The sequence below is a fragment of the Triturus cristatus genome, chromosome 3_1 (assembly GCF_964204655.1).
Source record: "Triturus cristatus chromosome 3_1, aTriCri1.1, whole genome shotgun sequence".
Classification (NCBI taxonomy): domain Eukaryota; kingdom Metazoa; phylum Chordata; class Amphibia; order Caudata; family Salamandridae; genus Triturus; species Triturus cristatus.
This window is the reverse complement of record NC_140583.1, coordinates 776,073,660-776,145,499: the sequence shown is the minus strand read 5'-3', so window position 1 is coordinate 776,145,499 and position 71,840 is coordinate 776,073,660. Positions and strand designations below refer to the sequence as shown.

Below are 71,840 nucleotides of genomic sequence, written 5' to 3'. Positions count from 1 at the left end.
TGTGTCAGGTAGTGAGAGCAGGAAGGACCTTTCGCAGAGGGTTGAGCTTTTCAATATCTGGGGAGGTTTTGCCTCACCAGAAGATATGGAGTTCCATGTCCCTGATGGAAGATTTAAGGGTTTGGATAGGTTTCTTGGAAAAGTTCAATGGTGTTTCAAGGTTGTTGCATGACGAGGAGCAGCTGTTTAAAAATGCAGTTTTTTTTCCAGACACGGCAAGTGCTCATGGCTTTGGGATAGCAGATAATCTGCCGAGGAGCACCTGAGAAATAGCTGAAGCATGGCAGAACATAGCACGTTTGGAAAGGTTTCCTTTGGTTATGGCAGTTTTGCAGGGTGCTGAACTGGCAGATAAGAGTACAATTTAATGTTGATGACCAGGTACCTAGGTTCCTGGTTAAAGGCCCGATGGCAAAAGACATGCAAGTTCTTAAGCTACTGCACAAATTTCTGATAGCACCTTACGGATTAACATTGAGCCACATAAATGCCAGGTGTGAACAACAACATTGCGGATGCTTTGCTCTGTTCACAGTGTTGGAGGTTCTGTGAGCTGGCCCTGGCTGTGTACAAACAGATTGGTTGACAGAATTGGAGGCTCTAGGGAACTAAGAGTACTGGAACTCTTAGGCTATTTGTTAGCACCATCTACTAAGAGAGGTTATGAGCAGGCTTGGAGAATGTTTGTGGTACACAGAGACGAAGGGTTGGCAATAAGGAAGATCTGGTTGAGCACATAGAGCACATAGGATGTGGGCAAATTTATTTTGTATCCAACGGAGGATGGGATTTCGCCAGTTACTATTGCAGGGAATTTAGTGGGGGCTTTCATTTTTTAGCAAGATGTTTTTTGGGTTAGTGCCCTATTTTTCGCAAGGTAGAGAAGTGGATGTTGTCCGGTTGGGCAAGGTAGGTAGAAGGTTAGGAAGCTTGTTAAGTACAGCCTACCGAAGGAAGGGGTTAAAATGTTGCTTCTGTGTTGCTATTCTGATTTCGAGGTTGGTTTGCTATTGCTATCATAGTTCGGTTGTTTTATGGTGCTTTTCAGATTTCAGATCTGTTGGGTGAAATAAGAAAGATATTGCCAATAGTGACGTGCTGATGCAGACCGTGGTTTTAGCAAAATGGTTAAATGGTTTTGTAGGTTCAAGACAGTTAAGTCAGAGAAAGGGTGATGGGTGTTTTTGAGAGGGGTGTTGGAGTGCAAAATGTGTCCACTGGAAATTTGATAACTGTTTAGAGAGAGTGCAGGTGGCTCTTTTTAAAGAGGTTTTCTGCCGTGCCCAAAGTTGGAGGCTGATGGCGTTAAATGTCCTGGAGTTTTTCATGAAGGTGCCAAAGGTTTTGGGCCTTCAGGCTGAGCAATACACAGCTAGTACACTCCACAGTCCTTACTTGAAATCCTGCATAATCCTGTCCCAAACTTGAGTTACACTATGAGGAGATCCTGTTGGTCCCCTGAAGATATCCTGAGACTGTAATCATGGGTCGCACTCCTGACCAGCAATGCTAAGATGAGAAATCAGTTGGTGTCACCACAGCACAGAGAGTCGGCAGTGGCAAGGCTGCGCATGACCATCAGCTGTCGCTATGGAGAGTGTTGACCAGAATCCATTCTGGGCCGGAGGGCGGTCTGCTGTCCCAAGCTACAACACGTTGGGGCTGGGGCCTTTTGATGGACGGCTGCAGCTCTCTGGTAGCGATAGCACCCTGAAATACTAAGCAAAAACCAAAGGAAATGATGGACGGAGTGTTGAACATTGCAAGCACTCACCCCCAGTCAACTGATCTGGGTTTAATCCATCACCGTTCTTTAGCCTACTCTGCCACCCCAGTTCAGACATGGCCATATGCAAATCAGTCTGACCCTGTGCCTCATGGGAACAGTCCAGCCCGAACTGCCAAGCCATGTCTTCCCTGGACCGGAAACAAGCTTCCTAGGACCGGTTTCTGGCATTTCAGCCGTCTTCAGCCAGACTTGCTTTAATCCAGTGGCAAAGTAAGCAAGGGACTCACGTCTGGGCATACCCTGCCAACTTATGGCAAACAAAGCAAAAACCAAAGGAAATGATGGACGGAGTGTTGAACATTGCAAGCACTCACCCCCAGTCAACTGATCTGGGTTTAATCCATCACCGTTCTTTAGCCCACTCTGCCACCCCAGTTCAGACATGGCCATATGCAAATCAGTCTGACCCTGTGCCTCATGGGAACAGTCCAGCCCGAACTGCCAAGCCATGTCTTCCCTGGACCGGAAACAAGCTTCCTTGGACCGGTTTCTGGCATTTCAGCCGTCTTCAGCCAGGCTTGCTTGAATCCAGTGGCAAAGTGAGCAAGGGACTCACGTCTGAGCATACCCTGCCAACTTATGGCGAACAAACCAAAAACCAAAGGAAATGATGGACGGAGTGTTGAACATTGCAAGCACTCACCCCCAGTCAACTGATCTGGGTTTAATCCATCACCGTTCTTCATCACCGATCAAACCCGGATCTGTTGACTGGATGTCTGAACTGGGGTGGCAGAGTGGGCTAAAGAACGGTGATGGATCAAACCCGGATCTGTTGACTGGGTGTGAGTGTTTGATTGGTTCTGATGCTCCGTCCATCACCACCCCCTTTTGTACCGCTTTGTTCACCATAAGTTGGCAGGGTATGCTCAGACGTGAGTCCCTTGCTCACTTTGCCACTGGATTCAAGCAAGCCTGGCTGAAGACGGCTGAAATGCCAGAAACCGGTCCTAGGAAGCTTGTTTCCGGTCCAGGGAAGGCATGGCTTGGCAGTTCGGGCTGGACTGTTCCCATGAGGCACAGGGTCAGACTGATTTGCATATGGCCATGTCTGAACTGGGGTGGCAGAGTGGGCTAAAGAACGGTGATGGATCAAACCCGGATCTGTTGACTGGGTGTGAGTGTTTGATTGGTTCTGATGCTCCGTCCATCACCACCCCCTTTTGTACCACCCTGAAATACTAAGCGGCAACCTGAGCAGTGCCGCTCGCACTGCATCCTACCTAATCCACTGGGGCCCACCCATAGAGACTGCATTGCGGGCGGATGGCTCACAAATTCGGCGAGTCAAGACACACTCAGAAACTGGGCTGGAACACACCAGCGACTGGCCCAGACAGACTGAACTTGCCCTAGAAGCAAGGCCGGTCTACAGGGGGATTTTTTTGGGGGGGGGGCACCTGACCCCGGAGGGGACTGACCCCTGGGCACATTTGGAGGGTAGTGCAGTCCATCGACTGCCATTTTGTTTTGGGCTACACATGCAGCCCAACCATTAGTTATAGGGTGATTTTGGACTTCCTGCCACTATTTTAGGTTCAAGTGACCTAGTGGCTGTTGGCAGGGAGAGCTTGGTGTTTTTCTCTAGTGAATTATTTGTCAGTGAGGCTTGAGTGTAAAATAGAGTTTGAAGATAATCGCCTTACTGTTGAGACATGTCTTCTGATGTCTGTGCATCTGAGGCGATACAGCTTTTGAAGTAGGTGAGCAGGCTAAACCTCGTGGTCGGAGGGGAGGCCTTTGGGCCAGCAGCCTGCCCGGTACTGAAGGAGTCTGCCAGCTTTGCCGCGGCAGTACTTGCCTGTTCACCACCATGTAAATGGTGTGCTACTGCATTGCAATAAGTGGGAGGGGCCCCTCTGTATCAAGGCGAGCGGCCCCTCGACGTTCTGCAAGGTGCGGAGCCAGGCCATTTGACGTGGACTGGGCCTTGGCTCCGTAGAAGGCTCCTGCTTTGGGGCCCTCAGGGTGTGGGGCGCAAAGGCGGGCGTAGGCCCGGGATGTAGGCACTGAGGCGGCCATTGCCGCATTTTCACCCCACGCCCATTGGTGCAACCCCTTCGCGCATGTGGCGCATTAATGGGGCCGCCAAATTAGACAAATTTACTCACTTGGAGGAGGAGGTGAAGAGAGGGGGAAGGGATAGTGTGGCACAGCTTGATGAATACCTGGGTAAAGGTGGGTCCCTGCAGTGGTCCAATAAGGGGCCTCTGGCCCAGAGTGCTGCAGGGGACCGTGAGGGGGAGGGCTGCACCATGCAGGTGTCGGAGGAGTGATGGGGGGAACATATCTGGGTCCCTGGCCGTAAAGCCATTGACTGGGACTGGAGGCATCTGCTGGGATTTTAATAATGGATTGTGCACTCTGGAATATTGCATATTCCACCACGAGTGCTACAAATGTGTGGGCATTCTCTTGTCAACTGCTTTAGAGCAGGTAGCAGCTGCCCGCAGTGGGAAGGACAGTGGCAACAGCAAGGAGGAGGTCAAGGGGTGCACTAGAAACAGCAATTCTTTGGTTCCCAATGGGGAGTGGAGCTCTGGGATCTGGGGCAAAAGGCTTATACACTGGGGTTTTACAGGCATCCCCAAGAGCCATCAATGTTACGGGAGGGGTTTTGTTGGGGTAAGAGGGTCCTTGGGTGCGGCGGTGGCCTGACAACTTGCACTCAGCAAAATAGCACAGACAGGCTGTTCAAGAAAAATTGGAGAAAGGTCTCAGAAGGCAGAATGGCAGGATCCATTCATGATTGGCCAATGGAGGACCTGATCATTTCAACAACTGGGGTGGTGCCCAAAACGGAGAATGGCCAATTTAGTTTGATTCAGCATTTGTCCTGGCCAGGAGTGTCTGTGAACGATTTAATTGCAGAGAAAGTAGCATCACTGACGTACTCTTAGACTGATGTGGCCATGTCACTGGTGGCGACGGCAGGCCTGGGAGCATTGATGGCAAAGTGAGATGTGAAGTCAACTTTTCGGCTGCTTCCCGTGCACCCTGGGAAATTTCAGCTATTGGGCGTACAATTTGAAGTCAAGTGGTATGTGGACAGAGCATTACCAATGAGTTTCTCCATATCATGCGCCCTGTCTGAATGCTTCTGCTGGTTTTTGCAGTGGTGATTTACATGGCATATGGGCCATCAGCTGGTAAGTCACTATTTGGTGATTTTTTTTCTCGTGGAGGTAGCCGGTTTGGCAGACTGCCAGGCCCTCCTGGTAAGATTCTAAGAGCTCATGGGTCACCTGGGGGTACCTTTGGTCCTGAAAAACACTAGGTCCACAAACAGAGCTATCGTTCTTGGGCATTGAAATTGATTCTGAAAGAATGGAGGCCAGGTTACAACAGGAGGGAAAAAAAAAGAGAAGATGCTTTCACTGTTGACTAGCATCCTAGCAAGGGAAAAGGTGAAAAGTGAGGAAGTACAGGTTCAGTTGGTTTACTTGAACTTCGTGTGAAGGGTGGTGAGGGCAGGAGGACCTGAGAATGTGGCGTTTCTTCTTGCAGTCATTCAATGGCATTCCTCTGGCATGGCAGGATAACTTGGATTGGAACATTCTTCTCGGATGCAGCCCCGGGGGACAAGTTTCTGACTATATTGCCAGGGCAGATGGTGTGCAGAGCCATGGCCAGAACAATGGCTTCACGGGGGCAGAAGCTTTGCGTTCTTAGAGTGGTTTCCTTTGGTAGTGGCAGTAACACTGTGGCGTGAAGAGTTAGCACACAGGAAGGTGCTCTTCAGAGTCGACAATGTGTTAGTGGTGGAAGTGGCAAATCACAAATCTGCCAGGGACACTCCGGTACGGAAGAATCTGCAGATTTTAGTGTTGGAATGCTTGAGGTATGACATCTCTTTCAAGGTGGACCATGTTCCGGGTGTGGACAATGAGTTCACGGATGCTTTGTCTTGTTCACAGTGGGGAAGAATCCATGGGTTGGCCAAGCACACAAACTCAACGCCCATGCCAGCGAAGTTGTGGTCCTTAGGCAATGCTGGATGGTACAGCTGGTGTAGGGTCCTTCACTGAATCGACACAGTTTGAGTACTCGCAGGCATGAAGGCGTTTCTGGACTCAGAGGTGCACCATCTGGCCGATGCTCGCTTGAGGGCCAAAGATGTGATCGTCCTGGACTTAATAAAGAAGGGTCTTTCCTGGGTTGCCATTACAGGAAAATTGGCAGGTTTTGCTTTTATGGGCAAATTGTTCTCGGATTATCCCCCATCCGGGGCGAAGTGGCCCGCAGGATGTTGGAGAGTTGGGTGTGGTAGCTGCGGCATGGAGGGGCCAGTCAGGAAGCCGATATCTTGGAACTCACTTTGCAGGGTAATGCGTCAGTTGCAGGAGGTGTTCAGAGATGCGTCTGAGACTTGCTTGTTTGCTACCCTTCTGTCGTAGACGTTCTTCAGGCCTTTGGAGTGTCGGAGTTGCTGGGAAGGAGGAATGTGGGGAGAATCACGTGGAGGATGTTTTCAGGAGGAAAGGTAGAGTGGAGATATGGCTTCGCCGCTTTAAAACAGATCAAAAAGCACAGGGGAAGAGGGTCACACGGCATGCAGTAAGGTTGGGAGGCCCCTGTCCGGTTGCGTGGGCGGAGCTGTAGGCAAGGTGCTGTGGGATGGCCTCCAGGTTTGTTTTTCGCCACAGGTCTGGGGAAAAAAGGATGACATGTTAGCTGCTGTCAGTGCTGCATAAGGCTTTGGTTCAATAGGAAGTGCATGCAGCAGATAACTGCACGCACTCCTTTCACATTGGTGCAGCATAGGAAGCAGGAAATAGAGGCTGGGCACACAAGGATATTATGCAGCTGGGCTGCAGGTTGTCTGAGTGTTACAGGCACTACGTGCAGAATTTTGGGGGTGAGGGGCATGCGGCGGATGCAACCATGCAAATCCTTCCAGCTTGTTTGTTTCCTTCCAGGTTCAGCAGCAGGTCCAGCGGCAGAGAAGTTGGCCATTTGCCTGGTGGGACACTCATCAAGGGGGCAGCCATTCAGGTGTGCCAAAGGGACTTAGGGACTAATTTGGGTTTAACCACTGTCTTTTTACTATTACATGGGAAGAAAAGAGGGACAAGTGTTGGAAAAAACGGTCGCCGAGCTTGAATGGTAGGATGGTGGGCAGCAGATGTCGGATGTTTTCATTTGACACCTCGGGGAGAATGACACATGAAGAGGTATTTGTCAATCATTAAGGAGAATTGCGCAGGATGCTTTGTCTTGTGAACGGAGTGTGTGCCAAGAAGAAATTGGAGAGGAGGGGCAAAGCCCTCTGCTATTGATAGAGCAAGGAGGAAATTGAATAGGGAGATGCCCTATTTTGGAGCTTGGTTTTGGGCGGATTAGCCATTCAGATATAAAATTGAAGGCCAGAGAGTTCTTTCGGGGGGAGAGGGTCCACTTGCCCAGGAGTTGTATGGACTTATATTTGTTGGAGCTTCTAGAAGTCTTGGCCCGGCCTTTAAATATTAGACGTTAGGAATTGGGCTAACAGGGTCACGGGGCGGGGGAGGAAAAGGTGGTAGCCTCTCCCACCCTTTTCTGGGTGGTGAGGAATGGAAAGTTTGCCAGAAGTTTGGCTGGTGCTGCCAGTTGGTGAACCCTGTGCAAGGGAAGGGTAAGCAGGCAGTTCAAGGTTCAGTTTAGAACATTTGGTTACTTACGGGTTCATACAGGCAGTCTGAGGATGTAGGTATAACAAAGTTGGTAATGTTGAAATGCACTACATTTAAAGGAGTTAGCTGCGGGGTGGGTATGTGCGGGAGGACATTGGTTAGTTCACTTGATGTATAGTGAGGTTATAGTTTTGTAAGGTGGTTTGCCAGCAAATGTTTGTGATGTGTACCAGTTTCTATAAAGAGGCCGTTTTCACACATTTAAAGTGGTCGGTCTTATGTGCTGCAACCCTCCCTCCCAACTTCTGATTCTGCCGAGATTCAGGTGCTTGGAACCAGTTGGGGCTGGCTGTTTTGTTTGGTGGGTGTAAGAATTTTGATCCCCCTTTGTGTGTCGGGTCCCCTTTAGATGTGCCAGGGGCTAGCACAGGAATGCGCGGTTGACTGGTCTGGGACGGAATTATACCGACACAGCCTTGCAGTGGCACAGGGACAACCTTGCCCACAAATAAGGTGTCTTAAGCCAGGGGACCCATTGAAAAGGTGAGCTAGGAGCAGCTGGTGCCACGCACACGGGGTCCGGAGTGTGACAGAGTGGGATCCTAGTGGTGAACATGAGGCTCTCCCTTGTGTGGAGTGCCTAGAAATCCCATAACTGGATCTCCCCTACATAATGGGAAAAGAGAGGTCCACTAAGCATCCACAGGACAACACCATCACCCGCTACATGACTCCACAGGTTCCCACTCAGCACTCCACCCTCCAGACTGGAGAACAATTGATGGAGACGCTTAAGGAAGTGGTGAAAAAGCCATCAAGGGCTGCAATGATAGCAGCGATGCAAGGTCCCTGGGAGGCAAACAAGGGAAAAATTGATTTGGTCTTCATGGAGGTGAACTTGCAATGCACAGACTTGAGCAATGTGGCCAACAAAGTGAAACGGCGGAGCGCTCGATTGGAATGTTGCAAGGAGAGGTGAAAATTTGTAAGGAAAATCTGGCCTAGATATCAACTGTTACCAGGCACTTGGAGGACAGGGCAGAGGACATTGAAGGTCGACCCTGTAGCAACAATTGCATTTCCAGGGCTTCCTGGGGATGGTATAGGCAGAGAGATTCTTGGAGAACTGAACTGCAACTTGTTTTCTTTGGAGAGAGCACATAGGGCCTTGACCATGCAGCTTCTCCCGGGTGCACCTCCACAAGCTCTCAGACAGAATCAGGGCTGTCTTTAGAGTGGTGCGACTGGTGCAGCCACACCTGGCACTGACCTCGGGAGAGGTGGTGTTTAGAAATAACTTTTGATTTTAAAACACCATCTGTTTCCTTGCACCCAGCAGTTTTCAAGCAACAATTAAAGTGTCAGCGCAGGTGATTAATGTTTCTACTGACGGGAGTTTTGACGAGAGTTTTATCTAGTTTTATCTAGTGGTAGTTTGGGCTCATCATAAAGTAGTGCAGAGGGTTAATATGCCTGCTGCAAAGAACGTGTACCATGTAGATCAGAGAACAGTAATACTAATTGTTTTGTGGAACATTTCCTATAGACTGATTCACACAATATTCATTCTCCCCTCTGTGTGACACCCTAGGATTGGTATGAGTAGCGCTCTATAAAACAAAATAAATGCATGTGAGAGAGGGGTTATGGAGATACGAGTGGCACTGTTGGAAGATGGGTGTGAGGGAATCTGTGGCTAAGGTGGTCATATGGGGGGGGGGCAAAAAAAACATTGGTTGCCCGGATGCCTCTAACTAAAGCCCACTCTGGCCAGAATCTTCTATTTCAAGGACTGAAACTGTATTCTGAGAACAGGCAGAGAAAGGGGGTACTATAGATTTGAAGATAGGAACATTGCCATCTACCCAGACTAAAGTTGTGAAGTGCAGTTGCAATGTAAATCTTTCCTGGATATCGAACAGAAGCCTATGGCAATGAATCTTACCCATATGTTAATGTATCCAGCTCAACTCCGGGTTATAGCAAATGGTATGACCAACTTCATTGTGACACCAGGGGAGATTTTGACCTGGTTGGAGATGTGTGAGAAGGTACCCCTTTCGGGACTCAGGGAGTGACGGAAGTGCATAGCCAGGGATGGCATTGGGATCAAGAGGCAGACCTCAGGCCCTTAGATTATTGCGAACTACTGGGCCGACAAACAGTGTTGCAGACTCTCTCTCTCACATACCCAATGGAGAGTATGTCTAATGCGAGGTAGAGCTTCCCATGCTGCAAGCTGGGGCAGCCAGGGACAGTGGACTCCCTATGCCGAGAACCATGTTTAATTGCTACAGATTACTCACGTGAAATGTGAGAGGCCAGAACGACTAGGTAAAATGTTACCGAGTCCTGTCTTTCTTAAAGAGAGAAAATGAACATAGCATGCATACAGGAAACTCATCTAATAGACTCTGAAGAAATAAAACTAGGTAAAAAAAAAACATGGAGAGGCCAGATATGTTTGTCTACATACTTAGTATATGCCAGGGAGGTGACTGCCTGAGTGGCCACTGGGGTACCTTTTTGACTCACGTACTCAAGAGGCGGATATGGAGGTCAGATAACTTTTCCTGCGGGGTGTCCTGGATGGGAGAGATCCATGTATTCTCAATGTGCATGATCTTATGGTCCACGAAATGGATGTGCCAATTGTGTGGGTGGAAGATTTTAATTGCGTGGGTTAGGAGATTTTAATTGCGGGCTGGATAGGTATCCCTGCCAAGCAACATACGAAAAAGAAAATGTTGGAGCCTTGGAACAAAAGAGGCATAATAAAGGTGCTGTAGACATCTGGAGGGAGATCCACCGTGCGACCAGGGAATATTCATGCCGCTTTCACATAATACTTACAGCAGATCAGATTGCGGGCATTAGCGGCTTCCCTGCTTTGGAATATGATGGGAGCGACCACGGCAGATTCCTTCACCTGGGGTTTCGGAAGACCAAGGATGTTGAGAGCAGCTATTGGACAGACTGACTACCTATTTGAAGACCAACTGGAGATCATCCACTACCAAGGACAACGAGTCGGAAACTCTGAAGACAGTTATAAAGCGACTGTATGACAAAGGTATATGGGGTAAAAAGCTAATTACAGCAGAAATTGTGTCATTGGAAACTAGCAGATCTACAAAGGGTGGAAGTTACCTCTCAAAAGGTCCGCCTGAGAGTGCAGGAAGCCAGAAGGGCTCAGACCCCTCTATGGAATAGACTGAATGGTCTGACATTAAGAAATTGAAAACAACGTCTCCACAGGGAAGGGGACAAGCTCAGTCAACTGTTAGCTTGGGTATTGAAGAGGGAGCTTGATTTAAGTCACCCAGATGGGTCGCTGGTAGTATTAACAGGTGAATATCAATTTCACATTCCGTGAAAATCTGCAATGGATGTACCTGTCCACGGACAGTGCATTAGTTGAAGCTATGGACCTCTTTCTTACAACTGGAACTTTCACAGGTCCTGAGATCGCCCAGGAGCAACTAGAAAAATAAATTATATGGAACATTTGCAGGAGGGGTTGGTAAAGATGCCAAGTGAAAAAGCCCAAGATGGGAATGGATTTCAGGCAGAACTTTATCAAACTTGCACCCCCTACTCACTGAAAAGGTTAGTAGAAGTCTTCAAGTAAGCTAAAAAGAGGGATGCTCCCCACCCCATGATGTGGAAGGGTGTGATCATGATAATGATCAAGCGAGGCAGGGACCTGGCGGATCCCACTTCCTACAGCCCCCTGACAATGCTTAATTCAGACACTAAGGTGTTCTCCAAAATAATAGCAAGACGGCTGAGATCCTTGGTGGGGATAAGAGTACGTAAAGATCAATGTGGATTTATCCATGGCCATGAACCTATGCAGACTGTTCCATATCCTACATTGTGAAAAATAAAGAAGACTGGCTTGCCCTCATGTCAGTAGACATTGCCAAGGCATTTGACACGCTGGACTGCATATATCTGATGGAGGTTTTACAAGCAATGGGGTTTGCTCCTGTTTTCCGCGGCTGGGTGCAATTACTGTACATGGACCCCAGGGTTAGTCAGGAGTGGGTGAATTGTTTCTGGAGAATGGGGCGTGGAGCTCGGCATTCATTAGCAGTGCCCACTCTGACTGCTCATCACTTTGGCCCTTGAACCGTTGGCGATTTAACTCCGGCAAGATTTAGGTTACTGGCGTATCAAGATCAGAGATTCCATGCATTTGATTTCACTTTATGCTGATGAGGCTCTGTTTTATTTGATACAACCAAAGAATCGGTTCGTAGACTACTGACCTACCTGGATTGGTTTGATAACCTCTCAGGCTTGAGTGTTAAACACAAAATCCTCTTATTTCCGCTGGGGAATCTGACATGGTGTCCTGCGGATCAATTGCCTGATTTTTGTCTCGTTTGGGAGGTAGACAGGCTCAGGGACCCTGGGATTATGGCGAGCCCGACAGCAGAAAATCAGTATAAGTATGATATGGCGACGGTCCTGGAGGGATTACACTAGTACGGTTTTGGAACACACCACCATTATAAGTTCTGGGAAGAGTGGCGGAGGCCAAGATGGTTTTCTACCTCAACGCCTCTATGTAGTGCAGAATTCTCTATCCCCACTGCCCCTTGAAACATTAAAAACACTAAATAAACTTCTTATATAATTGGTATTGGTTGGGAAAAGCAGAAGGGTTGCCTTAGCCACACTTAAACTGGACCAAGAGGAGGGCGGGCTGGGTCTACCGTACATGCAACTCTACAGCTACGCAGGACACATACAACATATGGCAAAATGAGCCACGGTGGGGGACAGCTGGAATAAGTGTCTATTACGTGGGGTCTGCTGATGCACCTCCTTAATAGTGTAATGATGAACTTGTCAAGGATAGTTGGGCAGTAGGGCAGTATCCGCACATAGTAAGGAACACAGCTGTATGTCTGGGATAGACTAGTCACAAGAGTTATCCACCATTTTCTAGTCATTTGTAGCAATGGAAGGTGTTACAACCCACGACAGGCATACGAAGACGCATGCCACTCGCATGGTGGCAAGAGGGAGTTTTGCCTCACATTAAGTGATCTATATACCGGGGACAGATTTATCAACTTCCTGGAGGCGCAGGCGTGGAGGAAGTAAGTTGTTGCAGTAGGCTAGGCCTGTATGGACTGCCAGAGAGATCTTGACTGATTCCCGATACTCCTCCACAGACAGACACCCTTTAGACTATCCTTAATCTGGGAACAAGAGGACACTTAGCGACTCAGCTCTATAAAGCCTAAAAGCAGACAGGGTACAAATGGCTTGCAACCAGAGCTGTCTGGACAGACGAATTAGTGGAACCAATCACTGATGAGAATTGAAAGAAGGCCAGTGCCCTGGTAAAGGGGGTATCTGGAAACGCAAAGTACAAATTGATTCACTTCAACTACCTTCACTGCACGTATCTCAAATCTATTAAACTGAGCAGAATCTATCCCGGCCCATCTGTCAGAGATGTGGATCAGGGTGCGACACTTTTATGCACTTAGTGCGCCTCTGCCAAGGAGTATTGGCATATTGGTGGAAGGTGATGACACGAGTACGGAGAGCAACGAGCCTGTGGGTTGATTTGTCACCGTGGTCATGCTTGCTAGGAGTATAGCGGAAGCCAAGAAACAGGGAAACGTAGTTAAAGTTCCAACAATTATCACTCCTATTAGCAAAAAGTTGGATAGAGATGGGTTGTTTGGGGACCAGGAACCCCACAATCGCTCTTTGGGTCAATGACACTACTTAGAGGTCACTGGCTGACGAAAAGCCCATGAAATGACCCGTGCAGGCAAAAACTGGCAGACGACTTGGCCAGTTGGGCAGCAACTTTGAGCGCAGTTAAAGGGGAGCACATCTTAAGGCTCAGATGAAGGGAGTTAGGCATGGTCCTGTTTGATAGAGCTTAGCGACGACTAGGTGGATAGGACTCTACTGAGGACTCAGGAGACCTCCATGGACTACAAGGCACAAGGAGCTTCAGCTATTATGTATGGCACGGGAGGGAGGCGCCTCGAAGGAGATTTCAGGATTGGGAGGAGTGGGGGGGGGAGGAAGGAATTGCCATGTGACACTTTTTTCCTGTATCCGAAATACAACTGTTTATTGTATAAAATGAAAAGGAATATGCTACTTACCAGTATGTATCTGTTCTTGGCATGTAGAGTGCAGATCTACACACTGTGCATAGATCGCCATCTGGTGTTGGGCCCGGATGTTTGCACTTGTTTTTGTCCTGGAAAGTCTTTGGAAGTCACAAGGTATGTGACTCCTCCATTGGACCATAGTGCCCATGGGCATCGGCTTCATCCTCAGATTGTTTTTCGCCAGCAGGGAAATGATGGAGCTTAGTAAGAAACAGGAAAGATGCCCATGTGCGGTGTATCTAAGTAAGATAATACTGGAACAGACAAAGGTAGCCGGGGAGGCGGGTGGGCGTGTGTAGATCTGCAGCTCTACATGCCAAGACCAGATGCATACCGGTAAGTAGCATATTCCGCTCGAGGAAGATGAGCTGCAGATTACACACGGTGCATAGATTGTAAAGCAGTATCCACTCCAGCTTGAAATAGTGTTTTGAGTACAGCCTGGCCCATACTAGCCTGTTTAGTTTGCACATCAGCACAATAGTGTTTTGTGAATGTGTGCAGTGTAGACCATGTAGCTGCTCTGCAGATATCATCTAAAGGAATGTTTCCTAAAAATGCCATTGAAGCCCCTATCTTTCATGTAGAGTGGGCTTTAGGAGGAACAGATAATGTATGTTTTGCTTTATGGTAACAAATCTGTATGCATTTGACAATCCACCTAGCTATCCCAGATTTTGATATGGGGGTTGCCTTTGTGTGGTGGTGAGAAAGACATGAATAGATGTTTGGTCTTACAAAAGGGTTTTGTTCTCTCTATGTAGTATAGTAGTGCTCTATTGACATCTAAGGTGTGAAGAGCTCTTTCTGTGACTGTTTGTGGCTGCGAGAAGAATACAGGCAGCTCTACAGATTGAGGGAGGTGGAAGGGAGAGATGACTTTAGGGAGGAATTTAGGATTAGTTTGGAGAACAACTTTCTTAGGATGCATTTGGAGAAAGGGTTCTTGACTGGTCAGTGTTTGTAGTTCACCAACTCTTCGTAGAGAAGTAATGGCTAGGAGGAAAGCAGTTTTCCATGTTAAGAATTGTAGCTCACATTTATGTAGAGGTTCAAATGGAGGCCCCATTAGTCTTGTGAGAACGATGTTTAAATTCCACACAGGGGAAGGTGGTACTCTGGGGGGAATTATTCTCTTGAGTCCCTCCATAAAGGCCTTTATGGCAGGTACTCTGAAAAGTGAGATGCTGTCTATTTTGTAGATATGCTGCTATGGCAGCATGATGCAATCTGATAGAGGTATAGGCTAGGTTGCATCTTTGGAGGTGTAGTTAGTAGACTATGATGTGTTGGATAGACACATCTAGGGGATTAGTGTCGTTGTTATGGCTGTGTACCACAAATCTTTTCCACTTGGCTGCATAGCATGCTCTAGTGGTAGGCCCTCTAGCTTCTTTGATGACGTTCATACAGTCAGGAGGGAGGTTAAGGTAACCAAATTCTAGGATTTCAGGAGCCAGATCGCTAGGTTGAGCTGAGCCGGGTCTGGGTGTTGGATCTCTCCATGGTTCTGGGTTAAGAGGCGTGGAGAGAGGTGTAGTTTTTGGTGCGGAACTACTGAGAGTTCCAGCAGTGTGGTGTACCATGGCTGTCTGGCCCAAGTTGCAGCAACTAGGATGAGCGTTAATGAGTGTTGCTGTAGTTTGAGCACCACTAGCGGAATAAGTGGGAGAGGCGGAAAAGCGTACGCAAATCTGCCTGACCAGTTCATCCATATCGCATTGCCTTTGGACAATGGGTGAGGATACCTGGCGGCGAAGATTGGGCATTTGGCGTTTTTTTGAGTGGCGAAGAGGTCTATCTGCGGTTGCCCCCAATAGTGAAAAAACAGTTGAAGAACTTGTGGATGAAGTTCCCACTCGTGGATTTGTTCTGTTTGACGGCTCAGGAGATCGGCCATTGTGTTTTGGACTCCAGGGACATTTTGGGCTAGGAGAAAAATGGTCTGAGGTATAGCCCACCTCCATATGCTCTGTGCAAGTTGAGAGAGCTGCAGAGAGTGTGTCCCGCTTTGTTTTTGGATATAATACATGGCTGTCATGTTGTCGGTGTGGACTAAGACAGTGTTGCCTGATATTTGTTTTTTTAAATGCTTTTAAGGCTAGGAATATGGCTAGTAACTCCAAGTGGTTGATGTGGAGTACCTTTTGTTGAGGTGTCCACCTGCCCTGCATGGTGTGATGTAGTAGGTGAGCTCCCCAGCCGGAGAGCGATGCATCCGCTGTCATGACTATTTGAGGAACTGGCTCGAGGAACAGTCGCCCTTTGGAAAGGTTCTTGGTGTTCCACCACTGCAGAGAGCGATGGGTACGACCGTCTACAAACACCAGATCAGTTAGCTGACCTTGAGCCTGGTTCCATTGGCGTGGTAAGCACTCTTGGAGAGGACGCATCTGGAGTCTTGCATGAGGTACTATGAATATACAAGAGGCCATCATCCCTATGAGTTGAATGAACACTCGAGCTGGAAGAGAGTGTTGCGGTTGAAAACTGGTGAGAAGAGCTTGGATTTTCGCTATCCTGGCGGGACTGGGATAGGCGAACGCTTTTGAGGTGTCTATTGTGGCACCGAGGTATTGTTGCGTGTGGGACGGTTGCAGCTGGGACTTGGCGTTATTTATTGTGAACCCCAGGTTGTGAAGTTGTTAAATAGTGGCGTGAGTGTGTTGTACACACTGATTGTACGATTTGGCTTTTATAAGCCAGTCGTCTAGATATGGGAAGACATGTATGTGTTGTCTTCTTAGATGTGCTGCCACTACTGCTAGGCACTTGGTGAACACTCTGGGTGCTGTGGTGACTCCGAATGGGAGTACTTTGAATTGATAGTGCTGACCGTCCACGACGAATCGGAGATATTTTCTGTGAGTGCTGTGAATGGGAATGTGGAAATAGGCATCCTGGAGGTCTAGAGTAGCAAGGAAGTCGCCCTTGGAAAGCAGAGGGAGGACCTGCTGAAGTGTGACCATGTGCAAGTGGTCTGAATGTATGTATAGATTTAGGGGTCTGAGGTCTAAAATAGGCCTTAGAGATCCGTCCTTTTTTGGTATGAGGAAATAGAGGGAGTAGACTCCCTTGTTTTGATGGTGCAGGGGAACTGGTTCTATTGCACTTTTTAATAGGAGGGAGATTACCTCCTGCTTTAACAGTAACATATGTTCTTGTGACATTGGACGGTGTTTGGGCGGTATGTTTGGGGGGGTAGATGTTAGTTCGAGACAGTAGCCCGATTGAATGATTTTGTGGACCCACCTGTCTGAAGTGATGTTTATCCAGGCAGGGAGAAATTGGTGGAGTCTTCCCCCGACTGGAGTGGAATAGACGGGGGGAAGTGGAGGGAAGTCATGGGGTAGGTGTGGAGGCTGAGCTGGAGTTGTTTTTGCCTCTGCTTTTGCTGTTATTCCCCCTGTATTCACCCCTTTGGTAACCTCTAGTAAAGGTGGATTGTGCTGGAGCTTTGTAAGAGGTGTAGGGGCTATCAGAAGAGTAGCCTCGATGGGTGCTTCTAAAGGATGAGAGATGAAAGGACCATCTGGGAGCTTGCGATTACAAGGCTCCCATAGATTTGGCAGTGTCTGTATCTTTCATTTTTGAGAGGGATACGTCTACATTGGGTCTAAATAGGTGTTACTCATCAAAAGGCTGATTGAGTATAGAACTCTGTACTTCGGGATTAAAACCTGATATACTTTACCAGGCATGCCTGCACAAAAGGACACTGGTGTTGATTGCCCTTGAGGCGGTATCTGCTGCATCTAGGGCACAGCGAATGGAGGTGTTAGTGATGGTCTTACCCTCTTGGATTAGTTCACTGGCCCTGTTTTTATATTTGTCAGGGAAGTGCTGCATTATGGACTCAAGTTTGTCATAATGTCCCCTGTCATACCTGCCGATGAGTGCTTGGGTGTTAGCAATGCGCCAAATATTTGCTGCCTGTGACGCTGTGCGTTTGCCAGTGGCGTCTAGGAGTTTTGATTCCTTGTGTGGTGGTGGTGCGTCACCTGACGTCTGGAAATTTGCCCTCTTCCTGGCATTAGAGACTACTAGGGAGTCTAGTGGTGCGGGGCCCTTAATGTATACTGGGTCAGTAGGGGCAGCTTTATATTTCTTTTCTATTCTTGGGTTGATGACTCGAGCCCTGACGGGGTCTTTAAAGATCTCTGGTGCGTGCTTAATGGCCCCTATAAGCATGGGCAGTGTTGAGGAGGACCTTAGTGTGGTATCAAAGGTATCCATAAGAAAATCCTCCTCTACTGGGTCTGTATGCAGGGCCTCCCCGGGGCATTGGGCAGCTCTTTGAAGGAGCTGATTGAATCCGATATTGTCCACCGGGGGGAGGGGGAAGGCGCAGAGGGATAAATATCATCTTGTGGGGTGTAAGGGACATCTGGGACACTGTAATCATCCCAGGGGTCAGGGGAGCCAGTAGGAGTAGGGTCCCCAAGGGGTTGATCGCCCACACCTCCCCCTGCATCATCTGAGGAGTTATCATCATCATCTATTGGTGGAGGAGAAAGGAGGGAGGAGGAGTGAGAAGGAAAGGAGGGAGGAGGAGGGAGAAGGAAAGGAGGGAGCAGGGAGTAGGAAAGGAGGGATGAGGGAGAAGGAAAGGAGGGAGGAGGGAGAAGGAAAGGCGGGAGAAGGAAAGGCGGAGGGAGGAAGAAGGAGGGAGAAGGGAGGAAGAAGGAGGGAGGGAGGAAGAAGGAGGGAGGGAGGAGGAAGAAGGAGGGAGGGAGGGAGGAGGGAGCCGCCTTAATGGAGAGGTCGCAAAGTCTCTTCTTTGGTGGCGGTGCAGGCATGTCCAGTGGTCTTTTTTTTATGTTGAGCATTAAATGACCAGTCTTAGGATCCTTCATTAGAGTCTTTTGGGTACGATCTGGTCGAAACAGTTCATCTGTCTGAGACAGATCTTTCGGAGCCGAGAGCTTCGGTGCCGTAAGTTTTGTGGGCGTTGACTCGGTGGCGGTTCTAGGCTTGGAACCGTGTAGTTTTGAAGTGTCTTTCAGATGGAACCGGTTGCTGTTTTTTCGGTTCCGAGGTCTTTGGCTTGGAAGTATCGGGGCCTTTCGGCGGGTGTTTTTTAGTCAGCTCCGAGGGTGTGGTCGGTGTCGAGGCACTGGTGCTAGCCTTTGACGCAGAGTGCTTCGATGTGGGAGCAGCTGTTGGCGTGGAGGACGCCTTTTATTCGATGCCGGATGTTGCTTTTCGGTACCGATGGTAGGCAGACTCGAGCCCGACTCGCTTAAAGGCTTACTAGGCTTCTTTACCGGGCCCGAAGGCGGGGCATGGGAAGCAGTGTCTCAGCGTGCACCTGGGTCCGAAGGTGGAGGGGTTACTGAAGCCTTTTTTGACCGTGTCGAGGGGGTGGGTGGGTCGGGGTCGACGTCTGTACTCCCGGCCCTTTGAGCTGGAGTGATGTCCTAGACATCGGAATCATCTGCTTCGGAGGCGCTGATGATGGCTTCCTCGACTCGACTCTGCTCCGGAACATCGACGCCCTCTGGAAAGAGGTCGTCGGGGATCGAAGATAACTAGCGCCCCATTGTCCTTCGAGCTCGTCGTCGTCGGGGATCGAAGATGACGAGCGCGCCATTGTCCTTCGAGCTAGTCGTTCCCGGATGGTCTTTATGGAGCAAAAGGAGGCACAAGCTGGACAGTCTCTGGCCTCGTGCTCCGGTGAGAGGCAGAGGTTGCACACCTCATGTAGGTCGGTATGGGGAAAATTCGACCCACATTGAGGACACTTTTTAAATGGCGTCCTTTCCATGAGCCGGAGATGAGGCCCGGGTAGGCCTGAAGGCCTTTGTCGACGACCAGAATCGAAGACGAAGGGTCACGTGTGGCTGGAAACGCGATCGAAAACAATACAGTTGAGATGGGAAGGATTGCACGTCGAAAGAGAAAACCGTTAACGGTTCCGAACTGGAACGCGAGAACACATCCGAGCATGATGGTGGAAAAGGAATATGCTACTTACCAGTATGCATCTGTTCTTGGCATGTAGAGCTGCAGATCTACACACTTGTGCAGATTACACACTTGTGCATAGATCGCCATCTGGTGTTGGGCCCGGATGTTTGCAGTTTGTTTTTTCCCCTTGGAAAGTCTTTGGAAGTCACGAGGTCGGTGACTCCTCCTTTGGATCGTATTGCGCATGGGCTTCGGCTCCATCCCCAGATTGTTTTTCGCCAGCAGGGAAAGATGGAGCGTAGTAGTAACAGTGAAGATGCCCATGTGTGTGCTATCTAAATAAGATAAACTGGGACAGATACAGGTAGCCGGGGAGGCGGGTGGGCGTGTGTAGATCTGCAGCTCTACATGCCAAGACCAGATGCATACTGGTAAGTAGCATATTCCGTTCGAGGCATATGAGCTGCAGATTACACACTTGTGCATAGATTATATAGCAGCACCCACCGTTAGCGGCGATCACCCGTATCTGTTGCAGTGGTTTGAAATAATGTTTTGAGTACAGCCTGTTGCTTAGTTTGCACATCTACACAATAGTGTTAGGTGAAAGTGTGCGGTGTTGACCATGTAGCTGCTTTGCAGATATCATCTAATGGGATGTTCCCTAAGAAAGCCATGGAAGCCCCTATTTTTCGTGTAGAATGGGCTTTAGGGGGAATGGATAGCGTTTGCTTTGCTTTATGGTAGCAGATTTGAATGCATTTTACAATCCACCTAGCTATCCCCGATTTTGAGATGGGGTTGCCTTTGTGTGGTGGAGAGAGAGACAAACAGTTGTTTGGTCTTACGGAAATGTTGTGTTCTTTGGATGTAGTAGAGTAAGGCTCGTTTGACATCTAGTGTGTGAAGAGCCCTTTCTGCAACGGTTTGTGGTTGCGAGAAAAATACTGGTAGTTCTACTGTTTGGTTTAGGTGAAAAGGAGAAATGACTTTAGGGAGGAATTTTGGGTTGGTACGGAGAACAACCTTGTTGTGGTGCATTTGGAGAAAAGGTTCTTGAATGGTAAGTGCTTGTATCTCACTGACCCTTCTAAGGGAAGTGATAGCTACAAGAAAGGCGGTTTTCCATGTTAGGAATTGTAGTTCGCATTTGTGCAGAGGTTCGAAGGGAGGCCCCATTAGCCTTGTGAGAACGATATTTAAGTTCCACACAGGTGAGGGTGGCACTCTGGGGGGAATTATTCTTTTAAGGCCTTCCATGAAGGCTTTAATGGCAGGTACTCTAAAGAGTGATACATGTTGCCTGTTTTGTAAGTAAGCTGCAATAGCTGCGAGGTGTAGTCGAATGGACGTATAGGCTAGATTGCACCTTTGTAGGTGGAGTAAGTAGCCTATGATGTGTTGCATGGACACGTCCAGTGGATTGATGGTGTTGTTATGGCAATAAACAACAAAACGTTTCCACTTGGCGGCGTAGCACGTTCTAGTGGTAGGTATTCTAGCTTCTCTGATGACGTTCATACAGTCGGGGGAAGATTTAGGTACCCGAATTCTAGGATTTCAGGAGCCAGATCGCAAGGTTGAGCTGCGCTGGGTTCGGGTGTCTGATCTCTCCATGGTTCTGGGTTAAAAGGTGTGGAGAGAGGTGTAGTTTTTGGTGCGGTACTACAGATAGTTCCAGCAGTGTGGTATACAACGGTTGTCTGGCCCACGTTGGAGCTACTAGGATTAGTATGAGGGAGTGTTGTTGTAGTTTGCGCACCACTAGTGGAATGAGTGGGAGAGGCGGAAAAGCGTACGCAAATCTGCCTGACCAGTTCATCCATATTGCATTTCCTTTGGACAATGGGTGTGGGTATCTGGCGGCGAAGCTTGGGCATTTGGCGTTTTCGTGGGTGTCAAAGAGGTCCATCTGTGGAGGCCCCCACATTTGAAAGTACGGGTGAAGAACTTGCGGGTGAAGCTCCCACTCGTGGATCTGCTATGTCTGCCTGCTGAGCAGATCTGCCACTGTGTTTTGGACTCCTGGGACATGCTGAGCTAGGATTAAGATTTTCTGGGGTATTGCCCATCTCCATATGCTCTGTGCTAGTTGAGAGAGCTGTGGAGCGTGTGTGCCGCCTTGTTTCTGAATATAATACATGGCTGTCATGTTGTCTGTGCGGATCAGGACTGCCTTGCCTGAAATTTGGGTTTGAAAAGATTTTAGGGCTAAGAAGATTGCTAGTAACTCCAGATGGTTGATATGGAGTAACTTTTGTTGAGGTGTCCACTTGCCCTGTATGGTGAGATGTAGTAGATGAGCTCCCCAGCCGGAGAGTGATGCGTCCATTGTCAGTACTATTTGAGGAACCGGGTCCAGGAACGGTCGACCTTTGGAAAGGTTTGTGGTGTTCAAAAACTGCAGAGAGCGATGGGTGCGACCGCCTACCAACACCAGATCTGTTAATTGGCCCTGGGCCTGGTTCCATTGTTGCGCTAAGCACTCTAGGAGAGGGCGCATCTGGAGTCTTGTGTGAGGTACTATGAAGATGAAAGAGGCCATCATCCCTATTAGTTGCATAAACACTCGAGCTGGAAGGGCGTGTAGTGCTATGAACTTTGCGCATAGAGCCTGAATGCTTGCAATCCTGGCAGGATTGGGGTAGGCTAGCACTCTTGAGGTGTCTATGGTGGCACCGAGGTATTGTTTTATGTGGGATGGTTGTAGATGGGACTTCTGGTGGTTTACTGTGAAGCCCAGTTGGTGGAGTAGCTGAATAGTGGTGGAGGTGTGTTGTACACACTGATTGTATGACCTGGCTTTTATCAGCGCTGTTGTGACTCCGAACGGGAGCACTTTGAATTGGTAGTGTTGTCAGTCCACTACAAATCTGAGGTACTTCCGGTGAGCTTTGTGCACTGAAATGTGGAAATAAGCGTCTTTTAGGTCTAAAGTGGTCAAAAAGTCGTTTTGGGAGAGGAGCGGAAGTACCTGTTGAAGCGTCACCATATGAAAATGGTCTGAGTGCATGTATGTGTTTAGGGTCCGGAGATCTAGGATGGGTCGAAGAGTCTCGTCCCTTTTTGGTATGAGGAAATATAGGGAGTAGACTCCCATATTTTGTTGGTTGGTAGGAACGGGTTCTATTGCCTGTTTCTGTAGGAGGGAGATTACCTCCTGCTTTAGGAGTATTAGATGTTCTTGTGACATTGGGCGCTGTCTGGGTGGAATGTTTGGGGGGATAGATATTAGTTCTAGGCAGTAGCCTGACCGAATTATCTGTGTTACCCATTTGTCTGAGGTGATGGTAGCCCAGACAGGAAGGAAATGTTGGGGTTTGCCCCCGACCGAAGTGGAATGGTCTGGGGGGAGATGGGGAGTCATTGTGTAGGCGGTGTGGCAGAGCGGGCGTTGTTTGTTTTGCCTCTGCCTTTATTATTGTTACCCCTATAGCCGCCTCTTTGATAACCCCTTGTGAAGGTGGACTGAGTAGGGGATTTGTATGAAGTGGACGCGGTGTCTGAGGAGTAGCCTCTAGATGTACTTCGAAAGGAAGAGCGGCGAAAGGAGTGTCTAGGAGGATGTGACTGTAAGGCTCCCATGGATTTTGATGTATCCGTATCCTTCTTCATTTTTTCTAGGGCCTCGTCCACTTTTGGGCCAAATAGGTGTTCTTGGTCAAAGGGATGGTTAAGGATGGAGGGTTGTACCTCCGGTTTAAACCCTGATATTCTTAGCCAAGCATGGCGACGGAGTAGGACGCTGGTATCGATGGCCCTGGAAGCTGTGTCTGCTGCATCTAGGGCACAACGTATGGAGGTGTTAGTAATAGTCTTACCCTCCTGAATTAGTTTGTTGGCCCTAGCTTTATATTTATCAGGGAGGTGGTGCATTATGCTTTCTAACTCATCATAATGTGCCCTGTCATATCCGGCCAATAGCGTTTGAGTATTGGCGATATGCCATATATTGGCTGCTTGTGATGCAGTACGCTTTCCTGATCCGTCCAGTAATTTTGACTCTTTGTCAGGTGGTGGTGCTGGGGAGTTTTCCCTTTTACGTGCAGTGGATACCACTAGAGAATCTAGCGGCGCTGGCCCTCTGATGTAGGAGGGATCTGTGGGGGCAGCTTTGTATTTTTTCTCGATGCGCAGGTTGATGACCCTGGCACTAACTGGGTCCTTAAAAACTTCTGGCGCATGCTTTACCACTCCTTTGAGCATAGGCAATATGGAGGTGGACCTATGTGTGGCGTCGAAGAGGAAATCTTCCTCCACGGGGTCGGTATGCAAGTCTACCCCGTGATAGTGTGCCGCCCTTTGCAGTAGATGGTGGAACCCCAATGAATCTTCCGGTGGAGATGGTCTGGAGGGGTAAAGATCATCTTGTGGGACGTTGGGGATATCAGGGATATTGTAATCGTCCCATGGGTCTGGGGATCCTGTAGGGGTGGGGGCCCCTGTGGGTAGGTCCTGGGGCACATCCCTATATCATCATATGGGTCCCTGTGATCATCATCCTGTGGAGAAGGGGTCGGAGAACGATGAGGTTGGGGTGGAGAAGGCAGAAGGGGTGGGGAAGGTGGAGGAGGTGGGGAAGGTATTCTGAACGGAGAGGTAGCAGAGTCCTTCCTCTTTGGAGGTAGAGCAGGCTTCTCCAAATGTCTCTTTTTGGTAGAGAGTGTCAAATGTCCAGTTTCTGGATCCTTGGTGAGTGTTTTTTGCAAGGGATCCGGTGTAAATAGGTCTGGTGAGGCTGGTTGGTCCGTCGGCGCCGGAGCCGTTGGCTTTTTAGGCTTTTCTGTGCCGGTTCATTGTTTGGAACCCGGCTTGGGAACCTCCGGACGCTTGGTCGGCGCCGAGATGGGTTTCGGCTTCAAAGTGACGGTGGCCTTGTGTGCTTTGGTCGGCACCGAAGGTGGTGTCGGTGCCGAAGAGCTGGGTTTCGACCCAGAGTGCTTCGGTGCGGGGCTCGGTGTCGAGATGGAGGTCGGCTTCTTTTTCGGTGCCGAAGCATGTTTATTGGCACTGACGGTAGGCTGGCTCGAGCCCGAGCCGCCGGAAGGCTTGCTTGGCTTCTTTACCGGGCCCGAAGGTGCGGTGTTGGAAGCAGTGTCCTTAGTCTTGCCTAGGCCCGGAAGCGAAGGTGTGACCGGAGCCTCTCTCGGTGCCGGCAGGGGTGTGGGGAGGGGATCAGTACTCACGACCCTCTGCGCCGGGGTGATGTCCTCCACATCTGAGTCGTCTGCTTCGGAAGCGCTGACGAGGCCCTCGTCTGTGTAACGCTCTGGAGCGTCGATGCCTTCTCCGAAGATGTTGTCCGGAATCGTCGTCGAGGAGTGCGCCATAGTTCTTCTGGCTCTTCGGTCCCGAATAGTCTTTTTGGACCGGAAGGACTTACACGCCGGACAGTCTCGAGCCTCGTGTTCAGGGGAGAGGCAGAGATTGCGTACCTCGTGGAGATCGGTGTGGGGAAATTTGGACCCACATCGAGGGCACTTTTTAAATGGAGTCTTTTTCCATTAGCCAGGACCGGAGCTTGGAGAGGCCGAAGGCCGCCTGGGACCGAAGGTCTGTGCCGATGAGAAGCCGCATCGAGTGGGGAGATCGAGATAGAAACAATACCGCGGTTTGGGGTGAGGATTGCGCGTCGATCGTCGAACTGGAAGCTGTTCGGAACCGGAGCGCGAAGATTACATCCGAGCCCGATGGCGGAAAAAACAAATCTGAGGATGGAGCCGAAGCCCATGCGCAATACGATCCAAAAGGAGGAGTCACCGACCTCGTGACTTCCAAAGACTTTCCAAGGGGAAAAAACAAACTGCAAACATCTGGGCCAAACACCAGATGGCGATCTATGCACAAGTGTGTAATCTGCACAAGTGTGTAATCTGCAGCTCATATGCCTCGAACAAACAATTTGAGGATGGAGCCGATGCCCATACGCACTATGCTCCAAAGGAGGAGTCACATACCTCGTGACTTCCAAAGACTTTCCAGGACAAAAACAAGGGCAAACATCCGGGCCCAACACCAGATGGCGATCTATACAGTGTGTAATCTGCAGCTCACACGCCTCAAACATGTGTGTGGTCAACTGAGCTTTCACGCCCAATGGAAAGGATTAAAGAGTATACGAAGGCGAAAAAGACATTTTTGCATTAACCGTCATGTAGAATTGAAGTGCAGACTAAACTTTCAGTAAGACTTTAATTAAAAGTCAAACTAAAATTAAGCACTGAATCAAAATGTACATTCAAGCGTAAGCAAAAGTGACCCCCAAATAAACAGGTGTATACACAAATGCAGCAGGTCAGCTATCACAGTGTTCTATTCTGACAAATGCACAGGCATTTTGCAATGGAACATTCAGCAATAAAGCCACTTGCTGTGGTGATAGGGACATCTTTGTTGCTGTAGAAAGACGAACAAAAATAAAACTGCTCGGGTCACAGAATGATGATCAGACAGTCACGAGCAAGGACGGCCACAAACACAATAGGAACACATGATAGGAATGTAGATATATTTATTAAGTGCCAAAAAACCCTTACACAGCAAAATCCTTCTTTAACATGTGTTAATCTTAAGAACAAGATTATAGTCTGAACATGGAGTGATTTCTCTCCAATGCTCAGGACAGCCAAAAGTGACGACAAAGCTATGAGAATAACTACAATTAACATGACATATTCTAGGTCCAGCAAACTCAGGACAGGACAGAGAGACAGAACATACCCATCTCAGATGCCCCTAAACACCGCTCCAAGCGCCCTCAATTACAGCTTCGATGGAACAACAAACAGGAACAGAACGGCAAATAGGAACTAACATATGGATAGAAGGCCTGGTCCAATAGTACTTTGGCATAACTTTTAGCGGACTGGGAATTTGTTAAGGCAGGTTTTAACTTTGCCCCTTGACATCATCATCCTCCAATACCTGTACAGACTCCTTCCCTTCCATGGTGTGTTGAGCTGTGCATACAAAAGAACAGCTGCCCAATCACAGGGCAACAGATGGTACTGCCGGCCTGCTCCAGCACTTGGAGAAGTTACGCCCTATAGTCTGGATGCCTCTGCAACGGTTCATTGCTAGATTCCACCACAACTCATTTTGTTAGAGCTTTGATGAGAAAAGTATCAACCTGGGTTAGCCCCACCCGCCCCTCTACACCCAGAGAGCATAATTCGGAGACAGCTCTTACACTGTGCACACTTAGCTTCAGCACTCAAGGCCTGGGGTTCCATGCTCATGGGAGTGTAGGCACGCAATCTGGGACAGAGAACAAATCCTGCAACGGGTTTCTACCTGCAAAGAGGAGTGCAATTAGGCCCGTGTAGTACAGATGTTAGGACATATCACTGCATTTGAGAAAAGCGAGGGCAAAGTACAGGAATCTGGAGATCTGAGCAAAAAGTAAAACTTTGGAGAAATACGATTTTAAAAAAACACACACAAATAAGAGCACTTAAGGGAGGTGGAGGAGAAGATGCACTGTGCCAAGTATAGAAAAGAGGGGGGGGGGGGGGAGGAAATCACAGATTACAAGATATGTTTGGGAGAAATCACAGGGCCCCAGAACACTTGCACCATGTGTGGGACAAATCAAACAGCTCCGGCAAAGAATACAAGAAAAGCTACCCTCAGCAACCACATGAGCAGTGCATTGGGGAAGTCACAAACAGAACAGGCAGAGGAATTCAGAGTCTTCTGGTAAAGGATGCGGGACGGACATTGCAGACATGGTATCCAGCTGCAAGTAAAGTCAGAAGAGTAGAGAAGGTGTAGACATCCAAGTGGTGGATTCCCAGTGCTGGACACCATTACTTTTTGTCACATTATTTCCCATGTACGTAGAAGGAATTCCGATTTCCTTGTTCCATTAGTTGACGGACCATTTCTACCAAAGCAATCACACCAGTGGCGACGAGAACGATGATGAGAATGAAGAGGAGCAGGGTCAGCACAAGGGCTGTGATGTTCAAGCACTTTGCAGTCGAGCTGTAACTCTGGGCACCATTCATGTCCCCCACAACCTTTCGATCCCGTGCCTGGGAAAAGAGGAAAGCAGTTAGAGCCGCAGATACAAACAAAGTAAATCAAGAACACTGGCAATGAACAGGCCGGTGGATGCTCAGCCTGGCATTAGTGCACTGGAGAGGACATTAACAGGATGGGGAGCCCAGCAATGCTGCTCAGGGATAGGTTGCTTGCTCTAGATGGGGATCGCAACAGTGCTGCTCAGGGATAGGATACTAGCTCTCTGGATAGGGATCTCAGCAGTGCTGTGCAGGGATAGGATACTAGCTCTCTGGGTGGGAATCCCAGCAGTGCTGCTCAGGGATAGGATACTAGCTCTCTGGATGGGGATTCCAGCAGCGCTGCTCAGGGATGGGATACTAGCTCTCTGGATGGGGATACCAGCAGTGCTGCGCAGAGATAGGATACTAGCTCTCTGGATGGGGATCCCAGCAGCGCTGCTCAGGGATAGGATACTAGCTTTCTGGCTGGGGATCCCAGCAACACTGCTCAGGGATAGGATACTACCTCTCTGGATGGGGACCGCAGCAGCGCTGCTCGGGGATAGTATACTAGCTCTCTGGATGGGGACCGCAGCAGTGCCACTCAGGGATAGAATACTAGCTCTCTGGATGGGGATCCCAGCAACGCTGCTCAGGGGTAGGATACTAGCTCCCTGGATGGGGACCGCAGCAGTGCCACTCAGGGATAGAATACTAGCTCTCTGGATGGGGATCCCAGCAGTGCTGCTCAGGGATAGGATACTAGCTCTCTGAATGGGGATCGCAGCAGCGCTGCTCAGGGATAGGATACTATCTCTCTGGATGGGGACCACAATAGCGCTGCTCAGGGATAGGATACTAGCTTTCTGGCTGGGGATCCCAGCAACACTGCTCAGGGATAGGATACTACCTCTCTGGATGGGGACCGCAGCAGCGCTGCTCGGGGATAGTATACTAGCTCTCTGGATGGGGACCGCAGCAGTGCCACTCAGGGATAGAATACTAGCTCTCTGGATGGGGATCCCAGCAACGCTGCTCAGGGGTAGGATACTAGCTCCCTGGATGGGGACCGCAGCAGTGCCACTCAGGGATAGAATACTAGCTCTCTGGATGGGGATCCCAGCAGTGCTGCTCAGGGATAGGATACTAGCTCTCTGAATGGGGATCGCAGCAGCGCTGCTCAGGGATAGGATACTATCTCTCTGGATGGGGACCACAATAGCGCTGCTCAGGGATAGGATGCTAGCTCTCTGGATGGGGATCCCAGCAACGCTGCTCAGGGGTAGGATACTAGCTCCCTGGATGGGGACCGCAGCAGTGCCACTCGGGGATAGAATACTAGCTCTCTGGATGGGGATCCCAGCAGTGCTGCTCAGGGATAGGATACTAGCTCTCTGAATGGGGATCGCAGCAGCGCTGCTCAGGGATAGGATACTATCTCTCTGGATGGGGACCACAATAGCGCTGCTCAGGGATAGGATGCTAGCTCTGCAACACTTCTGATCACATCGTTTAGCACTGGTGCATGGAAGTCTGAATACTGGCACTAGTCCAGCGGAAGCTTAAATCATAGAAGAAGTGAAAGTCTTTTATAGATAATACAGTGGGTATTATGGTTTCAGTTGCAAGTGTGCTGGTATGTGGATTCATCTGACAAAGAAATAAAGGTTATAACTGAGCACTAGAAAGCTGTGAATCGTACACACGAAGATGTGACTATGAGCAGGAGGGGGACGGGCGTGTATCCTTGGTGTTAATCTTGTAACTAGCACGGAGGATGTAGATTCTAACACAACATGACTGTGGAATGGTGTGGGCCCTAACAGCAGGGAACAGGCTCTAGATTTTGCCATTTATGCACTAAGATGTGGATTGTAGCAACAGAGTACTCTGGCAGTAGGACATGGAGCTGGCAATACTGTTACGATGCACTAAGTTGGATGAAAGCAAACTGACACTACTGCACTGGTGTGCAGGACTGTTATTGTGTACACCGATAGGTGGAACCTACAACATGTACCTTGGGCATGATCATTTAAAGTCTAGGAATCCTGTATTGACGTGCAGGAGGGTACATACTAACCATGGATAGTGACTTTTTGCCAAAGTGACTCGTAGGTTCGCTTTCTTTTAGACTGATAGTATTACACCAACCGAGTAACTGTGCCACGCACTTTTGGCAAAGAGTAAAATACTTTTATTTGCATGCCTAGGCACATGGGGAACACACGCAGAACCTGAGGGAGAAGGACTCCAATGTCAGGGTCCTGAGTCACATGTGCCCATTAGCTTCCCAAACCCTTTGAATTCTTGGTCTTTCCCTCCAGGACAAATGTACAGATACGTAGACACAAAGGGATGACGAACAACACCCAGTCATCCTTCCTTCAGGGATGCACACATCAAAATGCCGTCATCAATAAGTAGTTGAGTTGGGAACAAACAAAACACTAGACCTAGAAGCAAAGTCAGTTCGAGGTGTGCATCCTCTCAGCACTTACATCACATGTTTTGAGCTGGAGTGCCTACGGTAGCTGAAGGGGCTTCCTTCCCTTTAGAAGACATCCAAAGGAATGCGATGCTAGAATGTCGCCAATGCTGCCTTTGTTTTACTGAAGAAGCATAACTACACCAAAGAGAAGCAGCACCTTCAACTTTACAGCATTCCAAAACGCAGGAGACTACCCACCAGGTGACAGAAGGTTCTCATTCGCCAGAACAGCCCCCACGTCAAATGCCCTATTTTCTTTCTAATGGTTCAAAGAACCAGAGGTTAAAGTCCTTGCAGCCGCAGAAGAGGATTTTTAGGTCGCGCCTGGGCAGCGCATGTGCTGCTCTACGAGGCATGCTGTATTTGAGTAAGGACTTGAAGCCCCGCCCATATTTTGGCTTGTTATTGTCCTTTGTAAATGCTGCCTTCTGATTCGTTAATAGGCTTGTTAGTCCTTCCTTAGTACTGCCTTCTATTCATTTGTAACCTCCCTTGAGTACTGTCCCTTTTATTTCTGTTTCACGGTAAGTCTTATTTAGTCTGTAAGCACTATTTTCTTTAATGAGTTTCTCCTCCTGCAGGCACGACATGCTTTCCTGCAACCATCAGCACACCATTCACGTTTTCACTTTCAGAGCAGCCCGGGACAATGGCGGACGCTTCTTTGAAGTGAAATAGGTCTCGCACTTACAAGAGTTTGAGCTAATGGCATTGTAAATGACAATGCCTTTTATTTATGTGTTAATTATCAAAACAGATAAATAAAAGGCATTGTCGTTTACAATGCAAATAGCTTAAACTCTCTTAAATGTGAGACCTTCTGCATTACAAATGTTTGTTAAACAAGAGATCAGAAAGATTTCCTGAGTCGCACTACGCCGAAGACCGAAGGCACGTACCCTGTCTGGGAGATCTCAAAGGAGGCCGCTGACTAGACCAACTGTTCACAAAGAGCGGATTGGGCCACTGAGGGCAACAGAATCACTGCTTCTTATCCCCACCTCCACTCCTTCAGTGGCACTGAGTGAACTGGGGGTCAGTGTGCACTAGGGATTCGTGAAGCATCTTGTTTAGGAGGGATGAATGACTAGCTTCCATACCAAAGACAAAAACCAGATACACTTTTCCACGTCTAGAGAAACACTTCTCCACGTCTAGAGAAACAAACAAGTCCACGTTGCATGAATCTAAGTCTAAACAATTTGAGGATCAACACCTATCGCCCGTTAGTGAAACTGCGTGGCTTAACTTGAGAATTCTGAAACTGAGACGAAACCCTTTTCGTTCTTCCTATTACAACTGGAAGGAGTAACTTTCCTAGTACAACTGTGAAGAGTAGAGACAATTCTATCTCCTGGGCTGCGACTTGAGCCAAATCATTGCTATCTCTTTTTAACACACCCTTGCTAGAAATATCACCTTCAAGTCCAGAATGTGGAAGTGATTGTTTTTGTTCTTGAGTGACCACAATCGTTCAACTTCAATGTGTACAGTTCAGCACCCACCAATATTCTGAAGAATCCACTGTGATGGAAACTTCCAGTCAGAAGGAATAAACATTGTTAAAAATGTGGGAACTCTGCAACATCACAGCTGGTATATTTTTTTGCAGTTTTATATAGCGCAAACTTGACCCGAAGGTAGTGGAGGGCTTTACATGAGCACCAGTTACATTACACAAGGACACATTACCTCACCATCCCCTCCCTCGCTTCCCTTCATTACAAACTTAACCAGGGGCCTTGCGGATCCTTTTGCTTTGCTATCTGCCTCTGAGGTTCAGGCTTTGATTGAGGCTGATGTGGACAGAGCTTTGGATGACAGTGCTAAGCTCAGGCGCAGGGGCTCATGTCCTGATTTGGGTTTAGTGGCTTCCCCCTCTGGGGACTCCTCGGCTTCAGAGACTAACCGCCCTTCCACCTCTGCTGGGAAATTTGTGCAGAAATATTCAGAGAAGTCTTCTCTCCTAAAGGTTCTGTTTGAGGGTAAATTGCTGTTTGGGGATCGATTGGACAGCATGATTTCTAAGGCATTCAAGGATTGTAAGCATTATCTGCCGTACAAAGGGAAGGCTTACTCTTCTCATCACTTTTGGGATCAGCCTTCTTCCTTACGGAAGCCCTCCAGGCCTTTTTCTGAGCGTCAGAGGAAGTTTCAACCCAAAAAGTCGTTGGCCTCGGCCGGAGCCAAAGATCAGCAAAATTCCTTTAAGAGAAGTCCTGACAAGTATTGCAGGGGGGCGTTGATTCCTGTGGGAGGAAGGCTTTTGGTTTTCCTGGACGCCCAGAGTCAGGATGCGTAGGATCGTTGGGCCTTAAACATGGCCATGAGCGGCTATTGTATTGACTTGGTCACTGTGCCTCCCGGCTGGGGCACCATCCGTACTACTATCCGAGGGACCCAGAGAAGAGGTAGACTTTTCTGCAAGGTGTTCAGGCTCTTCTACTGAAAAGGGCAATTGTTCCAATTCCCGTGGAGGAGCAGGGAATGTGTTGTTGTTTGATTCTTTTTCTAGTTCAGAAGGTTTACGGTGGTTCCAGGCCGGTTCTGGTTCTAAAGAGTGAATGGATGTGTCAGGACCATTTTTGTGATCTTACAGTCCATAATTCCCTTGGTCAGTGTCCGCGGCGTTACGACTTCCACAGACCTTCAAGTCGCCTACCTCCATGTTCCCATGGTTCTAGATTAGAGGTTTCCGAGGTTTGTGATAGGGGACAGCCACTTTCAGTTTGCTGTATTGCCATTTAGTCTGAAATCCACCCGAGGGTCTTTACGAAGCAGTGGCCCCTTTGGTGGCAGGAGATCTTCCTTCATCCTTGCCTAGACTATTGGTTGGTTCACACTCCTACAAGCCTATTAGCTGGCAAACACATGGGGGTGGTACTGGCCATTTTGAAGGGACATGGTTTTCTTATCAATCCGGACAAGTACTGCCTCGTTGCGGCCTAAGACGGTCTCTTTATTGGGGCAAGGTTTCATACCGATTAGGGTGTGGTCACGTTACCTGAAGTAAGGATGGTGAGGATCCGGTCCCACATTCTGGGTCATTAGACCAGGCCCATCCTGGTGGCAGAGCATGGGCTCCAGAATCGGGGGGGGGTGGGGGGAGTTGGTTGGCTCCAACAGTATTTTTGGTTCCCTAGGCTCGCTTTCATTTGCACAGACTGATGGCTCACATCCTGACGCATTTGTCTCCCAATTGTCTTACCCTATCGTCTCCGATTCCTCTCTCCCCTCAGATCCAGGTGGAACTGGGTTGGTGGCTTGTCCGGGAGCACGGGGAGATTTGCCCAAAATCACAGGATGTTGAGCGGATGCCGAAACTCTGACCCAGCTCCTGAGCTCCAAATTCGGCAGCTCTGGCCATTAGGCAACATCCTGGTCTTATCCAGGTTGAAGCGGGTGGCCAGCAGGCTCTGTGGTAGTCGATGAGTTATCAAGGGATGCTGTTAAGACAGTCAGCCAGAACCCCAGAAGCCTGCTGAAGCCTCCACACCTTGGGGCCTTTTCCCCGCAAACAAGTGAAAGCAAAGGCCAGTTTAATCTCAGTCAGTGTGGCTAGCCATTTCTGTGCATCAACTTTCAAGCATACTAAGAAAAGTAAGGGAAAGTAAAATAAACATGTAAGGCAGAGCCACAAGGTCTCAAGTATGAAAGGCGTCAGCTGACCTTTCAGCTTCACCAATGCTTGCTGCTGACACCAAACAGCATGATAACATACATGTGTGCATGTATGAACATGCACGCACCATGACGTTGAGGAGGCATTTTTTTCTACTTTTATTTACTGTTCAAAGATGGCTGATTGGAAACAAAGTGCAGCTGCTGGGCCCTCCCCAGAGAGCAAATAAAATAAAAAGGGGAGGGTCAGAAGAGCAACAGAGAAGTGGACAGGGTTAGCAACAGTGGGCAGGGAGGGAAGGGGGATGTACACAACAAAGATGAGGGGCAGGAAGGTGGGGGAGCAACAGACGAGCTGGAGAGAGCGATACAGGGTGTGCTGGGCAGGTGATTTAGGGGGGGGAGCAGAACGCAGGGGAGAGAGGAAGCAAACACGAACTCCCATGGAGTGACGGCGGAAAAAGGGAAAACGTAGTCCCCCGAAGGCAGCCCGTGGCACACACAACTCATCTAATCAGAAAAACAGATCAGTTTCCGTTCAGGAATGTCTGTTTGTGAAGCCTCTTTGCCAGGATGTGCAGAGGAGGGGCCATTTTCTCTGCCAAGAGCCACTGGCAGACAGGACTGAGATCCGGGTGAGGCACAATACCCTGGCTTGCATCAGCCAGCGCTCTGAATTTGTGATGTTAATGCAAGCAGTCGAAGCAGATTTGGGAGTTTGCCAAATTTTAATGGCCTCCTTCTAAACATCCTGCCTGTGCATGGAGACAGTCTGCGGGGGCAGAGATTGTTTAGAAAACCTCTCTTTTTGATGAAGTGGACAACTTAAATGCATCAACACCATGGGGTGACTGATCCACCGACATGTGAAAGAACATAACTTGAGAAAGGTTACACGTCAAGTGCCGCCTCTGGCTGTGCATTGGCACCAGTGTCTGCGCCAGGGCGCAGCGAAGAAGTGATGGGTGCAGAAGGGTCCCTAGAAGGGGCACCGTAGGGGCCAGGCTGCGAGATAGGCAGAAGTGGAGACCACTGATTAACAGAAGACACTGGGGGTATAAATAGCACGCTACTGCGCGCCCCCAGTGACCTAACCGTGCACTGCAATAAACCACCACCACCACCACTGCACAGGCTCCATCATCTCGCCTCGAGTGTGGAGAAATCCTCCTGTCCCACGCAGGAGACTCGCCATCACACCAACACATTCTAGGTTGCTTTATGCCATGAAACGATAACAGTTAAAAGAAGTTAGATCGAAGGGGTCCCCAACCCCAAAGCCGCTATTTGAATTAATATGTATGCCTCAACCTAACTCAAACCCCCTGCACCTAGTGCTTAATTTGTAAAAAAAATGAGTGCTGGAGCTCAAAGTTCTCCACCGGCGCTGCTATCAGTAACATGTGCACCAGACACCAAGACGCGTAGAGTCTTGAATTCACCTCAGGTCTCTTCAATCCACGGCCCGACACTTGCTGCCCCTTTATCTCACTCTTACCGGGCCCTGCTTTACTCCTTTGTGCCGCCTTTCCCTGTCTCTCCTGTTTGTGTGTTTTTATTTCTCTTGCTCACAGTTAATATCAAATGAGGAAAAGTCGGTGCCGAAAAAAGTGCTGGTGGGATCTACCGGCAACTACCGGCGACAATTAAGCAGTGCCTGCATCAAGTATCTTTCCGATTGGCCTTGCACATTGAGCATTATTTTGTTGTTTCTCTCACGTCCAATTTCCATCGCGCAATAATCAGTCCACGCAAGGTACTTTGCGTAAAAGGCCATTTTATTAGGACAGGGTTGGACAACCATAACCAGAAACATAATACAATTCCCCAACAATCCCCAACAACAACATTCCTCACTACCCATACTCTCCAAGACTCCAACTACTCCATACCCACTTCACACCGCAACCTTCTCACTTCCTTTCGCTTCCTCACTTCTCTTCCAAAACTCCACCACCATCTCCATTCGTCGTCCACTGCTCTGACGCACCCCCACGTTCTCCCCAGTATCCCCCTCCCCGGGAGGGTGAGTATGCCCGTCATGGACTCCTCCCCCCTCCCCAATCCGCCCCACACACACACACACAACCCGTCCTAAACTGGCACGCTGAAAAACATGACCTCCTCAACTAGTCATGTAATTGCCGGGTGGGTGGGTGGCCAACGGTCCACTAACTACCCTCCCTGAGGCGCTGGGGAATGGAAGAGGAAGGACTTCCTCTTCCTGCCCCTTTTAACCCTACCTGCGACCCCACCCCTTCCTCCCCTGTCCTTCCTTCTGCGCGAACTCCCCGGGGGAAGACTAGACCGCTGGTCTTACTTCCCCCGGGGGCCTCCTTTTGTAATAAAACAAAAGCAGATTGGTTCTCTGGGATGGCGGGTGTGCACGAGCATCACAGGTGTCGCAGAGAAGGCATAGGGAACTGCGGAACAGGTCGAAATGTTAAGCTGGTGGAAACTCCGTGCGTGGTGCACCTACTCAAAACACAGGAAGTGGACGGAGAAGCAGAAGTCAGCTCTGCTCAGAGTGGGTCTACTTGGGTAACTTCCGGTGGACCTGTACATTACGAAAGAGCGCCCCGTATGGAGAAGTATCCGGAGGTCTGAGCTTGGCCCGGGTTGTGTGACGTGACTGCGAGGTTCAAGGTGTTTGTAATGGGGCCCGCTTTTCGGATTCTAAAATTAATGCTGGAAAGGGCAGTTGTGGCCGACACTCGTCCCCTCGAACAGGAATATACAATCTCACATACCTTTCCAGTGCACATGGCAGCCTGGACCAGTGCGGCAAATCAGTATTGCTGCTTGATCCTTAGCTCTTCTGTCCTGGAACGGGAGGGGAGCTTGAAGTGGAGCAGCACGTGCAGTGGCACCGTGCGCCAGAGGCCTGAAGGGCCCGCTGATTATAGCTGTATTTTATACTTCAGACTGCAGCAGGGCATTGCGCCCTAGGCCCCTGAACACACTGGCTTGGCTACTGCAGGAAGTTGGCGCTTTCTTTTCTGGGGTGAATGCAGGAATAGTGCAGAAAGTGGTTTGGTCTCTTTTCTGGAGTGAATGCAGGAATAGTGCAGGAAGTGGTTTGTCTTTTTCTGGAGTGATTGCAGGAATAGTGCAGGAAGTGGTTTGTCTTTTTCTGGGGTGAATGCAGGAATAGTGCAGGAAGTGGTTGGTCTCTTCCTGGGGTGAATGCAGGAATAGTGCAGGAAGTGGTTTGTCTTTTTCTGGAGTGATTGCAGGAATAGTGCAGGAAGTGGTTTGTCTTTTTCTGGAGTGATTGCAGGAATAGTGCAGGAAGTGGTTTGTCTTTTTCTGGAGTGATTGCGGGAATAGTGCAGGAAGTGGTTTGTCTTTTTCTGGAGTGATTGCAGGAATAGTGCAGGAAGTGGTTTGTCTTTTTCTGGGGTGAATGCAGGAATAGTGCAGGAAGTGGTTGGTCTCTTTCTTTTCTGGAGTGAATGCAGGAATAGTGCAGGAAGTGGTTGGTCTCTTTCTTTTCTGGAGTGAATGCAGGAATAGTGCAGATAGTCGTCTCTTTCTTTTCGGGGGTGTAGGAAGGTGGATATCGGACTATGGTTACCCCCAATTTTTTGCCTAGTGTCTAGCTGGTTTTTCGACTTAGTTGGCCTGAGATCCTGCCATTCAGGATCTCAGCCTAGCTGTTCTCTCTTTAAAATGGACTCCATGTACCCTAGGTACATACCCAATTGGTTGGATCACCCTGTGAGCCCCTGTACCAGTGTACACTAGGTACCCAGGGCATTGGTGTATCTGAGGCCTGCCAGGGGCTGAAGCATGTATTATGCCACCCCAGGCTTGGCCTAACAAATTTGACACAACTGGCTGATCACTCAGCTGGGGTAAGTTGGTGTAACCACCTCTTACTTAGGTGTAGTATACCTATACCTAACCTTAAATGGGACACATGTTAACCTATAAGTCACTCCTATGGCAGGCCTTAACAATCCTGAAGGCAGAGTGCTTGGTTCCATGTGAGATGGTGCTCTGGCATGAGCTGAGCCTGTCTGCAGTGGTCGGAACAACTTCCTTCTACTGTTTCCAGATATCATCATACCATATACTCTTACGTGCATTATGAACCTCGCGGTTAAATGCTATCTTTGGTTTGGCTTTATCAAAACATGTTGAGTAAGGTGTCATACGAATTGGAATACTAACCCCTCGCCAATTCTGGCGACGGGGTTAGCATTCCACCCTCCTAGAGGGACACGACATGTACAGTACCTGAAACCCGGGTAAAATCAGACATAGCCTCAGCTCCACAAAATGGATGCTGCCACCACAGACACAAGTCTGCCCTCCTGCTGCTGGGAGTCCTTCCAGCTTGGGAGGTGTGGACAAAGGGTTTCCTGCCAGGGGAGGTGCATGCACCACCCCAGACAGGATTTTGTGTATTGGTCAGGTAGGGCTTGAAAGAAACCAGACATGCCTGTGGCTCACAATGAGCCTCGGTGCATATGCCAGTTCAAACCGGTCCTGGGGCACACCAGTCCCGGGCCTGGGGCGAGCTGGACAAAGGATTGGGGGTGTAACCACCCCCCTTCCTGGTCCCACCCTTAGGGAGGGACCTAGCAGGTAGTCCGGCCCCTAGAATCCGCTTAAAGGTAGGAGCTGTGTCCTAAGACTTCAGACATCCTGGAATCAACTTGAAACTAAGAAGAAGACGGGAACTTCGACATTCTGCTGCACAGAAGACTGAAGGAAATCTCCCCTGTGGTCAGGGAGTGACCACCTTGCTAACGCAAGCACCATCCAGCGAATCAACGTCTGCTTTGCCGCCGCCTCCCGCCGGAGCCCGAGCCCAAAGACTGACAAGACCTAGACCTCCAGACCTCTCACCGCCCGACCCACAGTCCCTGAAAAGAGGAGACCCGTGGAGGCACCGAGACACGTGGAGCCAGCCATCTTGGAACGACGACGACAAGCTGACAAGTGCAACAACCGAGGCTCCCTCCAAGTTGTGCTTTAGGATCTGAGAAGCCCAACACCCGAGCAGCATCTGCACCAAAGGTGAGCCCTCCAGCATCTCCACGATCTGCGTGGGGCCCTTCTGCATTTTGCCACTCGACGCACCTAACCGGTTGCTGGCCCGCTGGCTAGTGGCCATCTTGGCGACGAACTTCAAGAAATACACTGCTGGTCTGGTTGCTCCAGACTGGCCCTTGCTCCCCTCCAAAGGAGCAGTCCCTCTGACCTTGCTGGTCAGCACCATCAGCTTATCTTGTGCTCCACAACAATTGTTTTTGCCAAGGCTTGTTTGCTTCGATCAAGTCGCTGACACCGCCGACAGCGAGAGCCTGCGTGGGACAGCTCGTGAACCGACTCCTGGACGTCGTCGACCTCCAGGGACCACGTGGCTGCAGAGACAAGCTACACCTTTCTTCCTGTCTGCACCCGACATCGCCTGGTACCCACCTGGTGCCACGCTGGTCACTGGCTAGTGACTGTGAACACTGTCCCCTCTGCTTACCGGTCTTCTACAACTCCGATCCACCCTTGGATCCCCCGCATCTCTCCCGGACCGACCGCCTGCAGCATCTTTGTCCACAGGCTCCACGGAACAGATAGAAGAAACCCGACGCACTTCGAGGCCTATGCACCCGCTTCCTGTGGGTGAGGTAAAGCTGGCACTCCTGTGCCCAAGTGTAGTATTACATCTCTAGTGCCTGTGTTCCAAATCTTGAGCTCCTAGTCCATCCGGAAGATCCTCTTTGCAGTAACTTTGTACTTTTTATGCACCCATTGAAACCTATGGGAGCACGCGTGTGACTATTTGCTCTCCACACGCCACCCGTGGACCTCCTGGTCACTAACTGAAGTTAGCTCCTTGTAGGCCCAGTGATTCTAGAGGCCCTAGGCCTTTTCCCTTTTCTGTTCGTGGTACTTATACCACTATTTTAGTATATGGTTTGAGCGGCCACCAAGGCCTATCCATATAAAGTGCAACTTCTGTGTATTCTACTGTAATCTTGCTTGACGATTTGTGCTCATAAAGAGACTAGGGGTTACTTTGAGAAATAAATACATATATATTTTGAATATATATCTGTGTGGTGTCCTTTCATTGGTATAAAAGGGGGTTGCATTTGGTAAAACGGCTGGCTTAACACGCTTCACGAGTTTAGCCTCAAAGACTGCTTAGCCTACGCTACCACTAGGGCAGCTAGTCCGAAAAGGTTGACTTACAACCACACCATAAGGGTTGCTTGGCATGGTACAAGGTGGTCACTTTAAATAGTGAACATCATATACCAGGCCAACTTCTCACAGGGGGTGAATGCAGTCTCCAACGAGAGGGATTTAAGCAGGAGAAGCGGGTTGTCCCGGGTTAATGTCATTTAAAGAGGGAAGAAACCGCTAAAACGTCTCTGCAGGAGAAGGTGGGGTATTGGGCCTTCAGATTTCAGGTCGGTTCAGACACTGCAGCCCCCACAGCCACAGGATGGGCACTGCTGGTGAAAGGATTGCGGGGTCCTTAAGTGAAGGGTCACCCGCCTCCTCTCAACCCTCGTAAGAAGCCATATTGTTTGAATCTGGAGTCACCATGACAACCCCCATTCTGGTGGCATCCTAAATGACTGTCCAGGGATCTTTCATAGGCTAACCAGTTTTCCCTTTATGAATGACTGGTCTAGCACCACGAGTATGTGCGCCCATGTGACGACTTGTCTTTGGAAACAACAATGCATGTTCTTTTATTTTGTAAATTTTATTTTGTACCAAGGAAAAGGTGAATATTACAGGGGAGCCTTCATACGCCTGTACTTACTACGCAAAACAGTTGTTTCCACCTGATGCCCACCACAGATTGTTTCTACGAGGCGGAGGGGGGCAAGAGACTTCACGAGGCCAAGGGACTACACATCCCATCAGCCTGAGCGGCGTGCACACCGCTTTTGTCACAAGCGCGCCAGGAGGCGCTGAAAAGGGAGCCGGGGGAAAGGTTGCCAGATTGGGCTATTTCCCGCCCAATTGGGCGACTTTTTCCCCAGTTGTGCGGGAAAAACCCATGCCTGGCGTGAGGCTACTTTTTGGGCTGGATTTATGTAGTTTTGCGGGAATTACTGGCCTGGGGCGGGCGCCCACCATTAAATTGGCAATTGCACAAATCATTCAGAGCGCAGGCAGGCTCAGTCAGCAGCACGCGTGACGCGTCCTAACTAAGTTGGGGGCCTGCCTCTGCCTAAACTGAGCGCCGCGGTGGCGGACTGGCGGTCAATCAAAGTTGTTAAAACCTCCCCCCGCCTCCCGGGCCCAGCCCCAGCAATCATCCCGCCCAGCCCCCCACCCACCCCCTACCCAGAGAGAGCAGCCAGCAGCAAGTCTTCAGGCCAGCAGCCAGCAGCAGGTAGCAACGAACCAAGCCACCAGGCAACGGCAACGCAAGTCATTGGTCAATGATCTTATTCTTGACTTGCAGTTGCCATTGGCTTAAGTAAAAGTAATCCAAGTTGACTTGTTACATTGTTGCTGCCTGCACCGGGCCCGGCTGCGGCACCTGCCTGCCACCAAGTCTGCACAGCAGCACAGTGCACACACACTCTACTGTGAGTCACGTCACGTGACGTCACACCGACAAGAAGAGCCAGACACCACCTAACTTTACCGTTTACCTCGTTTACTGAAGGCAAATAATTAGCCAATGTGGGGGGTCTCCCAGGGCCGTCATGTTGTAGTGCGCGAAAACGCTACCAATAACGGCCCTGGGAATTATTTTTAGGTCAGCCCCCGCGGTTCCCATATAATGCGGGGGCTGACGTGACGTGAGCAGCACGGTCTTTTCGGCGCGGTGGCGATTTGTGATCTGATCAGTGATCACTGATGGTGCTGAAAGTGCTGCTGTCTGCTGACTGTCTGCTGATGACGAGTGCAGTCAGTGCAGTGCCAGTGCAGCAGGCAGTGTTGAACTGTTACTGAAGAGAAGACGTCTGTGCTGTGATGGAGTGAGGAGACGACGACGAGTCCTCCGACTTCGACGACTACTAGTGTGTGCACTCATCATCACCAGGCCCAGCCCCAGCCGCCCAGGCCCAGCCCCAGCCGCCCAGGTCCAGCCACAGCCGCCCAGGCCCAGGGCCAGCCCCAGCTCGCTCCAGCCCCAGGCCCAGTCACTCCAGCGCCGCCGCCCAGGCCCACCAGCGCCCAGCACCAGGCCCGCCAGCGCCCAGGCCTGCCAGCGCCTAGGCCCAGCCACTGCCAGTGCCACCGTGCCTGCTGCCAGGCAGCTTTAGTTTTCCAGTCCACTGCCGGCCACCCACCACCGGTGACCACGTGACACCACCGACCAGGACCAGGTAAGTGAGACATCATGACACAATCAAGCCCGGCTCCAGAGTGCATTTGGGTGGGCCACTGCGGGCCCAATTTCTCACTTCTTGTGGTAGCCTACAATCCCTAGATTACATTATATTTTCTTGCAGTCACCATGATCCAAAGGATCAATTCTGTGTGTATGTCGAGAGTTATTTGAAAGTAAAAGGGATGTCTAAAACATTGAATATAGCAATAAATATAATTAGCACACACTTTAAAATATGTTGCACAGTTGCCCGAATGACCTGACTGCTAGTTAAATGAAAACAGAAAGGCAATGACAGGGCCGTGTTTAGCGCTAGTGCGAAAGTCTTTTTTGGCGCCGCACCAATGACCTCTTTCTCCACAGATACCATTGCTACCAACCTCCAACAGTGCCCTTCATGTCTCTGTAGCCCCCTATCATATGCATTTCATTTGTTGTATAGCGCTATTCATATGACAGTGTAGGGTCGTGTCACAGTACTTATGCAGCTCAGGAGAGGAGACTGACGTAGTGTGCGAGAGAGGGATCACACGCTCCTCAACTGTGCAAATCTGAGGTGTGCATGATTTTATCCACATCAATTTGGCAACGATTGCTTGTGCCTCATCACAGTGAGTGAGTGAGGTGGAAACTAATCATTTATCTACGTTTGAAGACTTCAAATGAACCAACACATACACATATAGTTCCTTCAATTACTGCTACGTCCCGGTGTACGTTTCACTACATTATATTGAGAAGCTGTGGCATAAAGGAACTGTTTTGTTTTATTTTCACTTACTCGTAATCACAATATACAGAGACAATGAATCATACAAGTATGTCATTCAGTCTATAGGGAATGTCACATAAATCAATGAGGATTACAAGGTGTAGGAATTAAAATGTCATCCATACTGTTGGGCAGTATATTTTAAGAGGGTTTGGGCTGGGAAAGCACAAACTCAGGATTTAAAGCATACCCAGTGGTTGGGGGTTAGCTTTACTAATAAAAATGTATATCGGCCCAAACTCATTTGAGCAACATTAAAATAATGAAAGACTGGGGAATTTCTAACTATATAGTAATACAAAAAAAAGTGAAGTTCTAACTATACCATCCATGTTTGTATGCAGCTCTTTGATGACAGTTCATAGGTCACTGTCCCATGTTAGGATTGTAATTTCTGAACTGCAAGTAACACAAGAATCTCTGTGATAAACGCAGTAACCCACTGAGCTATCCAAATAAAATACAGCCTATCTGCATTTAAAAATTACAAACAGGCAAAGGACTGCTCTCCAGCAGGATCATTAAGCACCAATTCGCTGGACATTTTTTATTGTTGCCTTGCATCCATGGCCATGTTAAGGATAAAAAAAATTTAAATGAAGCATATGCAAAGTATGTGCCTTGCTGCTAACACCCTCCCACCATCTGTATATTGAATAGAATGTATATTTGTCGTTAAAATTGGTTCTGATGTCGATTTGCGCTTAATTGGACACTTGCTTATTTGGGCTGGTTCTTGGGCTGGAACTGGTCTGATTGGGCTTATATTTGAGCTGCATTGGGCTTGGGACGGGTCTAAAAATCTGGCAACACTGGCCGGGGGTCCCGCAGCGCGGGCGTGCCCGGCCAAGTGCGGGACTGTCTTCGCCCGTCAGCGGGCAGTTGAAGCTGGCCCCCCCCCCCGCGGCCTGCGGCCTTGGGATTCCTTCACGCCTACGACTGTGGTAACTAGGATGTTTTAGGCCACCGAAGGAACTGTGCATCGCTCCAGTATTGGTTACCTGTTACTCCGAGTGATTCCACCAGTGACAAAGGAGGTAGGAGCGAGTAGTGTGGTGTGGTGGACCGGGCTCGCTAAGTTGATTAATACCCCTATATATCATTGCTTGTGGTTGATCTCCTGTTCAAAGGGTTAAGAGGGTGTTTTTTACCCCCTCTTTTGTTTTGCTAGTGTCATCCAGCTTTTTAGCTCCTTGCTTCTATCTCCTGATCACTAGCTATGGTTAGGCGCAAGGTTACGACAGCTACTGCCTCGGTGAAGGGAAAGACTGGCACCACTGCTACGGCGTCTACTATGGACTCCTTCTTGCAAAGGGCAGCAGCAGTGATAGATAAGGAGATCGATTTAGTGAACAGATGCCTTTCGAGGTCTCCAATCAGCATTCCTCATCTTTCCCTTATGGATACTCTTACGTCTCAGACAGAGGGTGATGACGAACTCTTGAGCCCGTCAAGTAGCCCTGGGATTCTTGTGGACTCACAGATCGGCGCTGGGGCAACTAGAGTGTTTTTTGCCCACTCTAAGCAAACGTCAACACCAATGCCTCACTCGCCTGTGACTATAATATGTAACAAGGGGGGTATTGACCCTATTTCCAATCAGGGAAATGTCGTCCACTCGAACAGTAAGCCGATGGAACCATCCCCAGACCGTAGAGGTGAAGATGTAAACCCGGCAGCTAAAGGGACCTTGCGGTTGGGCGTTGGCTCTAAAAGGAAAATTCAATCTACTGGGGGTAAAGCGAAGAAACAGAAACTTAATATGGTCTCTAAAACCCCAGCACCCGCCACAGTACACCCTACAACTATGCCTACCTTGGATCTTTCCAGGGCACTGGAAGCTTTCCAGGCAGCGATGATCAGCTTGTTGGACTTAAAATTGGGCCCTAATTTTGAGAGGTTGTCTCGGACAGAGAAAAAGATAGCATCCCGGAATCTTAATGATGTGCCGCCCCCAACAGGAGAGCCAAGTATCGACTTGGGCCAGAGAATTATACGGGACCACGACACACAGACAAACCTGTTGAACTCCATTATGGATCAGCCACATAATCAACTAAAGAAACAGTCTGTGGTACAGGTGGAGCATGGAGCAAAGCATATAACCACAGGCACGAGAAGGGATACCTCTGTACATGGTAGCGTTGCAGATGATAGTCACTGTTTAAGGTCCGGGAGGCTGGTTAGCAGAGAGGCACAGCTATCGAGTCAACCAATAATTGACCTACCACCTGAATCCAGCCCCTATGTAGTAGTCCTGAGGAATATTCCATCTCTCCCCCCGGGGGATTAGCGAGGATTTAAAAAACAAAGTCTATCAAAGGCTATCAAACACCGCCGCTTTGGGTGCACGGGTGGCTAAAAAGATCATCATGGCCCGCAGAGTTAGTTGGATTGGTAGCTCGTGTAAAGCAGGCACTGGCAATTGTGTAATTATTAATTTTGATAACCCCCATCTTGCTGGTAGGATACTGTTTAGGGACGCACACCCCGCTTTTCTCAAGCCAGGATCTGTTGTTAGAGCCTTACCATTGGGCTTTTTTTTTTTTTACAAACCCGACCCCCCAGGGGATATTCATACTAACACCTTTATGGAAGCTCCCCGAGGTGGGTGGTCATATAGATTTCCGCCTGCATCTGCGCAACTCCCTACACCCGCGGTTTATGCATCATCTCTGACAGGCTGTCAGTATATTGCCCCACCCACGCTGGATTTAAATAACAGATTTTCCCCACTAGCAGGGTTGGAGGAGTGTGACTGACTAAGGAGCCCTTCATTTTCTGGCATTGAATCAGATTTAAACAAGCAGTACTCACCAGTGGTAGTTGAGGGGGACTCCTATGTGTTTGCTAATAACATTCTAACATGGAATACTGCAGGCCTGGCTAACAAGTTTCTTAACCCAATATGGTTGCAATTTGTGAAGCAATTCCCTGTGATTTATTTACAAGAAACGTGGTTGGTGGAATGTGACATATTTCTGGAAGGTTATAAGGCTTTCTTTGCGCCAGCCTCCCCATCAGTGGGTGGAAGACCCAAGGGTGGTCTAGTCACTTACATATCTTTGTCAGTCGACTGCCAAATCCAGGTCGTGCCATCTCCAAGCCCAGGAATACTGGTGTTGATATTAAAAAGGAGGGCTACAAGATTGGGTCTCATTAATTTTTATAATTCGGTGGCATGCCCTTCAGGTGTGTGTAATATTACTGCCCTGGGTACATTTATAAGGCAGTTCTTTGGCTCTATTCTTCATAACTTCCTGGTTCTTGGTGATTTTAACATCCATCTTTGTGGAGACCCAAGGACAACCTGCATTTCTGGGTTAGGCTGCCCGCGGATGAGTGGGATTCACTTTAAACATCTTGCTCAGGGGGAACTACTAAATAATCTATTGAATGAATTTGATATGTTGTCCCCGATGTCCTTATCCGATCCACACAGTATATTTCCCATTCCCACCTTTAAAGGAAGAGGCAGGGGCTTTTTTATAGACTACATTTTATGTCCAAATGCGTGGCACGCTTTAGCGCGAATTAGTAGTGTAGTGGGTATGCTTAGACCTACTGATGGCACACGTTGGCTTAAATGGTCCCAGATTTCTCCAGATAACTTTTATTGTGCAGTAAGAGAACCCTGTGCTTCTGAGTTAGCGCTATGCACTTCTGCAGGTGCTCACCCAGGTGAGGGTATCAGTGCCTATAGATCCATCTCCACCAAAGTTGGTGAACTTTTAAGTGCCCCGGCCCACAGAGTAGTGACCTCTATCCCCAGATGGTTTGATTCTTCTTGCTCCCAGGCTGCGAAAAAGCTGAGGGAAGCCCTGTCAGCTAAGCCGAGAAATCAATTTCCAGGTGCGTGTATGCCGCAAAGAATATAAAACAACTCTGACCAAATGAAAGGGTATTCTGAAAGAGGAGGTTTGGAGGGAGTTGATGGAGTCAAGTACCCTCAGGAATAGATCCAGGTTTTGGAGAATTGTTAACAGACCACTTTTTGAATATGAAGTTGGGGGGGGCTTTAGATTTGCCTATTACCAAGGAGGAATGGGTGCTACACTTTAAATCAATATTTGATAGCCCTATGGAGCGCTTTGGCCAACCATGCCGTGATACGAATGCCACTGTAGTGATTTTTGAACAGGGTGAGGTTGAAGCTGGCATTGCAGGGTTAACCAGTGATAAAGCTCCGGGTCCAGACGGTATCCCCCCAGATTTGTTTAAGTCTGATCCATCCTTTTGGGCACCGGTCTAGTGGCTGTGTTTAACGCAGCTGCTTCGAACGACTGCCCCGAGTCCTGGGCCACTTCCACCATAGTCCCCGTTTTCAAGAAGGGTGATAGGAATAGCACTTATTGCTATAGGCCAATCTCCCTTCTTGACTCAGTGGTCAAGGTTGTAGGCCGTATACTTCTAGAAAGATTATCCACCTGGGCGGAGGAGACCAAGATCATGAAGGACGTCCAATTTGGATTTCATCCTGGGCGATCAACCGTGGCCCAATGTCTTAATTTAACTATGTTATTAAGCAAATATACAGTTGTGTTCGCAGGTACTGTCTACCTCGCCTTCATGGACTTGTCTTCCGCATTTGATTGCGTGAATAGGGTTAAACTATGGTAGTCCATGAGGGTAATGGGGGTAGAGAATAGTATTGTAAATTTTTTAGAGGACCTTCATAAGTCAACTAAGGCCAATGTCAGGTTCTCCCAGGATCACCGTGTTACAAGGGACTGTGAGATTAAGAGGGGAGTACGGCAAGGCTGTATCTTGGCCCCATTTCTGTTTAATTTTTACATCAATGATTTGGACAGAGCATTAAGAGCTACTGAGGTAGATTATCCGTGTGTAGGGCGGCGCTGCCTCCCCGTCCTACTTTATGCGGATGATGCCGTCCTTTTATCTAGGACGGCTATAGGCCTGCAAACCTTGCAAGATGCATTTTCTAAATTCATGGCGGACCGGGACATCAATGAACAACTCGAAATCCTATATAATGCAGGTGGGGTCTCGACCCAAAAGATTTTCAATTCAGAGTCGGCCCCGCTAAAGTCCCCTGCACTGATGTTTTTTCTTATCTTGGGGTCCTCTTGGATAATCAAATAAAACATGGGCCACTAATTTCTAGGAAAAGGGGGGGGGGGGATTTGACCCGGGTGAATGCGGCTATTTTCAATTTTGCCTCTAAACTAGGGAGGAGACCAATCGCAGCTTTGCTGAAAGTATACCAAGCGAAAAGTGTAGCTATAGCTAGTTATGAAGAGAAATATGGGGGCATATTGCTGTGGATTCCCTTCAGGTGACAGAGAATCCTTTTTTGAAGCGCCTGTTGTGTGTTCCACGTGGTCTGTCGAATTTGGCGGCCCATGAGGAACTGGGGGCCCCCTTTCCAAGTGACACCCTGGCTCTACGCCAACTTGTGTTTTGGCTGAAGTGTTGGTTGAACCAGGCATTAACACTTAATCATTTGATTTTAAGAGAGTGCATGTCCCTTGACAATGTATCCCGAATTCCTTGGCGTAATTACATCAAAAGTAGCCTTGAAGGGGTAGGGCATGCTGATTTATATTTTAAGCCTGAAACCATCGTAAAAAAAAAGACGTGGGTCTAGTCAGGGAATCCTTTCTCACCCTAAGGAAACTGGATAGGGATGACTGGGAACTTCGGAAACCGCGTGTTCGCATCTTTTTAACGCTCAAAACAACTCCTTCTACCGAGCCTTATCTCCTGGGGTCTTTATCCAAATTTGAGCGGGTTTACTGACTAGGTTTCGCATGAATCTCTTTCACCTCCTGCTAGCTAGGCCCAAAGGGTCAAGTGTTAGCACCCTGTGGCTGCGAAGGACAGTCTCCACAGGCTCTGCTACATTTTATGCTTTTCTGTAAATTTTTTGCGATAATTTTCTAGTCCCCATTTTAAAGAGGATGAATTTTACCCAGGCTCTCCCTGCCCTCCTATATCTTCAACAGTTGAAGGAGGATTGTATATTTTTTTATTGTGGGCTACTTAAAATCCATTGTGAAAACCAGGGCCTGCCTTAATATGTAGCCATTTGGTTGATGAATCACCTAGATCTTAGCAGTCGAGGAGGGCCAGCTCACTTTAGAAGGAAAAACTAACCCAGGGGAGATGCTTTTATGGTACCATGCATTTTACTGTTATTGATTAAATTGGGTGGTTGTGTAATGGGTTCACTTTATATTTTATAAATTGTGATTTTTAATGAACTCACGTTTCAATGTATTATGGATTTTATGCAACTTTTATGGTTTTATCTATGTGAAACCAAATAAAGTTTAAAGAATATTACCAACTTCAAAGCTACTTGGTCTCAGACAAAGCCGCCCTGCGTTTTTAGCATTACAATTTTTAGAGAATGAAAGTTTTACTAGGGCCATAACTTTATCTTTAAAAAGTGTAATCAAATATAGGAAAACTAGTGGTATATGAACTTTAAAAAAATATCCTATTTATAGCAGGGCTATTGTCAGCACCTTTGAAAGCTTTTTCTTTAAATGTTGAATTATTTATAATATGTGGTAAAATGTACTTTTATGATTTTTTATCTCAACATTGAATAAAGCTTTTTTTTTTATTGAATTGACTGTCCAGTGTGTCAGTTCCAGGACTAGCCCGCAAGTGTGTGCAAGCTGAAACATAACCATGCATAATATTATGGGGCATAACGTCAAAGTGTGCTTTGATGGAAAGCCATGCGTTGGTCTTCTCTCAAATAAAATTCAAGATGGATAACCTACATATTTAATTAGTTTCATTAATTTATTTCAAGAGGAATAACCTGCAGATTTTATTATTTCATTATTTTAATGCATGATGACAGATTACTTCTTGCACCCATATAACGAGACCCTGGTATCTACATTTCTATGGCAGGGTTCCCAGGCAGCTTTTGATTCAGGCTCAGGATAAGGACAACATTGAGGAATACGCAATGTCCTGTAGCGGCCCCCTCCAAGCCTATGTTGTACTTAACCCCTTCGCCGCGGCAGGAATTCCGCCGCGGCGCTGGGGGGGTTTGGGGGCAGTTGCGGTGGCGCTGTGCTCGTGACGGAACCACTCCGTCACGAGCCACAGGTGAGCTGTCCTCATGACGGAGTGGTTCCGTCACGTCTCCGCCCACTGCGCTAATCGCCCGCACAGGCGGGGAATTAGCGCCGCGTGGGCGGAGCGGCCGCCAACGGCCGCAGCATGACGGAACCACTCCGTCATGAGCACACGGCACCCGTGGCTCATGACGGAGTGGTTCCGTCATGAGCACGGAAAGGGTTAAAGAGTGGCAGTTCGGCCTGGACTGTTCCCATGAGGCACAGGGTCAAGACTGATTTGCAGATGGCTGGGTTCAAACTGGAAAAGCATGGTGAGCAAAAAAACTATGGATTTAGGCCCAGATCTCTGTACTGGGGTGAATGTATGACATTGTTCTGCATTCTGTCCATCAACTGCTGTTTTTGCATTTGTCACCCCGAGTGGGAAAGGTATGCCCAGACGTGGGTACCGTGCTCTCCATGCCACTGGAATCAAGCTATCCTGGCCGAAGAGGGGTGAAACCCCGAAACCGGTCCTAGGATGATTGTTTCCAGTCCAGGGAGGACCTGGTTTGGCAGTTCGGGCTGGACTGTTCTCATGAGGCACAGGGTCAAGACTGATTTGCATATGGCTGGGTTCAAACTGGAAAAGCATGGTGAGCAAAAAAACGATGCATTTAGGCCCAGATCTCTGTACTGGGGTGAATGTATGACATTGTTCTGCATTCTGTCCATCAACTATTGTTTTTGTACTTTAATGGGTTGCAGCATGTATTATGCCACCCACGAGAGACTACTCAAACTGTGACTACAGGCCAGCCATTGCAGACTGTGAGAGTGGGTACTGGTACCACTTATGACAGACGTTTCTTATATCTGAGTTCACTACACTTAAAACCTATAAGTCACCGCTACAGCAGGCCTTTCAGTCCTGAAGGCCGGGTGCTTGGTTGTTACGAGTGCCCAGACATGAGCAGGGCACCCCTACACACCCCGCAGTCGATTCTCCAGGCTTTGTAAGTGAGGTCAGCCATTTTAATACATATAGTGGATATCAGTCATTACGAGATGTCTAAATATATACAATGGCTGCACCAAACCCATTCATGTTTTGTATCAAACATATCGGAATCATACACCAACACCAATTACAGTGTTGGAAGTATGGTCCCATGTACTAGGGGGCTCCCTTGGGGTACCCTCTTGTACTCCCGGTTGCAGCCTTTCATGGTCCGATAGCAAGCTATGGCTGCTGCCGACCACAGACACAATTCTGCTGTCCTGCTGCTGAGCCAAGCTCGAGCAGGGGAAGGTAGAACAGCAGGTTTCTTGTCTCAGGGAGTTGGGACCACCCCCCCAGACAGGATTTATTGTACTGGGCTGCGGTGGGGGCTCTTGCCAGCACCACTAGACTGCTTTGAAGGGCACATTTGGTGCCCTCCTTGCATACTCCAGTTGGAATCAGTTCAGGGAGGCCTTGGCTCCAGCTCTGGCATGAAATTGGACAAAGGACACAGGAGTATCCTCCCCTCTGTCCAGCCCCTCCTCTGGGAGGGACCCCTCTCGAGTTGTTCCTACCCTTTCTCTTAGAGTACTTAAGGGCTTACCTGTGGGTGGCTCTTTAGATTTGACTAGGGACCAGACTCAAGCCTAAAATCATGTCACTCTTCCAATGTTGCTCCTTTATCACTTTCCACACCTATCGCAGCTGCCAAGGCTTATTGGTGCTCCCGTTCGACTCCAATTCTTGGTTCTCGACTTACAACGTGGGACAGCTCATGCACAGCTCCTGGTCTTCCTCAGCATCGCCTGGTCCTCACAGCTGCAGCGACACGGTCACCGTCATCACTTCTGCATCTCCCAACATCAGTGGGTATTGCTCTACGGTGCCTCCTAGTCACCTTTGAGGGGCACAGACTGTCCCCTCTGCTTGCAGGATTTTCACTTCAAGAATCTACGCTTGGATTCCACCAGACTCATGCACCTTCTTTGCCAGCGGCATCTTTACTGACGTCCTCCATTGTGGTCTACGGCGGTATCCAAAATCACATCACACCTATGCACCCAGCTTCCCTGGTGTAGGTATCCTGGTTCCTAGGGTATCCACAGGTGGGGTGACACTCCAACCATCTGTCTTCCACTGGGTTTCTTCAGGGTCCACTGGGAAAGGTCCTTCTTCAAAACTGCAACCGTGACTTTCCCGGTGACTTCTTTTGAGTACGCAGCTGTGTTTCCACTCTGCACACAGCCTCCGTGGGGTTCCTGGGTACTTACCTCAGGTGATTCCTTAGGTCCCCAGCTCTTCTGGGTCTCCTGGTCCACCACCTGACTTTGGTCACAGTTCATATTCCACCTTTTTAGTATATGATTTAGTCTCCCCCTGGAGACCACTGCGTTTTGTGCTTACTTACCTATTTGCAATGGAAGTATTGTCTATTTGTATGATATGTTTGGGTAGGAGATATACAAATGTGTTAGTGAGTTTCGTGTAATTAATAGATAATTTTTTATATACACTGTGTGATTGGATCTGGTAAAAACGTTGTTATATAAACTTTTATAGCGCGTGTGTACCAGTGAGTATTACTGATTCCTAAACAGCCAGGTCTTAAGTTCCCTTCTGAATGCGAGAAGGATGGGTATGGTACTGAAATACAGTGGGATAGAGTTCCACAGCCTAGCCATGCCGTTAATGAAACTCCTTCCTCCCCAGCTCACTTTCCTGATTCTTATGGTGGTAATCAATTTTGCATTGGTTGATCGTAGAAGTCTACTTTGTGAATGGCAGTTAAAAACCTTCCACAGAAATTTCAGTCCTTCTCTGTGCAAGGCTTTATGGGCCACACAGAGTGCCTTGAATTTAATCCGTTGTCGGCCAGTCAAGTTCCCGAATGCCTGCAGACATCGAGAGGTATTTAGGGATAACCAAAGTCAATCTGGCTACTGCATTCTACACCACCTGGAGATTACCAAGTAGTTTAACCTGGAGATTCATATATAGGCCATTACAATAGTTAAGTTTTGATACAATTAGTGAGGAAACAGTCTTTTTGGTATTTCTGGGAATAAAATGAAACATTTCCCACAAGGTTCTAATGGTGAAAAATGAGGAGGATGCTACTTTTGACACTTGGGCCTTATATCTGAGCTTATCAATGATAAATCCAAGATTTTTTAGCTTTATTCACCCAATTAACACTCGTTCTGGATAAGCAGGGAGGCTGCTCTCCATAGCTACCATTTAGAGAGCTTTCTAAGGTTTTCCAAGTCCACTAGAATCACCATAAGGCTTGGGTCGTCTGCATTAGTGCATGGTGCTTCACTTAAATAAATTTGCATCATATACTAAGCCAGCCTTCTACAGTGATCAACTGTGTTGAGGTCCCAAGCCAGAGGCTTATCCACTGAATTAAATTTCACAGCATTTCAAGTGGACAGTAGGTGATCTCAGAAACTCAACTCAACAGACTTGTGTTTCCCTCAAATGGACAAGCGATCTAGGTCCAGCTCATCTTTTTGGTGGAGGCGCCATCAGTGGGGGGCGGGTCAGTGGGGGTGGGGCTAGAGGAAAAAAAAACACTGCTGTTTCAAAACATTGCTAGACAATGCTGTGTTCCCAAAGCAGATGTAACTTACTATTAGTTGGCTTTATTGTCACTCTTATTTTTTCCTTGCTCCTTAGTTGATGCCTTTCCTTGTCCATCTTGTATTTGTTCTTCATCTGGAAAATACCCCCTCTACCAATGCCCTTGCATTGCTCACTTTTAAGGAAATACATTTTCTTATTGGTTATACACTCCTTGGGAGTGCATGTGTTTACCATCACTCCATCTTCTTCTTTCCACCAAAAATCCGTTCCTAGCACTACATGTTGGTCTCTCACACGTGTCCTGCTTGTTCTCATGTACTTCTCTCCAACCCCTAAGCTCCATGTTGATTTCACCCTTGCACAAGGCAGCACATATGGAAAAAACAAAAACGAGGAGATATAATGCATTTCTCCTCGTTTCGCCAACTTAAGGCCAGGATTTGTCCACCACAAGACCCACTGCATGCCCCTTTCACGCCAAGCATAGCATGAAAGGGGGCCTTATGTACAAGACAGCGTTAAGCTACTTTAAGTGGCTTAACGCTGCCTTGTACATAGGCATGACCCTTATTGCCATGGGAACATCACAAAAAGTGATGTTCCTGTGGCGACAGTGGCTTGTACAAATGCCCCCCCCCCGTTTCAATACCCAATGTTTACTCTTGCAGATATAAGTTGTTTTGGAACAGACACAGTTAGACAGAAATCCCACACAAACTTCACTTGTACCAGAGATATAACTTTTAAATTAACAGTCTTTAGTTACACACAGTGGCGGCCAGCATCAAACAAAACTGGTGAGCGAAAATGTAACCCACTGACAGGCACTGGTTAAAACAAAACAAAAAACAACCACAGCAGAGCCCTTAGACTCAGTGCCAAAGCCCTCAATCATGGTCAGTTTTAAACAGTGTTTATTACAGGCCAATTAACCTGAAGGCACTGAGTTTCTCACAGTGCCGGTCAGTGAGTTAATTTTAATTAAAGAAATAAAAGATTGACTTTCCTGTCTCAGCATTCGGTGGCTCATCCAGCACAGGCAGCAAGCTTCCAAAGCTTTGTACAACTCCCCCCTACCAATCCTGGTGCCACTTTCATGCTGCTCAGGCAGCACAAGAGCAGCGCCAGGATTGGCTGGGGCGCCCTGGTATGACACTCCTTCAGGACCTGGAGGCCAGTGCTTGTTCTCCACCCAGCTGTCTAAGGCAGCTCAGGTTGGAGTGTTTAAAGTGCGCGTGTCAGGCTGGCTGTCCTAAGACAGCAGGCCAAAGTGGCATGCGCACTTTAAACTGACGTGCATTGTGCCAACTGTTCCTCCCTGTTCTCTCAGACTCTGCTGTTTTCCTGTATGAAAAGTAAAATGGTAATAAAATATGTTTATTACCATTTTATTTTTCATGTTTCCCTTCACTTCAGCGGCGAGGCGACGCTCCTTTGCCCTCATTGAGGCACCGCCACTGGTTTACACATCGGATGGCTTTTAAGCCTAACAGTGTTATACAGCTCAAGGAGTAATGCTCTAGACTTTGAATAACCGGTGTATTTAAACTATTTGGCCCTGGAAAAGTAGATTTTTCAGTTCTCAGCCTCAGTTAAAAAAAATAAAACACAGACACGAATGTTTGAGAAGAACCCTTTCTGTATCAGTCTTCTTACTATAATTTGCTTCCAGCCCATGCCCAACGTAACTAAAGATGCCAAATAAAATGGTACATTGTTTCGAGCACAACTATGATATAAATGCATTTTCGTGCTGTTTTTCAGCGATCTTGTGCACAGGATATGAACGGTTGTATACGAAACCACGCATGCCATTACCACGCGTTTACTACAACGCCATGTGCCTTACCCATACAAATTTTAACACACATATGCCTTAACAATGAAAAACGTAAGTATTTCTCAGCCTTTGTGTGTGTGTGAATATATATATATATATATATTCACTTAAAAAACCATAGGTTTCACACAAGTTATAGTTAGCTGTACATTTCACTCGTAAAAAACCAATGAAATTCCACGTTATAGTTAGATCAGGTAACTATAACTTGCGCACCCGCAATGCACTGCTGATGACGTCACATATTACATCACTTATGACATGGTCAGTGACATCACTCATGACATCAATGATGACATCGGAAATGACACATTGTGCATTGCGGTCGCGCAAGTTATAGTTACCTGATCTAACTATAACGTGGAATTTCATTGGTTTTTTACGAGTGAAATGTACAGCTAACTATAACTTGTGTGAAACCTATGGTTTTTTAAGTGAATTTGCAAGGTTTTTTAAATGCTAATTCCTAACTATAACGTGTGTGTGAAACCTATGGTTTTTTCAGTGAATTTGTACGGTTTTTTAAATGCTAAGTTATGTATTTATTGTTAATTTTTGCGTGCACGGTGCGCTTCGCGCACCGTGCGCGCGCTGTGGGCACTCGGTGCGCTTCGCGCACCTAGCGTCCACGATGCGCATTTCGTACCGTGCACGCCTCGCCATTTTTTTACAAAATATCAATTGTTTTTTTGTCCCTTGGGGGTCCTTAGATTTATATATTAAATGTGATTGTTAATTCTTTTTTTTTTTTTTTTTTTACCGTACGCGTACGTTGAGCTTACCGTACGCGTACCCCGCGATTTTTTTTAAAATCAATAAATGTTTTCTTTGTACTTTTCTGTCCTTCTTTGACCCCCTTACAAATGTTAGGGGGTCTGTAACTCTCTCCCTTGCCCCCTTTTCAAGATATCACTCTTTTTTTTCTGAGTGAAACACACGAAATGGCGGCCGCCGCTTCCTGGTTTCGACCGATTCGAATGTTTACTAAGATCTAACAACCAATCAGAATCGCGCTCGCGCACGCCACCGTACGCGTACGGTAAGCGCACCATAAGCGCACCGTACGCTGGCTCAGATATATATATTGATTTAAAGGCTATTTTCTCAGAATCTACTGAACAGATTTACACCAAACCTACAAAAGGCACTTCCTTGACCTGAGGACTACCTCTCTGCCAAATTTCAAGTAATTCTGTTCAGCCGTTCGGGCTGTAGCTGTGTCTAAAGGTCCTATGGAAAAATGCATGGGAAAAACGCGTTTTGGGACCCCCCTTTTATCTCAGCCCCCGCTTGACGAATCCCCCCGAGACTTTCAGGGTAGGAGCGGAGCGTAGCGCCCCACCTATTTTGAAAAATTCGCGAGGATTCGTCAACCGGCGCCAAAGTTATTCAAAATAGAATGTTGCGGATTTCCTATGGAAACGTGGTCCTAACTATAACTACCTACTGGCGACCGCCAGTAGGTAATATATATATATATATATATATATATATATATATATATATATATATATCTCTCTATCTCTACGCGTGTATCTGTATACATATTTTACATCAACCTAACCCCTAAATTCTTCCCAACCTACACGGACCCTTGCCACCCAAATACCCGTACCCACCCTAAACCCTTAAAACACCCTTGGCACCCAAATACCCTTACCCACTCTAACCCCTAAAAATACCCTTATCCACCTTAAACATACCCTAGCCACCCAATAACCTCACCCACTCCTAAACCCTAAAAACACCATTGCCCTAATCTCTCTCTATATAGATAGAGATAGGATATTGTACACACGTACCTGCGAACTACTTACATTTTCCTTGTAAATGCATACGCGTGGTAAAGGCATCTGTGTGGCAACAGTTAGCGTGGTAAATACATGCATGTTTTAAGGCTGTTTCCCGGTACGAACTGTTGCAGAATCACAATCTGCCCGATCTAATAGGACACTGTCCTGTGGCTTATGCGAGTCCAACTCTGTAGTGAAGATTTTAATGCAGAAGACGCATATTGCATAGCTTTATAAAGATTGAGGATATTGAAACATTTCTCAGACACTTTGTAAATTACCAGCAGACTCACTAGCGCTGAGAGAAAACATGTAGTAAAAGACAGTGAGACTGGAGCCAGGCAGCATAGGCTGCTGTTAACACTGAGCAGCAACACTGCAGGCGCTGACTGAGGAAACCATTCATGTCAAGAGCTCAGCTGAGTTGCAGGCTGGGCCGAGCGGCAGGCGCTTTAAACCCTCTTCTAACCCGAGCCACATGCTGACCCAGTAAAGACCGCCTAGAACTGAATGGAGCCAGCACGTGTGGTGCTAGGTGCACAAACAAGCAAGGGGGGTGTTAAGCAGGGGCGTAACACAGGCCCCCGCAGTGCGGGGGGGGGGGCAAGCTCCTGGCGGCCCCCTCAGCACTGCACTTCGGCCGGGGAGCTCCTGTCCTGACAGAGTCTGAAGGGGGCCCCTCCACGCACCTTGCAGGGGGACCCCTCAATTATCGTTACGCCACTGGTGTTAAGAAAATTGTGTGGGGGTGCAGGTATCCTTGCCAAGGCTTTAAATGGACCGGGTCCTGGCGGTACTCCGTCCCGGCAGCTCTAAAAATCAGGTGCTGAGAAGGGTCCCCTATCGGGCTCTCCACTGCTGCCCTCACCCTCAGGGTGAAATACAAAATCTCACCTCTGTAGCAGTGCCACCCTTCACTGATTCAACTCCAGACTCGGCACAGTTCTTTCATAGGCTCATCATTTCAGAACATTCCTTTTTCTGCGGTTTTATATAGCGCGAACTCGACCTGAAGGTATCGGAGCGCTTTACACGAGCACCAGTTCTACTACACATTGACACACTCATTTGAATCACAGGATGCAGAGCAGACGCAGAGGTCCGAACCTGCTTCCCGACCTCCAAAGTCAGCATGTAACCATTTTTTGATATAATATATGCACCATAGCTGTTGCTAATTTAGCTTATGTAAATAACCATTGACAAAGTAAATAGTCCTGGCGTGTATGTATAATGTTCAGTGTTGTATTGCATATGTGGATGCAACGACAGAAGTAGCTAAATGCCAGTCAGGCAGCACACTATGCTAAGCACAGATGTTTAGCTTGAGTGGTTTTAAGCCACGCCCTTAATTACATTGGCCACGCCCCTTTGAAAGACCCCGGTTTCTCCATCCCACTAAAGCCCTGGCCTTGCCATCAGAATGCATGGGGGCATCAGAAAGATGGATGTAGAAGACAAGACCTCACTGACTGCATTTAAAAAGTGCACAGAACCCCAAAGGGTCTCTTGGAGCTGACCTAGATATCAGGCCTCAATAGGGGCAGCTGAAGAGAGGGGTTTTGGGGTGCTACTTATGTTGAAACTACATTCAATCAGTACAGTTGAACGGACTTTTTTTTAATTTTATTTGCCATCGATCTCTGGAACGTTGATATTTTTCACTGTCGTTTTGTCTGATTATTTTTTTTTACCTTTCTCCTCCAGGTTTTACTTCCATTTTAGACAAATGGTCGCCGGCCTGGACTGCCTTCACTTATGACCTTGAAAGAAATGGAAAACAATCTTGTCGCCTTCGGGCTGAAAACCGGTCATATCATGCCTGTCAAACTCTTGCCTCAAAAACACAGGTTAAATAGATCCTTTAAAACGGCGATCCCATAAAAAGGTAGATATGGAATTAAAGCTTTAGGGAGGCGATATAGGTTTGAAAAGTGGATGACTACATTAATGCCTCTGGAGACATTTTGTTAGTCAGGCTGAACAGAAGTTAACAGCAGTTGACAGGTATCTTTTATGGGCACCGACCAGAGGCGGACTTGTTAGTGGGGTGGGCCGAGGCAGGTGCCTCGCAATCAGTCCTGGGATGTCTCGTGCAGACCCTCGGCCCACTAGTGGAGTAGATCTCAGAGTCTTGGATCTGGACTCCGAACTCCAAAGCCCTATTGGCTGCCGCGCAGATCACTACATCGAGACAACTTCCACTCAGGATCAGTCGACCGAGCCTGACTCCTGGCCCCAACGCTGGAGTGACCAGATTTTAAAAACAACAGGCTCATTACAAAAACATTTGGTACTAGTTTGGATCGACTGAGAGCCGCCTAAAGACTTGACTGACGGAGCTGGTTTACCAACACAAACTGAAAAGTAGTCAGGACAAATAAATGCTACTTATAAATACAGTATCATCGGTGTTAATTACATTGCTTTTCCAATAAGGGCGGACAGCTAACCATGTACTGAAAGATATTCACACAAAGCAGGGTGCACGGGCAGATTGGGGGGGGGGGGGGGCAAGACACAGATAGCCAGACGGGCACTTGAATTAAACGGATAAGGGGTACGTGGTCGAGGTAAGGGGTGTTAAATATATTGGGTCCATCTCCCGGACGGGAATACAATTTCCAGCAACACTTTCAGAGGCACAGACGAGACACATCTCGATGGGACTTGAAAAACACGACACGGTCTCACCTTGACGGAGAAGACTAGCGCCATGAAGCCCAGGCAGCAGAAGTTCATGTAGATGGTGTTGAAGATAGACCAGAGGAGGTGGTCCCTGGGCGGGTTGTGGTAGGTGGTCACGTTCACCACGGTGGAGTTCACGGACGACCCCTGGGGGCGCGGGAGGATCCCCACCTCCATCTCTTCCTTCAGGGGCTCGTAGGGGCCGGTGGTGTAGGTGTAAGTGCCAGCCGGCATCTGAAAGTTGCCGTTTTCCATGGACTCAGAGAACGGGGTCTGCGGTTCTGAAGTTTGCAAACCTCCCACAAAGCAGCCCGTGCGTCTTGGTGTGCAGCGCTGAGGCTCAGTGGAGGGGGGACGCGGTACACGCACAACAGGCAAAATCCAACTCCGGTCAGAGGCGGGGAGAGGGAGGCGCCTCCCCAAACAAGGGAGGAGAAATCCCAGCACAAGAGATCGAGCGAGGAAAGGGCGTGGCCCTGGTGCTTTCGAAACCAATGCCAGTAAAAGAGTCGGGGGGTATCAGCAGCAGGGTGGGCGAGAGGGAAGGAAGGGCGAGTGCCTGCGTGCAGCGAAAGGGGGTAGGAATGGACTCTGGCAGAAAATAACCAGCACACCAGGCCATAACACATCCGTAAAATCGGCCCAGGTAGACACTGATTTATCGCACCAGTCCATCTGTCACGGCCTGTAGGCCAGTCCGACCTTTATTGGGGAATCTGCGATGGGGGAAATACGGTGGAAAGAGGAGAAATCACTGCACTCAAGACTTGAATGGGATTAGATATTATCAGCACTTCCTATTTAGGTGGGAGTCCCATTTTTGTAATCAAGGAAACGGCTTTATCACCTCCGCTAGAGTACAAGTTAATGGCAAAATTAGATTGTCTCAATTTCTTTTCGAAATGCTCCTTCTTTTGTGTCCTCAAATGGCCAACTCACATTTGTTTTCCTTTAATACTGGGCAGGCATCACCTGCTCTCTTTTAGAAGTCTCTTCAGGGAGCTCACCATCATTTCTACCACCTTCTGTGGTCTCATCTTCACTCTCCTAACAGGCAAAACAAGCATTTGCAATGCAATAGGTCTCGCAGTTACACGAGTTAAAGCTATTGGCATTGTAAATGACAATGCCAATAGGCATTGTTATTTGCAATGTCAATAGCTCAAACTTGCGTAAATGCGAGACCTAAAGCATTGCAAATGCTTGTTACTAATTCCAGTCCCTTTTTCACACTTTCGAGGTAAGCACGCGTCGTAAAAAAATAATCCTGCCACCCCCCTCCCCCCACGAAAAAAAAGTACTGGCACAGTCTGTCTGTCAATGCAGACATATTGCCATATTGCCGCTAAGTAAAAAAAAATAAAAAAAAATTGCTTTCTGAGAATGCCGTACGGCTCATCCAAAAAAGCAAACCAAGCAATGCTGCAAAGACACGCAGACGCCATTAAGCATGAGCAACTTCTGCATCAAGAAGCAACAATAGCCGAGAGGCACTGCACATGCATATGTCAAGGAGGCAACACTTGTTTGTTTTAATTTACATTATCAAGACGGAGGATGATCATCTTGGAGCAGTACATACAAAAAATATTTAAAGTGCTCCACAGCATTTGTCTCTTTGGTAAATGAGGGGCTTGCAGGAAACTGCAGCTAACAGACCCACCAAAAAGGACATGGGGGCAACAGTAGAGTGGGAGGGCAACAGTGGAGTTGGAGAGAGGCTTAACCCCTTCAGTGCCCGCCCCTTTCCCCGCCCTGTGCCGGCCGTTGTATTAGCGGGCGGGGTCTATGACGAGCTGGACTCGTCATGGGCACAGCGCCACCGCGGCCCATGACGAGTCCAGCTCGTCATGGGCACTGAAGGGGTTAAAGAAAGTGCCTAGATGCAGCAGTGAGCAGCAAAGGTCAACAACAGTAAAGTGGAGGGATTAATGAGGGCTCAAAGGCAGGTCCAACTAGTGGCAGCAGCAACTATAGGGAGAGAAGCATGGAAGAAATAAATGGAAGTTCCTGATTTGTTTTCAGACTTTGCGCAGAATGGTTTAAGGGCTACACTTCTCGCTGAGGTTTTTGAAGGGGCAATCCATTTGCAGCTCCACATCTGAGTAATTCTTACGCCGTACCAAAGAAAATAATATAGCGCTGAGATGCTATTCTGTGCTGTACTATGCAGCGCTATAATATGCAGAATATATTATGTACCTCCATTCAGGAACGGTGCTTTAAAAAAAGGCAGTCTTTAAGCCCGACCTTTCCAGCTCCTGAAGAGACACAGAGAGGGAAGGGGGGGGGGAGGTGGAGACATTCAGGCTGGCAAATGGTGATAATTTCGCGGCCGCTTTGATGTTCTCAGTGGCTGCGCGGCTCACTGAGAACATCAAAGCAGCCGCAAAATAATCACGCAGGCTGCCAAATGGTGCGCGCACCCGGCGCACATGCACTGTATTTGGAGGCCTGCAAGCACTAGTTTGCACTTCCAAATCCCCGTTTCCAAAAGCTCTCGCGAGAGCGGCGCTAAAGCGCTGGCTCAGGCGAGACCTAAAAAAGAGAAAAAAAAAGACAAGGCCGGCGGAGCATGGCGCGCGCGCTTGGGGGCTGGGGAGCAAATTCCAGGCGGGGGAGCGGACCCTTTGAAGTGCTCCCAAAAGGCGGATTGCATCCGCATAAAGTGATTCGTGTCACTTTGCAACCCTTTGGTTCATTCTGATGTGATTGATAAGGTGCATTTGAAGCCAGGGGTGTCATGGAGCACTCTGATGTTATTGCTAAGGTGCATGTGAAGCCAGAGGTGTTATGGAGCATTCTTTTAAGTTCAAAATGTTTTATTGAATTTTCATAATAATGAACATATACAGACAATACAAAAAACATTGGCCATAAGCGAAAATACCTATATAAAATAAGAGATTTTCAAAAGCAATCATAAATTACAATAGGTAAGGATGTGTAAAGATTCAATTAAAGGGGGGAGGATAAACGAAAAGGGAAGGAAGGGAGGGAGCCATGAATAATTACAATGTCAACTATGAGGAAGTAGAGCTACATTCATCATATAAAAGTTAAGTATAATGACAATAAAACGGTATATCAAGTATAAATATACAATTGGAGCATTCTGATGTTATTGATAAGGTGCATGAACAGCAATCTCCCCATGCCTAACCAAAACCAAAAAAAAAGAATTTACAATGCAATAGGTCTCGCATTTACGCGAGTTTGAGCTATTCGCATTGCAAATAACAATGCCTTTTATTTGTGTTTTCGTTTTTGCAAACATAAATAAAAGGCATCGTCATTTACAATGCCAATAGCTTAAACTCGCGTAAATGCGAGACCTATTGCATTGGTCAGCCTTTACATTTGTAAATAGCCAACTGCACACATTTACATTTCTTTTAGGCGGCATGTTCCTAGTTTAGCTGTCTGCCTCTCCCTTGGCCCAACACCACAGGATACGCCCTCCCTCTTGAACTAAGGCATCTCATCTGTCGCAAGAAATGCTAAAATTATGGACCAACCATGGACGGCAGTCATGAGGGCTAGCTAGTTTACGGACAGTCTGTATAAATGACGGAGGGGTGGTCACGCTAAGCATGTGTGACGCAGGGGAGCAAGAGAGAGAGGCCAGGCAAAGTATGGTAAGTACAGCAGGAACTGCAGAGTAGAGAGGTAGGGCACGGGTTAGGCATGAGGAGGCGGGTGGGCGCGCGTGAACCGAATGGACGGCGGGTACTACAGAGGAGAGAAGCGAGGGAGCGAGGATTGCACGTGATAGAGCGGGGGGGGGTAAGTGAAGAGGAGGGTGAGAAGGTAGTGCAGATGGGAGACAAGGTGGGTACGCTGGGACAGCCAAAGGGAAACAGAATGCGGAGATAACGGGCGTAGAAGAAGAGAGAGCAAGGACAGCAGAGACAAGAGACAGGCAGGGCCTGGGAACAGAGCTGTGGGATGGTTTAAGACTGGGATCAGCGGCTGCAGGTGGAAGAGATGGGTGGGCAGAATAATCGGAGGGAGGGGGGATTGTGTCTGCAGAGGGTGGAGAATGAGCAGCAGGAAGGAGGGAGCGCAGCAGGCGGGATAAGAGAAGGGAAAACAGCAACAGCGGAATTGAGAGAGAGGAGGGGGAGAAGGGAACTGCTGGTGTGAGATGGACAGGCAGGGTAAGAAAAGAAAGAGATGCGGCTGCAGAAGAGGCAGAGGGGCAGGAAAGAGAAATGAAGAGAGACCAGGGAAAGGAACACGAGAGAGACGGGGAGACAAGGTAAGAGAACGGAGAGGGACTGGCAGGGTCCGAGAAGGACGCACATGAACCGCTGAAGGAAACGGGAGAGGCAGACTGGGCCTGAGAGGGTAAGGGGGGACTGCGGAGGGAGGAGCCGAGGCAAATCTTAAGAGAAGAGAAAACAAAACTCATAGAGAGGGTTACGCAGGGCGAGGGGAGAGTATACATTGCAAAAGGGAGAGGGGGGGGGTTGGTCCTTACAATCCGAGAAGAGGGAGGAGCCCTTGGAGGAACGGGTGTAGGTTTGTAGCCGGGAATGAAGAGGGGAGGTGGAGAGGCGGAGTGAGCTAGTTAAGAGAAGAAAGGATAGCAAGCACTGCAGAGGGGAGAAATACATTATCAGGGAGGGAAGATTAGTGAAAGGAGGAACTGCATGAACAGCAATCTCCCCATGCCTAACCAAAACAAAAAAAAAGAATTGGCCGCACGCGCGCCTCGCGCTTAAAGTTTAAAAAAAAAAGAGAAAAAAAAAGACAATGCCGGCTGAGCATGGCGCGCGCGTGCTTGGAGGCTGGGGAGCAAATTCCAGGCGGGGAAGCGGACCCTTTGAAGTGCTCCCAAAAGGCGGATAGCATCCGCATAAAGTGATTCGTGTCACTCTGCAACCCTTTGGTTCATTCTGATGTGATTGATAAGGTGTATGTGAAGCCAGGGGTGTCATGGAGCACTCTGATGTTATTGCTAAGGTGCATGTGAAGCCAGGGGTGTTATGGAGCATTCTGATGTTATTGATAAGGTGCATGAACAGCAATCTCCCCATGCCTAACCAAAACCCCCAAAAAAGAATTTACAATGCAATAGGTCTCGCATTTACGCGAGTTTGAGCTATTCACATTGCAAATAACAATGCCTTTTATTTGTGTTTTCGTTTTTGCAAACATAAATAAAAGGCATCGTCATTTACAATGCCAATAGCTTAAACTCGCGTAAATGCGAGACCTATTGCACAGGTCAGCCTTTACATTTGTAAATAGCCAACTGCACACATTTACATTTCTTTTAGGCAGCATGTTCCTAGTTTAGCTGTCTGCCTCTCCCTCGGCCCGACACCACAGGATACGCCCTCCCTCTTGAACTAAGGCATCTCATCTGTCGCAAGAAATGCTAAAATTATGGAACAACCATGGACGGCAGACATGAGGGCTAGCTAGTTTACGGACAGTCTGTATAAATGACGGAGGGGTGGTCACGCTAAGCATGTGTGACGCAGGGGAGCAAGAGAGAGAGGCCAGGCAAAGTATGGTAAGTACAGCAGGAACTGCAGAGTGGAGAGGTAGGGCACGGGTTAGGCATGAGGAGGCGGGTGGGCGCGCATGAACCGAATTGACGGCGGGAACTACAGAGGAGAGAAGCAAGGGAGCGAGGATTGCACGTGATAGAGTGGGGGGGGTAGGTGAAGAGGGTGAGAAGGTAGTGCAGATGGGAGACAAGGTGGGTACGCAGGGACAGCCAAAGGGAAACAGAATGCGGAGATGACGGGCGTAGAAGAAGAGAGAGCAAGGACAGCAGAGACAAGAGACAGGCAGGGCCTGGGAACAGAGCTGTGGGATGGTTGAAGACAGGGATCAGCGGCAGTGGAGAATGAGCAGCAGGAAGGATGGAGCGGGGCAGGCGGGATAAGAGAAGGGAAAACAGCAACAGCGGAATTGAGAGAGAGGAGGGGGAGAAGGGAACTGCTGGTGTGAGATGGACAGGCAGGGTAAGAAAAGAGAGATGCGGCTGCAGAAGAGGGAGAGGGGCAGGAAAGAGAAATGAAGAGAGACCAGGGAAAGGAACACAAGAGAGACGGGAAGACAAGGTAAGAAAACGGAGAGGGACTGGCAGGGTCCGAGAAGGACGCACATGAACCGCTGAAGGAAACGGGAGAGGCAGACAGGGCCTGAGAGGGTAAGGGGGGACTGCGGAGGGAGGAGCCGAGGCGAATCTTAAGAGAAGAGAAAACAAAACTCATAGAGAGGGTTACGCAGGGCGAGGGGAGAGTATACATTGCAAAAGGGAGAGGGTCCTTACAATCCGAGAAGAGGGAGGAGCCCTTGGAGGAACGGGTCTAGGTTTGTAGCCAGAAATGAAGAGGGGAGGTGGAGGGGCGGAGTGGGCTAGTTAAGAGAAGAAAGGATAGCAAACACTGCAGAGGGGAGAAATACATTATCAGGGAGGGAAGATTAGTGAAAGGAGGAACTGCAGAAAGAGGGGGAGGACAGAGAGAGCACACAATGATGACGAGCTGACAGGCTTGCACTGGGGGTGGCACCCCTGTGGTTCGTAATAGAAAGTTTTGTTTTTTATATAGCACCTCATATTGCATTTATGCTATGGATAACAGATGGATGGATGTATATTGTATTTCTAAAGTGCCAAGCTAGAGAAACGGCAGCAGAGCACTGTACATGGTTCATGTTGCTGTTACCCAACATATGGTACTGAAAGTACCAACACCCAAGGACAGATGGTTGAGCCTCCCTCACCAGTATACAAACTCATGATCAGCAGATCACTGCAGCTGCCCCGCTGAGTGCTCACCTTTCGAAGCCGTTCTCTGTTTACTCTTCTCTCCTTTCTGCCTTCATTACTTTAGAGCCCGATTTTGAGTGTCGTATTATCACCGATGGGCCAAAAAGAGCTGAAAGCGGCCGAACTCTCCAGATGAAACACCCGAGAAAAACATGCAGAAATAAGCACGGGAACGCAGTTCCTGCGTGATATTCCATCAAATATTGTAATCTCTGTTGTTGGATTTACCAGGACCCCATTAATGGTAATTCTGGGGCAGGAGGTCAATGGCGGTGACTCTGGGTCATGCGTGAGAAATACCTCAGAGTAAAGCCTGTGCCGCTCACATTTGGTTGCTGGGATTAACAAGCCCGGCGGAGCGTGGCGCGCGCGCTGGGCGGGGGAGTGCATTCCAGGCGGGGGAGCGGACTCTTTGAAGTGTGCTGCCAAACGGATTGCATGGCGGCACGATGCGCGTGATTGTGCGCGTGCTAGCCATGCAATCCGCTTTTTGGGAGCACTTTTCAAACCCGCTTACAATAGTCTCGCTTTGCGATCGCTTACGCGATAGCAAGGCGAGACCTAAAAAACCTTCCTCGACTAAAATGGGATCTCTTGCCTAGAAAACATCCTCACCCTCCAAAAATGTTTAAAATCACTTGAAATCAACAGTGGCGCAGATAGGCTGCCAATGGCTGAAATGCAAGCCTAGAAAATGGGTCCCACTCCCACTGGTTAGGTAGGAAAGGAACAGTCTTTGGGTGAATTTAGCCCCCCACCACTGCACCAGTTTCACCATTGCTTGCTGGGGCCTAGGACTTAAGTCGGCTCAGCCTCCAAAAGCACCTAGTCTCCTCAGAAGGTTGAGAGGTTTGCAAACCGTTGAATGCACAGCGGTCAAGTTTTCAATTTGAATATGAGGGACATTTCCAGGTTTTAGCTGGGTTTATGTGTGACACTCTGAGTGACACTTTATTGTGGGTTGAGTCAGTGCTTTAAACGGGAAAAAATAAGTGCAGGTACTCATTAAAATGAGCTGCAGGTGTAGTGAGGGGGCGGGGCTAAAGGCCAGACATCGTGATACTTAACGACTTTTATTTATTTAATTTATTTTTTATTTTAAAAGTTTTATATAGCGCTAGCTTGACCCTTGGGTATCAGAGCGCTTTACATACATACTGTAAAGAAAAACAGACGGAAATTGCATTACATAGTAGGCAGGCAGTAAGGAAGCAAAACCAGGGATAAATAAAATACAGCATGGAAGATTAGGTGGTTAACACAGTCCGGTCACCAACTATCCTTCAATGTCAAGAGAGAGGCGTAAACTCGGATATTGAAGTCTAGGTTAGTTGACGTTGGTCAGGAAAGTATTTGTTAAGGAGATGGATTTTCAGGTCTCTTTTCAAACAGGAGAAGGAGGGGTTGCATCTGAGGACTCTAGGGAGAGCGTTCCACATCCTGGGAGCGTTGCCAGAGAACGATTGGTTTTGTGTGGTTTTCTTTTTCAGTTTTGGAGGAATAAGAAGGAGTGAGTTGGAGCTTCTCAGCGTTCTGGATTGACCTGCTCTTACCAGTTTGTTGTTCAGGTAGTTAGGGGCCGGAGAGTGAAGGGTTTTGTGTGTGATGCAGGCCAGTTTGTAAATACACCTCCCTTCCATGGGAAGCCAGTTGATGGAGTTGAGAGCTGGAGTGATGTGATCAAATCTTTTTACTCCAGATACAAGCCGAGCGGCCATGTTCAACACTGCCCTTAGAGGGGCTAGGTGAGCTTTTGGAGTCCCTGTTAGGATGGCGTTCCCGTAGTCGATTTTAGAGAGAACTAGGGATTGGACTACTGTTTTGAGGTCGTCATGGGGAAGAAAAGGTTTCAATTTCTTGAGGTGTTTTAGAAAGAAAAGAGCACTTTTTGCAGAGTTTTTGATGTGGGCCTCCAAAGATAAGTTCTTGTCAAGGGTGATGCCTAGAGACTTAACTGAGCCGGATAGGACGATGGGGCAGTTTAGGGCGACCAGATTCTTGAGCCACTCTTGGATTGGACGATGGTTGCTTTTTGGAGAGAATAGGATTAGTTCTGTTTTATCTGGGTTGAGCTTTAAGTGATTAGCGTTGAACCAAGTTTGGATCTCAGTTAGAGTGGCATTGAGGTGTTGGATGTCGCTGGGAGACTTGATTTTGAAATAGATTTGGGTGTCATCAGCGTAAAGGTGGTAATTCACTCCAGCTTTTTTCAAGATGATTGTGAGGGGCTCCATGAAAAGATTGAAGAGGGCCGGGGAGAGGATCGAGCCTTGCGGGACCCCAAGTGTGACTTTTGTTGGCTTCGAGAGACAGGAGTTGATTTAAATTTGTTGCGAGCGGTGTTGAAGGAAGGAGGTGAACCATTTTAGTACTGTGCCATTGATGCCGGAGCATTTCGCCAAGGTCTCCAGAAGCGCTGGGTGATTTACTGTGTCTAATGCTGCAGTTAGGTCAATAAGGATGAGTAGGCAGGCATCACCTTCATCTAAAGCCTTGTGAATATCGTCAGAGACATTGAGCATAGCTGTTTCCGTGCTACAGCCTTTCCTGAATCCTGATTGAAAGGTGTCGAGGAGATTGAACTCATCAATGTGTTTGTTGAGTTGGTGGAGAACGCATTTCTCCAATATTTTTGCAAGGAATGGGAGGTTGGAGATAGGTCTGAGGTTGTTGAGATCATTAGGGTCAGCCCCTGGTTTTTGGAGAATGGGTGTGATTTGTCCAAGTTGAAGGGAGTCTGGGACACAGCCTGAGGTGAGAGAGGCATTGATGATTTTTGTCCAGAAAGGGGAAATGGTGTGGTTAAGTTCTTTTATGAATGTGGATCGGATGGGGTCCCTAGTGTGGGAGGGAGGATTTAGGTTAGAAATTATACTGAAAACCACATTTTCCAACATTAGCTCAAAGTCGGACCAATGCACATTGTTTTTTAGCTGGAGGCAGACCTGATTGTCCTTAGTAAGAACTCTTTCTGAATGATCAGGGGTGGTTAGAATGGGGCAGGTTAAGAGGGAAGGAGGGTTAGAGGTTTGGATGAAGGATTGATCAATTTTCGAGACTTTATTAGTGAAGAAGGTGGCAATTTCTTCACAACGCTCATTGGTGGCTTTGATTTCTTGAGAGGGAGTGCAGTTAGTTTGGCTTTTCACAATGTTGAAGAGTTCTCTTGGTCTGTTTTTCACCAGATCTAGTTGGCTGCGGAAGAAAGATGCCTTTTCACTGAAAATGTGTTTTTTGTATGCTTGCTGAGCTGATCTAAGTTGCGCTAGGTGTAAGGTCGAGGGGTTTAGTCTCCAAGACCTTTCCGTTTGTCTGAGTTAACGCCTTTCCTCATTCAGATCCACGTTAAACCAGGGTTTAGAAGATTTGGTTCGCCTCAATTGTTTGAGTTTGAGAGGAGCTACTTGGTCTAGAACCTCTGTCATTTTTGAATTAACGTGTGTAGTGAGGTCATCGGCTGTCATTGATGAGGATTGGAGTTGAAGATGGGCATGAATCCTGGATTCAAGTTTGGATAAAGGGATTGCTTTGATATTTCTGGTCCAGTGTTTAGGTTTGTCATCACGAATAGGTTGGTGGAAGACAAGTGCATCAATCTTGAACAGAATCAGGTGGTGGTCGGACAAGTCAATGGGAGAAATCGCTCTCAGAGAGACCAGATCATTGTTGATAATGATCGCATCCAGTGTTGCACCTTTGATGTGAGTTGGTTTGTTGCAGAGTTGTTTGAGGTTATATATTTCAAGTAGGTTGGATAGGCTCTGGGTAGTAGAGTCTTCTGGGTCGTTCCAGTGGATATTGAGGTCACCCAGGAACACGTCTTTAGTGTCTGTCATGGAGAGCCGTGATATTAGGTCTGTTAGTTCTTCGGGGAAAGGGTACGCTCTCCAGGAGGATGGTAGATGGTGTGGATTTTGATGGGTGAGGTGCCCTTGGCAGTGAGTTCGACACCCAGGTATTCAAACGAAAGGTATTCTGCAGGTTTAAGTTTGGTAATCTGTATTCCTGCCTTGTGGATGATGGCTAGTCCTTCGCCCGTTTTGATCGGTCTGTCTTGTCTGATGATGGTGTACCCTGGGGGGGGGGGGGGGGGTGAGAATGTCAATAATGGGGGTGGAGTGGACATTGAGCCAGGATTCAGTGAGGAAAGCAATGTCAATTTCTTCAGCGAGTAGAGCTTCAGCAATGTCTCTGGCGTGTTGTACTGCTGATCTGCAGTTGAGGAGCATGCAAGAGAGAGGACGGGGAGCCTCGATGATGGGGGGAGTAAGGTGGATAGAGGAGTATTTAGCAGGAGGTCTAGGCGAGTGGTCATTTTTAGGGATTCTGTTAGTGCCGATAATAACAGGGATGGGGAAAGGGGCTGACTTCTGGCTCAAAGTGAGGTAAGAGTCGTTGATCTTATCAGGTTTCGGTATCGAAAAGGGTTAGCGATCCCGGTTGGGTCGAAGTGCCTGACTCGCTGACGGACTGGAGGGACGAGGGGTGCGCTGTGGGGCCAGGGGAGCGGTATTGAGTGGGGTGGGAGGAAATCTACCCGGGGAGAGGGAGCACGGCGGCTTGGTCCTGTTGAGAAGATCTTGTTGTAAGTATAGGAAATCAGCAGCAAGGGAGTTACTTTTCAGCTCCATTCTGTTCAGTTGCTGTGCTATTGAGATGAAAAAGTTTAAGGTTTTAGGCAGGGGCCGAGAATGACTTGGGTCTTTGGAGGGAGAGTGAACAGGGGTCGGGGATTGGACGGAATCAGTGGGGTTAGGAGAGGGGAGAGGTTGGATGCGGGAAGCCGGATTAGTAATGCTCCCATTCAAGGAGTTCAAAGGAGGAGTACAGGGTCTACTGTCCAAGTGAGGAGGGAGAGAAATTCTAGGTAAGAAGTCAGAGTTCCAGGGAATGTCAATGAGATTAGCAGTGGAGGCAAGTTGTGTATGTGGGTGTGCAGCACATACCAAAAGACATGAGAAATGTGTTTATATAAACAAAGCAAGTTAACTTATTACACAAAATGAAAGAGAAATGCGATAATATGTTAACATTTCCTTTTTTTTGCAATAGTTGCACCTTTTTAATGTCATACTGTTAATTGCAGTTTGGCACAATACTATATATTTTTGAGCATGCGAGTAGGAAGAAACTGAAAATACCCCCAGTTCGAACAAAATATCTTATGGCACCAAGCAAATGAAGCTAACAATCATGACCCTCCCCAGAAGATAGTTCTTGTCTCTTCCATCGATCTATCCATTCATCCTTTCATCCTACCATTTACCTGCTGATGTCCACCGTTTAACCTTTACATTCTATTGTCTATTTAGTCTTTCATCAATCATTCAGTTTTTCACCATTCCGTCTATCCACCCTTCATATCCAAACCTATCCATTTATCTCCAAACCTATCCATTCATCCTTTCACTCATCCATCTC

At 48.2% G+C, this 71,840-nt stretch overlaps 1 protein-coding gene across 1 annotated transcript; it reads right to left on the bottom strand.

The window, feature by feature from the left end:
- Positions 1 to 25,960: 25,960 nt before the first annotated feature.
- Positions 25,961 to 60,020, bottom strand: LOC146860997 (interferon-induced transmembrane protein 1-like). Its single transcript, XM_085644957.1, has 2 exons — positions 59,633 to 60,020; positions 25,961 to 27,502 (listed from the first exon to the last, which is right to left on the bottom strand). Exons 1-2 carry the CDS (start codon positions 59,879 to 59,881, stop codon positions 27,290 to 27,292), a joined length of 462 nt encoding a protein of 153 aa, XP_085501083.1. The 5' UTR covers positions 59,882 to 60,020; the 3' UTR covers positions 25,961 to 27,289.
- Between the last annotated feature and the right edge of the window lie 11,820 nt (positions 60,021 to 71,840).

Bases quoted from the DNA above. Each gene is read 5' to 3' on its own strand.
- LOC146860997 (XM_085644957.1), bottom strand. From the start codon at position 59,881: ATGGAAAACGGCAACTTTCAGATGCCGGCTGGCACTTACACCTACACC. The intron at 27,503-59,632 runs GTGAGACCGTGT...CTCTTTTCCCAG, and splicing joins CGCTAGTCTTCTCCGTCAAG to GCACGGGATCGAAAGGTTGT.